Source organism: Lactuca serriola, chromosome 8 (genome assembly GCF_051521515.1).
Source record: "Lactuca serriola cultivar US96UC23 chromosome 8, Lser_US96UC23_V15, whole genome shotgun sequence".
Classification (NCBI taxonomy): domain Eukaryota; kingdom Viridiplantae; phylum Streptophyta; class Magnoliopsida; order Asterales; family Asteraceae; genus Lactuca; species Lactuca serriola.
In genome coordinates, this window is record NC_136415.1 from 158,186,913 (window position 1) to 158,259,001 (window position 72,089).

Sequence of the window (72,089 nt, forward strand, 5' to 3'; positions counted from 1 at the left end):
GCTGCTACAACAGGTATTTGTTCAATCACTGGTATTTGATTCCTGTTTTCATCAGCATTTCCAACTCCACTCCTCGTTCTCACCATTTTTGATCTATACACCGAATAAGGTGAAATTAGATCCTTATTCACGATAGATATTCAAATCATCCTTATCACTCCGAAACGTTTACATGCTAGTTCTAATATCGTAGACGCACACTTAGAATCCTAAACACATAAGGTTTCCAGATCCGGTCGGCAACAGACCATAGATCCGAACAATTAACATCATATATGGCAAACATATAACAATTAGCACATAATAGCATTTTAGGTAATTTTCCTAAAATAAACTAGTGTCTGTGTCAATTTAGGTGTACTACCTAAAATATAATGGACACACTCAACTCACAATCATTGCTTAGCATTCTAAGTTTAAGTCTAGAAATAAATCCATATTCCTAGTTCGCTTAAACTAATGCTCTGATACCAACTGTGACATCCCCAATTTCACGGCCAGAAAAGACCGATTTGTTTATGCTTTGTTTTTAAAATCAGAGTAATCGTTTAAAGAAAACTGTTGCGGAATTTGTTCCCAAAAACAAAAATATGATAACCATTTATCCAAACATTTCTCAAAGAGACTGTATTTTCATTAAATAATAAAACCTTGGGATGTCATGTTCGATACAGACCAAAAGCATAAACAATATAAAATAGACCTTACAATAGTTATTTAACTACTGATCTATAATCCAAAATCTCTCGTCAAGTCCACCAACTTATACCCTTGTGCCATTACCTGTAATGAAAATAAAACTGAGTGGGTCAGGCTTGGGAGCCTGGTGAGCATATAGGGTTTTCAACCCACAATAATACAATTATTATATTTAATCAGCAAACAATCAACCCAATTACCCATCCCCATTATCTTCTTAAGGTTTTACCCTAAGAACCAACTATCCTTCATTCATTTATTCTTAAGGAATTGGCACGAAATCCATTGCTGCCAAAGTTTATTTATCAAGTACTAAATCCATAGTTATTAGGCGCTAACTCCATAGTCACCAAGGTTCACTTAACAAGCGCTAACTCCATAGTCGCCAAGGTTTACTCAACAAGCGCTAACTCCATAGTCGCCAAGGTTTACTCAACAAGCGCTAACTCCATAGTCGCCAAGGTTCATCAAATAGGCACGAAGTCACATCGTCGCCAAGGTTTATACAATAGGCGCTAACTCCATAGTCACCAACTATCTCATCTACCCAAGTTCTACCCAACATTTTCGTAGATATAAATACTTACACAGTTTAAATCATTTAACACTTGTATAAAACATCAATTCCACGCCCATCTCAAATAGACAAATAATATATAAACACATAGCACGTATTTCATAGCAAATACTTCATATTTATGTGTTAGAAGAAAGTAACTATACACTCACACATATAAACAACAATATAAATAATACACTCAAACCATACTTGTATTATTATCGTGTTTATGAAAGGTAGTATACACTCACTTGATTATACAATGCCCGGACAGCACTATGACTTGTAGAAGTAGTATTCTTCGGCAGATCTGGAAGATCTTCACAAAAACCGGGCTCCTCGCGGGCAGAGCTTCGGCTCGAGAATTTCACTTCTCGGGATCTTCGGGGCCTTGGGACTTGCTTCGGGGCTCGGGAATGATACCGGGGCTTCGGGATAATTCTTGCACGAAAAACGATGCAAAAACGCGAGAGAAAGAAGAGAAATGAGCAATTGAATCGGCTGCACTCGACTCCCTTTTATAGGGGATGGAAGGTCGATTTACACAGGGCGTAAATCCTAGTTACGCGGGGCGTAACCTGGATAGGATCGCTGACTCCCCCCCTTCGGATAATATCGGCCAATATATATATATAAATAAATATCGAAAATATTTAATAAACTTCAAAAATTCATATCTCCCTCATACGAACTCCGTTTTCGACGTTCTTTATATCCACGCGTAGGTGAGACTACGATCTACAACTTTCGTTTAGACTCCGTCGGCTAATTTTGAATTTATTTTTTATTATTTATTTTTAGTAGGCCGGGACAGGAAAACTCCGTTATAAAATCATAATTTCTTCATCCGACGTCCGTTTTCGCCTATCTTTTTATCGTTTTACTAAAATTAATGAGATCTTCAATTCTCATTTAGATTGTTTCGGCTAAAACCGCTCGGTCTCAAATCGAGTATTCGGGCTGCATACCGCTAAGGCGAAACTTCGAAAAATCATAACTTCCTCATACGAAGTCAGATTTGGGCGTTGTTTTTATGCACGCTCATGGTTTAACGAACTCTACGACTTTCATTTAGATTGCTAAGGCTAAATATCACTCTAACGTAAATTCACTTTTTACGTCGCGCTGTGTCGTGCCGGTTCTGTCGCGAAACTTCGACAGGTCATAACTTCTTCGTTATAACTCGGATTTCGGCGTTCTTTATATGTACGGAATCCTTGTAACATATACTACAACTTAGTTAAGATTATTCATTCTAAATAATCTTTTATCAAAAAGTCATTTTTGATGCTTATCGTCTCTAAATTGACTAGCCCTGATCTACAGGCGTTACACATGTGCCTTCCCGCGATCCTAAGAAAACCTGAAACACATAACAAGTAACACGGTAGGCACGAAGCTTAGTGAGTTCCCTAAAATACCACGTACAGCACGTTAGCCACTCGAGGCTATAACTCTGTAAGACCATCCGGTCTATGCGTCTCAGTAGGACCCTTCAGTCCCATGGTTCGTTGGACCCTCCGGTTCGGTCTACATGAGGACCCTCTGGTCTCACAGCTCGTTGGACCCTCCGGTCCGGTCTAGGTAACACATAACATAGCATATATATCACACAGACAAAATGCATTACGCAAGTAAGCACATAAGACCCTTTGGTCATGCATAAATACTACTCAAGGTAAAGTATAGTGAGAAGACTCACCTCGACAGCAAGCAAGCATCCTTGCACTCGAATCTCGATCTAGCCACCACCTAACACATAGGGTAGTTATCTCAATAAATACTCGATTCTTGACTCTAAATAACCAAATGCTACTCCACTCTTTCCAACTCTCGAATCGGGTAAAAGACCATTTTACCCCTCCATGGTCTCCAATACTCATGTAGACCAAACCCTAAAGTCAACAGAAGTCAAACTCGAGTCAACAGTCCATGTTTGACTCGAATCGTCGAGTACACTCTTGCAACTCGTTGAGTTCCCTCGTTCCATTAGAAGTCTCAAGAAAGTCCAGCTCAACTCGTCGAGTTGACCCCCAACTCGCCGAGTTATCGCACGATCAAGCTCATTGGGACAAACCCTCACCGACTCGTTGAGTCAGGCCATGGACTCGGTGAGTCCCTTCGATCTGATTCCTCATTCAAGTGATTTAAGTTAGATCTATAACCCCACACTCCAGATCTTTCCTCCTAAGGCTCGAAAAGCACGTAAAGCTGCAAGCTTTACGTTCATGCATGGTATAAAAGGCTCATAATGCCAAAACATGCTCCAACAAGGGCTAGATGCACAAGAGCTTGCTTCCAGCTCAATAAAGCTTGGGTCTCTAGACTCACAAGGCCACTCATAGTCCAAATATGAGGTTCCAACCTCAATCCATACACTAATCACTCCATGACACAAGATAAAAGGAAGAAATCCCTAAAAGTTCCCTAAAACAAGATCTCATAAGGAAATGATCAAGCTAGCATCTTTTTACCTCCAACTGAAGCAAAACACTGAAGAATCTCTAGATCCAAAAGCCTTATCTTGATCCAAGCCAAGATTCTCTCCACATCCCCTCTCAAAGTTGCACAAGAACACCCAAATTAGCCTCTTTCTCTCTCACAATGGATGGAACTGATCTAGGGTTTCCCACAGGGCTCTCTGGAGATAAGAGGGGAGGAAGTGAGGGCTTAGGGCCCTTTAAATATGACACAGATCCGGACAAATTAAGGTTTTTCTGCCCAGCACCTACTCGGAAATTCGGCTCTCTGACTCGTCGAGTCCATTCATTAAAGCCACGCGAACAACTCGAATCTACTCGTCGAGTTAGACTCTCAACTCGCCGAGTCGCTCCATAATTATTCAAAAATTGAACATACATTAATGCACCTGAAAGTCCGGATGTTACAATTCTCCCCTACTTGAATTAGATTTTGCCCTCGAAATCGCTTCTCAACAACACATAAATTGAAACCAATATCCCGAAAAGCACCACCGAAAGGATCTCATCCCACACATCTATCCTCTTCCCAGGACACCTGAATCCGAAACGGAACTTCCAAATCCAGAAAAGGTCAGACCCCTCTACTGACACGATGCCCTCTCTGACTCTCCATAATCTGGATACCCTAGTGGCCTGTCTCATTGCCAGACCACCCTCTCAAGATACCACCATGTAATTGCTCCTCGAATAACAGACCCCGATAACTCACTACCCCTCTGATTCTTTCGTTGCGGCTGATAAAACAAGTCAAAAACCCAAAAATAGGCTTCCAATCACTTAAATCAGATGTATTAAACAATTCAGGTCATGCTCCAAAATGAAAGGATCACATCAAACCAGGAACCCCTCCACGGTACTGCAATCAAAACCCATTTGATCAATGAACTCTCAAAACCCTGTCCTCGGACCCATGAAAATTATCATACTAGCTCAGAAGTATCCTCTGACATCTACAATCATAAGCCCCAGCTCCCTCTCAGATATCCTTTCAATACTAAGCACCAGGTCAACTCCCGACCCCACAGTTGAACCTCCAAAGGTTACCTATTGCATGCCCCAAAATTTCTCACTGACTTCATTCTCACAATAACTATCTCGGCCCATTGTGACACGCAAGTCACGAAATTCGCTTTACCCCCAAGCGAATATTACTATTCCAACTGAAAACATCTCGCCCTCTACCTCTATCGTCTACCACTCATTAACTCTATACATCTCGCGGTTCTTCCCATACAAATGATTTGACCCACTCAGGTCTAAAACATCAAATGACACACAATACCCCTCAAAATGAAACCCATCTTTGAATCTGGAATTTCATTCGCCTACTCAAAACATCACCAAAGCCAAACTCAAACTCGAGAGTCTGGTCCGACACAGAATTGGAACCACTCGTCCCAATGAAGCACTCAACTCATGACCCATGACCCGAAACCCACGCATACATCACTTATCCAATTCCTTTTTTATTGCGATAACCACAACTTAACTCAGAATATAACGATTCCCGACAAATATGGAGACCTCTGTCTCACCCCTGGTCTGACCACCAGGTCCCCAAAACTCAAAGAATAAGGCTACCCAAGCCTAAAAGCTCTTCTGCGTCATGCCCTGACTAGCGAATAATACGGCTCCCCGTAGAATCATAACATTCCCTCTCACTAACCTGTGAAGGCTACGGCTCACCGCAGGCCTACGACACTTTCTCCCTAACTGGTGAACACTACGGCTCCCCACAGTATCACAACACTTTCTCACTGACTGGTGAACACTACGGCTCCCCGCAGTATCACAACACTTTCTCACTAACTGGTGAACACTACAGCTCCCCGCAGTATCACAACACTTCCTGTTGGGTCAAAATATGGTTTATACTTTGGTTTTCTGGGCAATTATATTTTTCTGTAATATTTTTGGAGTTTACGGTTGAGTTACGGTCGTAAACCCATTTACGACCCATGTTATCCGGACCATATTCTCCAAGTATAAATATAGGTGTTAGGGTGAGGAGTAGAGATTGATGAACCCTAGAGATTGTACGGCCAAGAGAGAGAGAGGAAGAGAGAGCATATTGTGTGAGAGAATCTATTGTAAGGAATTTCATTCATATCATCAATACAATCAAGATTCTTAATATTCTTCTTCTCATTCTCTTCTTATTGTGATCTGGCATCATCCGTTTGATTGGGATTCCGTACCATCAAACGGATCTGATTGATACACAGGCAAATTAGAGACTTACAATTGGTATCAGAGCCAAGTTGTATCAGTCAATTTTGTTAGATTTGGGGCTTTATTTGATCTTATTTTTAAAATATTCTTGCGTTTTTTGATAGATCTCTGAAAAATAAGGGGGGTTTGTTCTTCGAGTTTTTCATAAAAAAGGGTTTTTGATCGAGTTTTGGAGCAAAAAAGGGCAAAAATCATTGTTTTTGGTCGTAACCTACGAGGGGGTGGTGGCCAGCAGCTAGGGTTTCCGAGGAGTTCACGGCTCGGAGTTTGCGGCCTCGGCTCGGAGTATACGGCTCAGCAGTTTGCGGCTCGGTCTTTCCGGCTTCTGAGTTCTCGGCCTCGCAAGCTCAACCTCGCAAGAACCATCCTCGCTTCGCACATATTAAAAAAAAACCAGAAGCGCATTTGGAGGTCCAATGTTTCGAACCCGCGACCTCCTGCTGATCAATTCAGCGCCTTATCCAACTCAACTACTAGATCACTTGTTACATTCCTTCGAATATTAAGCTATAACCCGTCTTTTTCGCAGCAAGTTTTCCTATTTTGACACTTTTAACCCAAAATTCAATTCCTTTTTCATCCAAAATTTTAAAAAAAAATTATATAAACAAAAATAATAATAATAATAATAATAATAATAATAATAATAATATAAACAAAAAATTATTTTTGACTTTTATTTTTTGACTTTTTATTTAAAATTTTGACTTTGACTTCCAAGTTTGACCTTTGATTTTAAACTTTGACTTTTTTGTTTAACTTTTAAATTTTCAAATTTAGTTTTTCAGTTTGACTTTTGAGTTTAACTTTTTAAATTTGACTTTTAAGGTTGACTTTTGAGGTTTATAATCAAAGGGTTTTACTTTTAAGTTTAATTTTGGTTTCTAGTTGTGCTTTTTAATTGATTTTAAGGTTTACGAGGGAGTTAAAACATGAAAGAGAGTCGTCAGGATATGTTAAGACAAAATTTCAACATTTTCGATTATATCCCTGGAGAAACCCTTGAAACTCAGTTGCAGCGATTTACCACACTCACTACTGAGATGAATATAGCTGGGATCTTTTTGACCAAATCTGAGATAAACAAAAAGCTGCTAAATGCACTTCTGAAATCGTGGGATATGGACGTGGCTGACATCTAGAAGACAAAAGATCTCAATTGTCTTAGTCTGGCTGATATAATTGAAGAACTTAACGCTTTGAATTGTCGAAAAACAATGAGTTCAGCAAACCTTCCGGTCAATGAAGTGTCGTGTTCTCATTCATGTGAAGTTTCATGTTCTCAATCATGTGAAGATACGATTAAATTTCTTCGGGAACAAATTGATTTATTAAAAAGGGAAGTTGAGGACCTGAGATATAAAGGATATCAACTCAGGAAAGGACAGAAACCCCTGAAGGCTGAATTAGACGCAAAAACCAAGGACTTTAGGAAACTTCAGGAAGAGTATAGAAAAAAGTGTGAAAATTATGATTATATTAAGAGACAACTTGCTGCTGTAACTGAAGATCTTGACGTTTTAAAAATTAAGTGTGGAAAAACAGATGTCAGTTTCAAAAATTATACTACGTCAAGTCAGACAGTCGAGTCCTTATATGAAACCCAATTAAAATTCAAAGAAAATCAAAACAAGGGTCTAGGGTATGATAGTGTTCCTCCACCTTTCAATCATAACTACACATTCATTCCTACGACACAAGACGAAATTGACAGGGAGGCACATCTTCGATATGGCAAACCAGCTGGATTTGTGTCAGGAGGATTTATTCAGGTTGAAAATACTAATGTTTCTGCTTCATGTGCAGGTAAAGTAGCAGAAGATGAGAACAAGGAGAAAACCATTGAACAAACCAACATCTCCTTGAACTCTGAATTTGTTGCTTCGAACTCAGCTGTTTCTGATCAACCTGCTGTTGAGAAATACAGGCCACCAATTCGAACGCAACAGAGTTCTTGTGGCAAGTGTGCATGTGGGAACAACAAGAGACAAGGCAAAGATACGCCACCAGGGGCAGGAAGAAATAACTTCACAGTGAAGAAAAAGACTTGTTTTCATTGTGGAACACCTGGACATATTGCCAGAAATTGTCCTAATCGCGCATACGTTCCCTACTATGGACAAGGGTGGCAGAACGCGCCAAGAGGGAGATACTCCAAAAGAAACCCCTCATGGTCACGTTCAGAAAATGCTGACTGGAATGCCATGAAGGCCAAGAATTCAACTCCCAAGGCCAAGCATCTAACTCCCAAGGTCAAGCATCCAACTCCCACGAAAAAGAAGGGAATGCTGGCCCAGAAGTCTAGTTCAAGAGATGCTCCTGTGAAACCAAGACCGGTTAGGTCAAAGTCATCTAGGCAGACGGCTTCAAGTTCCAAAGCAAGCGCCGAGGCACCCATCGGATCGAAAAAGAAATAGGTTAAACCCGAATATAGATGGGTACCAAAGGTGAAAACTCCCAAATCTTCTAATGAATCTAATATTTCACTGTCTTCTGTTTGTGATCAGCAGGATATGTCATGGGAGAGAGTACCCTGCATTGATGACAAAGGTCGACCCAGTTTCAAAATGGACTGGGTTCCAAAGACCAACTGATCTCGCTCTGTGTAGGAGCAGCCATGGAGGCATATCATCCTACTTCGTTTTGTTGGTAGTGGCTGTTCCAGGCACATGATAGGAGACATCTCTCAACTGTACAACACTCAGAACATTATTTGAGAGTATGTATCCTTTGCGGGAAAGGAGGAAAGGAAGAGATCACAAATGGGGTTAGTGCTTAATGATATGAAGAATTTTCAGATCTGTTCTGAGATTATGCTTGCTGTTCTCAGAGCTTTTGAATGCAGATTCAATCGGTGAATTACGGTTTGCGTTTTCTTCACTATACTCCTGAGTTTTTCTTAAGCTGATTCGCTTTAAAGACTAATTTTGTTTTAGGATAGTTTAAATTTGCGCATTTACTTTCGTTTCTCTCCTATGCACAAATTTAGGGGGATAAATAAAAACAAAACAAAAATTTAAAAATTTTAAAAAAATCAAAAAATATTAGAAAATCAAAAAAATAAAAAATATAATGTTAATGGAATGTGCTTGCAGGAGATGTTTTGGGAAATGAAATTAGCAAGTGATAACGGACAATCTGAATCGGCGTAACGTACGTAAGTTGAATCGTCTACGCTCTGTGTTCGATGCGCTGGTAGGCACGAAAGATTTTAAATAGACCTAACTAGGGAGAGTTGAACCTAATGAATTTAAGGACATGACAAACTTTGACCTAGTTAGATCCGTTTAACCTGATTTCACGACGCTCGGATATGTTGAGCAGGGAGATATACATGGGAATCTATCGGTCACATTAAATAACCCGTATCTAGAACTGTGGATTCACTTTTCCTCGATGTGCAAATTTTGTCCTTAATTCTGGTTGGATGGGGCGACAGGTAAATTCCGATAAATTAGGTCTGTAGAATATCATTTTCTTTCTTTTCGTCTGTTAGTCATATGTTGTCTCCTTTGTGTGACTTCCAATCCGACCTGGTACACAACATATGCAACTCTATTTCTCTGCATGTTATATATATGAAATTCCTCCTATCTGTTAGCCATATGCTATCTCCTTTGCGTGACTTCTAATCCGACCTGGTACACAGCATATGCAACCTTCTACTTCTCAACCCCTCTGAAACAATAAGTAGTAGCAATATGATTCTGTTCTCTCTCTGAATGATTGTCTGCTCACCCGGTGTAAGGAGTACTCTGGAAGTTCTTGATGGCTGGGGCATATCAGGAAGCGGGAAACACATTCTAGTACACTTAAAATTGAACACATATAGATTGTCTGTAGATCTCGCTGCTCGATTTAGGTGGACAACAATATCCCTGGTTGTAGTCAGTTAAATGATCTTAAGAAAAATTTATTTAAGAATTAGGTCCAATCATGATAATAAAGTTACAATTAGATATATGCATGTATCATGTCATTGGTAAATTGTCCAAAATTGTCACAAAATTTTTGTGTTTAAGTGGACCACGATACTGGCGATCGATCAGACGAAGATGTGAATATAAGGGTACCGACAAGTGGAATAAGGTTGTCCAACAACTTTGATCCCAAATCACTCTTAAAGTTAGCTATTATTTTTGTTTTTGTTAAGTTTGTTCATAGTTTTCTGCTAATTTAAATATTAGGGGATAACTTAAAAAAAAAATAGTGTTATTTCTGTTTTATTTCTTTTTCAGAATATATATATATATATATATATATATATATATATATATATATATATTTGTTTTTGTTTTGTGTGCTAAGTTTTCTTTTAGTTTTGTTTTGTCTTGAAAAGTGATTTCAGGTATAGATAAGACTCATGGAGTTTGTGTTGAAGATTTTTGAGCCAAGGCTTCGTCCGTGAGCATCGAAGAATTCTCATTTGAAGGAGCAAGAAATGAAGATTATTCTTTCGACATTCAATCCTTCAACCCCAGAAGCAAGGTGAAGCAGAAATTGAAGATTATGTGACGGATTGCATTGAAGCCTCCTCAATCAGTCTGCTGTTATCGTTGTACCTGCTGAAGTGATCCAGAAGATTTGTTCTCTCTGAAGATTCTCAAGCTGAAAGCACCACTTTTCAAGAATCAGTACGTCAAGCCTCCTCACCTAATGTGCATTCAGAGTCAAATCTTGAAGAAAAGTTCAAGTGCTCAAGATGAAGTCATTCATTAAAGATTCATCAAGTTCATCTTGAAGTTGTGAAGAATTTGAAGATAAATGCTGAAGCCAATCTCCCGATGAAGATCAACAAGAAGAGCCAGCTACTTTTTAGGGGGAGCTTGTTGGGTCATTAAGAAAAGAAAGCTATAAACCAAGGGGGAGATTGTTGGGTCAAAATATGGTTTATACTTTGCTTTTCTGGGCAATTATATTTTTCTGTAATATTTTTGGAGTTTACGGTCATGTTTACGGTTGAGTTTACGACCGTAAACACCTTATGATTGTAAACTCATTTACGACCCATGTTATCCGGCCCATATTCTCCAAGTATAAATATAGGTGTTAGGGTGAGGAGTAGAGATTGATGAACCCTAGAGATTGTACGGCCAAGAGAGAGAGGAAGAGAGAGCATATTGTGTGAGAGAATCTATTGTAAGGAATTTCATTCATATCATCAATACAATCAAGATTCTTAATATTCTTCTTCTCCTTCTCTTCTTATTGTGATATGGCATCATCCGTTTGATTGGGATTCCGCACCATCAAACGGATCTGATTGATACACAGGCAAATTAGGGACTTACACTTCCGTACTGACCGGTGAACACTACGGCTCCCGACAGTATCGCAACACTTCCTTACTGACTCGCCATGGGCTCACTCCATGGTTTTCCCCTAATAATCCGAAGTGATTACTCCCACTCGGACCCACGCACCCTCTAATCCCCCATAGTTCCTCCTTGAGTCATCACCCCACTAAGTTCACTATCGAACACTCCACGGATCAACATAGATTGGTACTCACACCCACCCAGGTTAAGCATCACCACTCCTGATGCCAACTGTCATGACCAAGGCTTTTCTCGCTGCAATTCACATTCTTGGATACTCCCGCTGGAACCATAGTCACTTGATACCTCACCTGCCATCTCCTAACTCAAGTCTCAAAATAATCTGAAATTCAGGGCATTCAACTCGGATACTTCGGTACACCATCACAGAAATTCACGATGTATTGCCTCAACCACTTATCTCCTTCTTACGACATCATACTCAGATACAGCAATGCATCCTTTCAGAATCTCATAACTGATCTTCCTCTCACACAACTCGTAACTTCGGAATATTCTAATTCTCAATTGAAACATGGAGGAATCATCAATGACTTAGAACACGTTGACGACCATCTGAAACTCTCTCCTCTATTGCTCAAAACCCATGCAAGAATACACATACCGACCCTGAAGTTGGTTGCCCAATCAACTCCTACCCTTCCTCAACCGCTAACTATCCTTACGAGCCACCCTCCTCGAATTAACCATTACGACCTCGAAGTGTTCCTAACCACCACAAGGTCTCCGACCAACGGTCACCTGTTGTGGATACACTCATCCTTTTCTGACCATGTACAACCTACATTATCTCGCTCTGCACCTCGCCTCGACCACCAATAACCCTGGTCTCATGCTTCCGTACCGTAAGTCACTATATCCAATCCTCTAACCGCTCTTGGAAAAATATCTAATACTCTCAATAAAATTCCCGGTTCTCCCCCACTCAGGGTTCGAGCTATCACCATTTGGCACACCAACAATCTATTCTACGGGCTACTTCACCATGTACATCCCACTTACTCTTGGAAAGTACCACATAACACTCAGTGATCTTGCTGATAGAGACCAAGCAACTCCAAACATCCCGAATCTCAGATAAAATCCTTGAAAAACTTCCCAACGTGTTATCCAAAATCTCACACTGATACACTAGCAGACATCTCAACTGTCCCGTAGTAGCCATGACTCACAGTCTGAAAATAATGAACTATTACACTCCTCATCTTCGACTCCCCAACCAACGTCCCATCATGAGAATTATCATGATAGAAGAGACCTCACCCCCACACTCGATATCCATCATAGAAATGAGAGCCACCATCCCAAAATACTCCTCTTGATCACCCGACACTGCTGCCAACATATGCCCTACTATACTCAAATAGGGTATATCTTTGTCCTTGACCATCTCAGTTCCCAATGATGACCCTCTCATGCTATAATATCACCTTGCGGCAGACATATTGCCCAGATACTCTGGTGAAAGATCGCAACCACTGCTACCCCACAGGGTTTACCTCCAAGCTCGGAAACCGAAAGCTCAATAGCTCTTCTGCTCCTCACAGGAAACGGAAATAGCACAACTCTGGTCACAGAAAGTGACATCTCCACTATTGGCTGATTGCTCAACTCAGATTGTAGTGCTTCATAAAGCACCATCTCTACTCATCCCCGAGTCTTGCGACTCCAACTGACATCTCACCAAAAATCTCCAGAAACTAACTCGATTTCCCTCTCAAGGTATGCTCTACTGAAACTCGTTCAACTTGGCCTTCTGGCCCCACACTCTATCACATATGATCTCAGTCTAATCAATCACAACGCGATAACTGGTAAAACTAGAAGCACTAACCGCTACGAGTCATGGTACTCGAACCATGTGACCACTTCTCGATTAGCTATGAATCATGGTGCACGAACCATGTTATCTCCTCTCAATCTGCCACGTAGAACCTCTGGAACTCTCCCTGTTTCGAGTATGGGTCCTCTACTTTCAGTAGTACGGGCCCATACTACCTGCCACATCTACCCATACTTTCCACACAGATCGTCCCAGATTTCCTAAGTGGTTGTTCAACCTTCTCGATCACCAATCCTATTAAACCTGGTCGCTCCTTAGCGAATACTCTAATCTATCAGCGTACTCATCTGACTAAGGTCACTCCCTAGGCTCTTCCTAGGTTCTCACACTTCTCTGCCATCAGCTGCTGAAGAACCCCTTATGATGCCAGCCATCTACCTCCTGAATATCGTCATATTCCCTTAGTAGCTGACCCCCATCGTTGAGAGTTCCACAAAGCATGAAGCAAGCAACATTCGGGCATCGAATAATCTCCACCAGTACGTAAAACAACTCTAGATTACAACTCTTTTTGCTCTACTCACACTCAAAAGGTGTCACCGAATGCGGGTATCTAGCTACTCTCTTAGTAGGCTCCTCCAATGCTCATCTAGGTATCTCTCCTAGATTACTCCTCTACTCAAAGCTCTATCTCTGCAATATTCCTGCTGGATACTCTTACTCCACACATACTCAAAGCACATCACAAACTGCAAAACCCTAGGCTAAGGCATCACAAATCAGGCAATTCTATCCCTAAAATATGAAATACCTAGCCTACTCTCTAGCATATATAATATATCTCATAACACAAAAGTAAGGGTATTTTGGTAAATCACCGTTCGGGCTCTGGCTGATTGTACACACTGCTCTTTCTCGTTTTTCTCTTAGAAACTCTTACTCGTTTTAGAAAAATTGTTTCTCTTGAAAAAAAAATTTCCTCAAACCCTCAGTTTGAGTCCAGACATACCTGAAGGTGCATCCGAATCCCTCAAACCAAGGCTCTAATACCAACTTATAACACCGCAAATTTTCAAACCAAAATTTTCAATTTAAAAAAAAAAACACATTTATCACAATTATAAAATCACAAAAGGTCACAATTTAAAATCATTAAATCTCATATCCAAAAACTGTATTTATCAAAACTCCAGGATCCTCTCAAATCTAACTTTGTCTCTGATGTGTGTACAATCAAGTTGGTGCCTTCCCGCGATCCTAAGAAAACCTGAAACACATAACATGTAACACGGTAGGCACGAAGCTTAGTGAGTTCCCTAAAATACCACGTACAGCACGTTAGCCACTCGAGGCTATAACTCTGTAAGACCATCCGATCTATGCGTCTCAGTAGGACCCTTCAGTCCCATGGTTCGTTGGACCCTCCGGTTCGGTCTACGTGAGGACCCTCTGGTCTCATAGCTCGTTGGACCCTCCGGTCCGGTCTAGGTAACACATAACATAGCATATATATCACACAGACAAAATGAATTACTCAAGTAAGCACATAAGACCCTCCGGTCATGCATAAATACTACTCAAGGTAAAGTATAGTGAGAAGACTCACCTCGAACAGCAAGCAAGCATCCTTGCACTCGAATCTCGATCTAGCCACCGCCTAACACATAGGGTAGTTATCTTAATAAATACTCGATTCTTGACTCTAAATAACCAAATGCTACTCCTCTCTTTCCAACTCTCGAATCGGGTAAAAGACCATTTTACCCCTCCATGGTCTCCAATACTCATGTAGACCAAACCCTAAAGTCAACAGAAGTCAAACTCGAGTCAACAGTCCATGTTTGACCCGAATCGTCGAGTACACTCTTGCGACTCGTTGAGTTCCCTCGTTCCCTCAGAAGTCTCAAGAAAGTCCAGCTCAACTCGTCGAGTTGACCCCCAACTCGCCGAGTTATCGCACGATCAAGCTTATCGGGACAAACCCTCACCGACTCGTCGAGTCAGGCCATGGACTCAGCGAGTCCCTTCGATCTGATTCTTTATTCATACGATTTAAGGCAGATCTATAACCCCACACTCCAGATCTATCCTCCTAAGGCTCGAAAAGCACGTAAAGTTGCAAGCTTTACGTTCATGCATGGCATAAAAGGCTCATAATGCCAAAACATGCTCCAACAAGGGCTAGATGCAAAAGAGCTTGCTTCCAGCTCAATAAAGCTTAGGTATCTGGACTAATAAGGCTACTCAGAGTCCAAATCTGAGGTACCAACCTCAATCCATACACTAATCACTCCATGACACAAGATAAATGGAAGAAAGCCCTAAAAGTTCCCTAAAACAAGATCTCATAAGGAAATGATCAAGCTAGCATCTTTTTACCTCCAACTGAAGCAAAACACTGAAGGATCTCTGGATTCAAAAGCCTTCTCTTGATCCAAGCTAAGATGCTCTCCACATCCCATCTCAAAGTTGCATAAGAACACCCAAATTAGCCTCTTTCTGTCTCACAATGGATGGAACTGATCTTGGGTTTCCTACAGGGCTCTCTGGAGATAAGGGAGGCAGAAATGAGGGCTTAGGGCCCTTTAAATAGGACATAAACCCGAGAAAATTAGGGTTTCTCTGCCCAGTACCTACTCGGCGAGTCGACTCTCTGACTCGTCGAGTCCATTCATTAAAGCCACGCGGACAACTCGACTCTACTCGACGAGTTGGACTCTCAACTCGCCGAGTCACTCCATCATTCTTCAAAAGTTTAACATACATTAATGTACCTGAATGTCCGGATGTTATAGTGTTAAGAAAGTTTGTTAGTAGTGATTAATCAAGTGTTGAGATGTCTTGAACAAGCTTTGTATGTGATTTCCATGGTGAAATTTGTATATATGAGAGTTAGGGTTTGAAACCCTAACTCGTGATTATGAGAATTGATGCATTAGAGTAGATTATAATGAATTAAGTAATATGTGATGCTTAATTCATTGATTACAGTAGATTAAGTGATATAAATTAAGAATATATAACTATGATTCATTAAATGATTATTTTGACTTAAAGACTCAAAAACTCTTAATAGGCTAAGACAAGTATTAAGACACTTGTATAAGTGTACGAATAGGCCTAAGAGTAAAGAAGACGGATCAAGATGCATCAATGATAGAATTATATATATATATATATATATATATATATATATATATATATATATATGTGTTTATGTTATTGTATTCTAATTAATTATTGTGTGGATGTAGCAATGATTGTGGACCAGTCATTTTAGTTATTTTAAGAAAGACATTTATCTATAGTATTAAATTAAAAAAAAAGAATAATACCATTTAACTAAAAGAAGGGTAAAAATATACATTTTCATTACTTTCAAATTATGAAACTCAATTTTAGAAAAGAAATTTTCGGATTTTAAGGGATTTTTTATTATCTTAATTTTGAATTCTGATTTTTTTTAATTAATTCAATTTAATTATGTTAAAAATGTTATTATGTGAGAATGATGTTCTGTGATATTGTTTTGTTAGAAAGTTATTCTATTAGAATATTAATTAAGAATAATAAAATTCTTGAACCTGAAATTGAATAATAACAACATTCTAATATACTCATACACTGAACTTAAATACAAATTCATAAATATTCTTACAGACTGATACATTTTAATATAATTGGATATATTCTAACAAAATGTCATCAAAATGAATAAAATTCTTAAGAATAGCATTATCAAATATACAATTATTGAACAAATATATTTAATCTTCTTCAACGGTCCAAATAATCGACTTGTTTACACTTCATCCTCTTCAATGTAACTTGTTATTGAACTTAATTCCAAGTATTCATCTTGTATGATCAATCATTGATTCTTTCTTCAAGCTATTCTAAAAGAATAACTTATTACCAATGAAAGTGAAAAACTAAAATCCTTCATACAAATTTACAGACTTGTGAATTGCATCAAAACTCATAACCAAAAATGATAGAAAATGCACAAATCATAGAGAAAATATCGAGATTCCATTCCGATATAATCAAAATTCGAGGTTCCATTCCGACATAATTAACAGGAAAAAGAAGTCGTAGACTTGTTAAAATTGGAGTGTGGAAGGAAGATCAAACAAAATATAGCTAAGAAATTAGTCAAATAAAAGTTTAAAGCTGAGAAATCCAGATTATTTCATCTCAAATTATTAACAATTTTCATTGAGTGAATCAGAGCATCAAACTAAAATTAATTACTAAATGAAATCAAAGTAAAAAAAAAATACATAATTTAAGCCTTATTGGTGATTTTAACGATCTAAAAATCTAAGATTAACCAAATACTTAATTCAGTTAAAATTAAAAACTCAAATGATTAGCATACAATTAAAATAAAAAAAAAAAAAAAAAAAAAAAAAAAAAAAAAAAAAAACTTGGGAGGAGAAGAAAGAAATTTTTTTCTTATTTGCTGTGAAGTAAGAAAACAATCCAAAAAAAATTATTTCTTTTATTTGCCTTGTGGTTGTAGCCCTAGAGTTATCATTTTTTGTTGCACATAAGAAAGGAAATAATCGTTCCCTCCCAACCCACTGAACCTACTGTCACATCAATTTGTGTCTCTTTTTTTCTTCATCTTTCTCGACCCATAACACATTGAAATTCTATCTTTTTCAACCCACTTAACCCACTCAATTAAATAAAATACAAAACAACTAAAATGCACGTTTTAAAACACATGGTACAAGAGAAAATAAGAGAGAAAGTAGAGAAATGATGAAGTGGGTTAGTGAAACCAACTAACCAACTCATTGAAACGGGAGTGGTACCGTCGGTAACTCTATTGCTAATTAAGATTTCACATTTGATTGTTTTGTATTTTTTTTTAATTGAATGGGTTGAGTGAGTTCAAAAAAATAGAGTTTCCGTGTGCTGTGGGTTGGAAAAGATGAAGAAAAATAAAAAAAGAAAAAATGATTTAGCAGTGGGTTAGTAGTGAGTTGGGAGGGAATGACTCCCTCCTCCATAAAAACCAAGTGAAAAAAACAAATCTTTATTGTTATTGTTTACGTGAAGAATGAATTTATTTTTTCTTATTTGCCTTGAAGTAAGAAAACAAACCAAAATGAATTATTTTTCATTAGAAGTGATTATGTTAAATAAATATGAGCTCTTAAAATCAAACCTTCCATCAATCAATATACGTACCTTGCACCTTGCACTAACCATAATCCAAACGGAAGTCGCATAAAATCCAATTTGTAGGCTCAAGAGCAGTAGCCTAAAAGAAGATAGTTGTAGTCATGGTTGTAAAAACGGAGGCGTATGAAGGGACCACTTATAGGTGGCAGCTTGTTGTTTGCATCGCATACACACATGCGAATAGGGTGGGTGTTTCCTCCTAGGCCGCGACACCATAATCGAGACCAACGGCCGGAGAAACAAGAGGGAGGATTGCAGACGACGTGATTAGGTAGAAGAGGGTTTTTGAAAGTTATGAGGGAATGACTGTAGATAAAAAAAAGGAAGAATTAGGTTAAAAGTTAGCATGATTATAGGAAGTATTCGTGTAAGTTATTTATTAAATTACTTAATTACTTTTATTTATTTATTTTTTTAATTTTGATTGGTCCACAATCAACACTACATTCACACAACAGATAATTAGAATATATATATCTATATATATATATCTATATATATATATATATGGAAAAGTTAAATAGAGAACCATAATTATGGTTCTTCAAAGAACCAAATCTTTTTTTTCAATTTCTAGAGCTTATTCTTTATCGAAAAAAAAAATCTGAAAATATCTAAATTCATATATTAACATTGTGAATGTGAAAAATATTTTTCGGATTCACCGTGTGAATCCGGATTCACGTTGTGAATTTTCGAAGATTCACATTGTGAATTTGACGTAAAAAAAAATCGAATTTTATATCATTGGAAAAAAGATAAAAAGTTATAAATTTCTGTATTTTTAGTTTTTTTTTTTTGATAAAAAATAAGTTCTAAAAGTTGAAAAAAAAATTGGTTCCTTGATTCCTTGGTTAATTATGGTTCTCTATTGAAACTCAATATATATATATATATATATATATATATATATATATATATATATATATATATATATATATATATATATATATATGGAAAAGTTCAATAGAGAACCATAATTATGGTTCTTCAAAGAACCAATTTTTTTTTTTTTTTCAATTTCTAGAGCTTATTCTTTATCGAAAAAAAAAAATCTGAAAATATCTAAATTCATATATTAACATTGTGAATGTGAAAAATATTTTTCAGATTCACGTTGTGAATTTTCGAAGATTCACATTGTGAATTTGACGTATAAAAAAATCGAATTTTATATCATTGGAAAAGGGATAAAAAGTTATGAATTTCTGTATTTTTAGTTTTTTTTTTTGATAAAAAATAAGTTCTAAAAGTTGTCCAATGTCCAATTTTCGAAGATTCACATAATACTAAGTCGTTTTGTATCATATATATACATTATAATTGTCCAATGTTCTTATAATTCAACTTATAACTTGATTTACTTCCAAGATTTTTATAAATTTCACATTTATCTCTCTTACATAATTTTCATTTTCAACTATAATATATATAGCCTACTAGGTCTTTGGCAAAAAGATGTGATGTAAATGAAGATAATAGTGAAATTTCAAAAATCTTAATTGTAAATCAAGTTAGGAATTGAAGTTAAAGAGCAGTATAATGAATATATCTAACAAAATGACGTATTATGGTGGGTTTGGGTATTTAAGCATATGTATCTTTAAGGGTATATTCACTTTTCCCATATATATATATATATATATATATATATATATATATATATATATATATATATATATATATATATATATATATATATATAGAGGAGGTTTCAATTGAAAAAAAAAGGTTGAGAATGGGGGAACCATTCTCAGCCAATCATTTAATGAGCTTAAAAAACGCACGGTGACAAACTTGTAAATAATCCAAATACATTAATGAGCGGTGACAAATTTGTAATAATCAAAAAACATTAAACCGTCAGGGCACTTGAGTAATTTGATATCACGTCAAATCTCGACAGAAAAGCACCATTTCCCTCTTCGATACACCATAACTCGAAAACCATTTGAAGAACAATCGACAAGAAGAAACACATTTGCAGAAGCATCAAATAACATAAACGACGAAAAATGTCTTCCGATGAAAACATGAACGAGACCATTTCCTCACTCTTGACAATGAAAGGTAACCATCAGCGTTTTTTCTCGAATTTTTAACGATTTCGAATCATTTTTAAAATTATCACTTGATTACTTGAAACTTCTCGTAATGTTCGAAAATGATTAGTTGATTTAGAACTAAAAACATTGTTTTCACACTGTTCATTCTTCAAAAAAGGTTGTTTACTTCAATTTTACTTGAAATTTATGATACTCGTTCATTCTCGTAACCCTCCTTCGTTATTACTTTATTTACTTGAAATTTTTGTAAGAATCATCCATTATTATTTGATATATAAATGATTTTACATCATCTCTTCATTTTTCATCTTTATTCAAAACTATTCTGTCAAAATACAAACGTTACTTAACATTTTGCTTAAGTTTTCCTAATATTAACTACTTACCCTTACAGAAACGACACCAACGGTGAAGAATACATATAAACAAAAACCAAGAACAAATCAAAAAGGTAAATAAAATATGTTTTGTTTACTTCTGAACACAAGCAAAATTAATATTCATTCGTGAATATGTATAGCTTGCTGCCATACATACATTATTAATATGTGAATACAACAAGAATTACTTACGTATGTTCTATTCACATATGAATATAACAAAACATATTCATATGTGAATAAAGAAAATATGAATACATATGTTTTATTCAAATATTCATTCATGAATATGTATGTTATATTCACATAGAACATAACTTGCTGCCATACATACATTATTAATATGTGAATACAACAAGAATTACTTACATATGTTCTATTCACATATGAATATAACAAAACATATTCATATGTGAATAAAGAAAATATGAATACATATGTTTTATTTAAATATTCATTCGTGAATATGTATGTTATATTCACATAGAACATAACTTGCTGCCATACATACATTATTCATATGTGAATACAACAAGAATTACTTACATATGTTTTATTCACATATGAATATAACAAAACATATTCATATGTGAATAAAAAAATATGAATACATATGTTTTATTCAAATATTTATTCATGAATATGTATGTTATATTCACATAGAACATAACTTGCTGCCATACATACATTATTAATATGTGAATACAACAAGAATTACTTACATATGTTCTATTCACATATGAATATAACAAAACATATTCATATGTGAATAAAGAAAATATGAAATCATATGTTTTATTCAAATATTAATTCGTGAATATGTATGTTATATTCACATAGAACATAACTTGCTGCCATACATACATTATTAATATGTGAATACAACAAGAATTACTTACATATGTTCTATTCACATATGAATATAACAAAACATATTCATATGTGAATAAAGAAAATATGAATACATATGTTTTATTCAAATATTAATTCGTGAATATGTATGTTATATTCACATAGAAAATAACTTGTTGCCATACATACATTATTAATATGTGAATACAACAAGAATTACTTACATATGTTCTATTCACATATGAATATAACAAAACATATTCATATGTGAATAAAGAAAATATGAATACATATGTTTTATTCAAATATTAATTCGTGAATATGTATGTTATATTCACATAGAACATAACTTGTTGCCATACATACATTATTCATATGTGAATACAACAAGAATTACTTACATATGTTCTATTCACATATGAATATAACAAAACATATTCATATGTGAATAAAAAAATATGAATACATATGTTTTATTCAAATATTTATTCGTGAATATGTATGTTATATTCACATATGAATAGAACATAGCTTGCTGCCATACATACATTATTCAAATGTGAATACAACAAGAATCACTTACATATATTCTATTCACATATGAATATAACAAAACATATTCATACGTGAATAAAAAAAATATGAATACATATTTTTTATTCGAATACTCATTCGTGAATATGTATGTTATATTCACATATGAATAGAACATAGCTTGCTGCCATACATACATTATGTAACGCCTGTGTTTCCGGGCTTGCCATTTTTAGCAATGTAATAGTCTAGGTTAACCTTTGTAACCCATTTTGAAATAATAAGATTGTATTATTTGAGTATTATGTGTTTTGTGCTTAATTGCTTAATTATGTGGTTGGATTAATTAAAAATAAAAATAAGTATCAAAATTTAAGTGTAAAATAAACTTGATATCTTTGGTTAATGTTGTAGTAGTTGAAACGAGGTTTCCGAATATATATAGAACGCCCAAATCTGACTTCGTGTGAAGAAGTTATGATTTATTGAAGTTTCGGCTTAGCGGTGTGCAGCCCGAAATACTCGATTTGAGATCGAGCGGTTTTTAGCCGAAGCAATCTAAACGAGGATCGAAGGTCTCGTTGTTGGTATCGAAGCGATAAAAAGTTAGGCGAGAACGGACGTCAAACGAAGAAGTTATGAATTTATAACGAAGTTTTTCTGTCCCGGCATATTAAAAATAAATAATAAAAATAAAGTTAAAATTAGCCGACGGAGTCTAAACGAAAGTTGTAGAGCGTAGTCTCACCTTCGCGTGGATATAAAGAACGTCGAAAACGGAGTTCGTATGAAGAAGTTATGAATTTCCGAAGTTTATTAAATAATTTGTATTTAAATTTAATCTTTAATTCGGATGATTATCCGAAGGAGTCACCGATTTGATCCGAAGTACGCCCCGCGTACACCGAGGGATGTCGACACTCGCACTCGAGCACTTCGGATACGTAAGCAGTGACGATTTCGGAGCAGTACGTCCCGCGTACTCCGAGGCTCCAGCCTCCTATAAATAGAAAGCGAGGGCAACCGAGTTCTTTTGCTCTTTTCTCTCTTCTCTCTCCCGTTTTGCCTCAATTTGCGTGCCAGAAATACCCCGAAGCCCCGGTATTATTCTCGAGACCCGAGGCAAGTCCCGAGATCCCGAAGATCCCGAGAAGTGCGGTTCCCGAGCCGAAGCTCTGTCCGCGAGAAGTTCGATTTTTTGTGAAGATCTTCCAGATCTGCTGAGGATTACTACTTCTACAATCCGTAGTGCTGTCTGATCATCTTCTGATCAAGTGAGTGTATATTACCTTTCATAAACACGATAATAATACAAGTATGGTTTGAGTGTATTAAGTATATTGTTGTTTATATGTGTGAATGTGTATTCACTTTCTTCTATCTTATAGATCTGATTATTTCTCTATGAAATACGTGTTATGTGTGTGTGTGCCTCATCTGTTATGTGGAATATGTATTGGTTAAAGCATGCTATACAGGTTTTTAACTATGTATAAAAATGTATATTTTTATATACTAATATGTTGGGTAGAACATGGGTAGATAGTTGGTGTGTAATAAACAGATGAGAGGCCTCGTTGTTGTTTGATTTAGTCATCTAGCGGAGTTTAGATGACGACCACGGACTTTTCTAGACAGTCTTGTGGAAACATTAGCAGGTTCGCCACCTGTAGGTGTTAATGAACTTGGGTGTTCATTCGCTGTACTCCATCCCCCTCATGGTTGCCTTATTTGACTTATATTGTTGAGGAACCCCCGAAGCATGTGTTGTCGCCCCGATGAAATATTCTTAGACTAGGTCCCTTATGTTAGTTGTCTTAGGGACATAAAGTGAGAATAACGGGAATGGGTAATTGGGTTATTGTTGGTTGGTGGAAATTAAATATGATTATTTATTGTGGGTTGAAAACCCTATATGCTCACCAGGCTCCCAAGCCTGACCCACTCAGTTTTAATTTGTATTACAGGAAGTGGCACGAGGGCATAAGATGGATGAACCATCAAGTTGTTTTGTTTACAAGTCTGCATATGTATATATTTGTTGAATGACTTGTAATGTTATCGTTTATGCTTATTGGTTTGTATCGGAACATGACACCCCGAGTTTTGATTATATAACGAAAAATACATTTCTTTTATGAAATGCTTTGGTAAACATTGTTTTATCATGTTTTGTTTTTGGGAACAAATTCCGCAACTCTTTCAAATCAAAAGGATTTACTCTGAAATTATTTTAAAAGCATAAATGAAAATCGGTCTTTTCTGGCCGAGATTTTGGGGATGTCACAGTTGGTATCAGAGCCTTAATTTAAGCGAACTAGGAATTTGTAGGATTTCTAGACTTAAACTTAGAATGCTAAGTGAAGTTTTGAGATGTGTGTCTGTTATATTTTAGACACGAGCACTAGTTTATTTTAGGAAAGTTGCCTAAAATACTTTATGTGCTAAATGTTATATGTTGCCATATATGATATTATTTGTTCGGATCTATGGTCTGTTGCCGACCGGATCTAGAAACTTTATGTGTGTAGGATTCTAAGCGTGCGTCTACGATATTAGAACTAGCATGTAAACGTTTCGGAGTGATAAGGATGATTTGAATATCTATCGTGATTGAGGATCTAATTTCACCTTATTTGGTGTGTAGATCAAAATGGTGAGAACAAGAAGTGGAGTTGGAAATGCTGACGAAAACAGGAATCAACCACCAGTGATTGAACAAATACCTGTCGTAGCAGCAGCACCTGAGCCAATAACCATGGCTGGTGTGCAAATGATGATTCAAACGATGTTGGATCGTCAGATGGATGAAACCAGACAGTTGCTTCAACAGAATCGTGAAGAACTGTCAATTCGTGTGGAAGAGCCTGAATTAAATGAAGGGCATTCGGAAGGTGGAAACATCAGTGGGTCTATTGGTCAAGCCAACCTACCGATAGTTAGGCAAAACAACCATGATGGAAGGAATGATGGAATGGGATGCAAGTACAAGGACTTTCTAACTTGCAAACCATCGACCTTCAATGGAAAGGAGGATCCGATTGGAGTTATGGATTGGATCTCGGAAATGGATTTTGCCTTGCGTATCGTCCCAGACGAGCTGACAAAGGTGGACCGGTATGCGAAGGGACTCCCATGGGAGTACAAGGTGCCAGTACGTCAGGCACATACTCTGGAGGCAGCTATCTGGGCTGCCAAGTCTGTTGAGAACATGATTAAGGGGAGAACCACCGACAAGGTTGAGGTTGGTGAGAAGAGAAAGTTTGAGAGAACATCTGGTTCCGGTAAGAAAAGCAAATTTTTGAATCTGATTCGAAAAAGTTTGGTGGAGGAAAAGGAGGTGAAGCGAAGTGGTGTGATAAGTGTAAGAAGAAGCACTTTGGGAAATGTAGCGAGGATGTAACCTGCTACAAGTGTGGGAAGGTTGGACATTTTGCCAATGAGTGTCCGAACAACAAAAGGATGTGTTTTGGTTGTAATGAAGAGGGGCAAATTTTGAAAGACTGTCCGAAGAAGAAGGAGGCAGCTAGGCCCAACATTCCACCAAAGCCGAAGGCGAGAGCCTTCCAGATGACACTTGAGGCTGCGAAAGATGAAGCTGATGTCGTTTCAGGTACCTTTCTTGTTAACGAACTACCTGCTCAAATTTTGTTTGATTCTGGAGCCAACTACTCCTTTATTTCGCATGAGTTTGGTAGAAAACTAGCTTTGCCTGTTGATAGACTAGATAATGCTTTATTGGTCGAAGTAGCTAGTGGCAAGTTTGTACCTGTTAGCCATCGTATGAAAAACATCTTAATCGACCTTAATGGGAATAAGTTTCACGAGGAATTATTGCCTATCGAACTAAATGGTTTCGACATCGTGTTGGGAATGGATTGACTTAGTGCCAATGATGCCGAAATTTTATGCAAGAAGAAGATAGTTAAAGTAAACCCGCCTGGGAAAGATTCATTTATGGTGTATGGGGACAAACGGCGAGTAAATTCTGAAATCATTTCCCTAATGAAAGCCAGGAAGTGTTTGACCAAGGGATGTACATCATATTTAGCATTCGTGATCGATGCTAAGAAGGAAAAGAAGGTGATGCAGAGTATTCCAGTGGTGTGTGATTATCCGGAAGTATTTCCTGAAGATCTTCCTGGATTACCACCTGATAGACAAGTGGAGTTCAGAATAGACTAGTTACCAGGAACCACGCCAATAGCAAAAGCACCTTACCGATTAGCACCGACGGAGATGAAGGAGCTAATGATGCAACTTCAGGAGTTATTGGACATAGGTTTCATTAGACCTAGTTCATCGCCCTGGGGAGCTCCGGTGTTATTCGTGAAGATGAAAGATGGAAGTATGAGAATGTGCATTGATTACAGAGAGCTGAACAAGGCAACAATAAAGAATAGATATCCGTTGCCGAGGATTGATGACCTATTTGATCAATTGCAAGGTTCGAGCTATTTCTCGAAGATCGATCTTAGGTCAGGATATCATCAACTAAAAGTAAGAGAGCAAGATATAGAGAAGACTGCATTCAGAACGTGATATGGACACTACGAGTTCTTGGTTATGTCGTTTGGACTAACCAATGCTCCGGCAGCATTTATGGATTTAATGAATAGGGTTTGTAATCCTTTCCTTGATAAATTAGTGATAGTGTTCATAGACGACATTCTGATTTACTCGAAAAGCCAAGAGGAGCATGGCAGACACTTGCGAGAAGTGTTAGAAGTCTTGAAGAAGGAGAAGCTGTATGCAAAGTTCTCTAAGTGTGATTTTTGGATTCGTGAAGTCCAATTCTTGGGTCACGTGGTCAACAAAGAAGGGATAATGGTTGATCCAGTGAAGATCGAAGCTGTGATGAAATGGGAACAACCGAAAAGTCCCACAGAGATCCGAAACTTTTTGGGATTAGCCCGATATTACCGAAGGTTTATCCAAGGCTTTTCTTCGATTGCTACTCCATTAACAGCTTTGACCCACAAAGGAGCTACTTATGCTTGGAGTGATAAGCATAAAGAAGCATTAGAGAAGCTAAAGAAGAAGCTATGCGAGGCACCGATACTTTCTCTACCCGATGGAGTTGAAGACTTCGCTGTTTATAGCGATGCGTTTGGTGTTGGATTGGGTTGTGTTTTGAACCAAAGAGAAAAGGTGATAGCATATGCGTCTCGACAGCTGAAAGAGCATGAAAAGAATTACCCGACTCATGATTTGGAGTTGGCAGCGGTAGTTTTCACTCTGAAAATATGGAGGCATTACCTCTATGGAACGAAGTGCAAACTTTTTACTGATCATAAGAGTCTCCAATATCTCTTTAATCAGAAGGAATTGAATATGAGGCAACGACGCTGGCTAAAATTACTTAAAGACTACGACTGCGAGATACTTTACCATCCCGGTAAAGCTAATGTTGTTGCTGATGCTCTCAGTCGGAAAGTCAATCTTGAAAGGAAAAGGCCAAGAGCGTTGAGAATTGAAGTTGTCTCGACCATTGTGGAAAGTATAAAGAAAGCTCAAGAGGAAGCTTCTGAGAAAAATGACCGAAAGGAGGAACGTTTGGGCAAAACGTTGGTGTTCGGTGTAAACAGTCATGGACTGAAGGTGTTCCAAGATCAGATTTGGGTACCTAAGTCAGGAGGAATTAGGGATCTTCTGATGGAAGAAGCTCACAAGACCATGTACTCGATTCATCCCGGTAGCACTAAAATGTATAGGGACCTGAAACCCTACTACTGGTGGCCGACGATGAAGCTTGATGTTGCAAAGTATGTGGCCGAGTGTGTGACTTGTGCGAGAGTCAAGACACAACATCAGAAACCGTACGGGAGTTTAGAACCATTGCATGTGCCTATGGGTAAGTGGGAAGACATTGCTATGGATTTTGTCACTAAACTGCCCAGAACAAAGAATGGTCACGACATGATTTGGGTGGTCGTTGATCGATTCACTAAGAGTGCGCATTTCATAGCAGCCAAGGAGAAATGGTCTATGGAGAAGCTTGCGAATTCTTACGTGAAGGAAATTGTGAGGCTTCAAGGTGTTCCATTAACGATTGTGTCAGATCGTGATAGCCGTTTCACCTCGAGGTTTTGGAAAAGTCTACAAGAGGAATTGGGTACCAAGTTGTGTTTAAGTACAACTTACCATCCGCTGACTGATGGTCAGAGTGAAAGAACAATACAAACACTTGAAGATATGCTGAGAGCATGTACCTTGGAATTCCTAGGTAATTGGGATGAACATTTACCTTTGGTAGAATTTTCCTATAATAATAGTTTCCACTCGAGCATAAAGATGGCACCTTATCAAGCTTTGTACGGACAGAAGTGTCGTACGCCATCTTGTTGGCTTGAGGCTGGAGAAAAGCAGTTTATGGGTCCCGAGATGGTCCATCAAACTGCTGAAAAGTTGAAAATAATTAGGGAAAGAATGTTAGCAGCTCAGGATCGTCAAAAGAGTTATGCTGACAAGAAGCGAAGACCGATGACTTTTGAAGTTGGAGATTCGGTTTTGCTTAAAGTCTCGCCGTGGAAGGGACTTATAAGATTTGGTAAAAGGGGAAAGTTGAGTCCAAGGTTTATTGGACCGTTTAAAGTTCTTCAGAGGATTGGGAACCAAGCTTACAAGCTCGAATTACCCGAAGAACTGAATGAAATTCACAACACTTTTCATGTGTGTTATTTGAGGAAGTTCACGGGAGAAGTTCCCGACATAATTCCAATTTATGAATTGAGAATTGATGAGAACAAAAGGTTGATTGAAGAACCAGAGGCAATTGTTGACCGAAAGACTAAGAAGTTGCGACGCAAAATGGTTGGGTTAGTGCTTGTCCGATGGAAACACACGAATGGGCCGAATCTCACCTGGGAGACGGAGAGTGACATGTTGAGTCGCTATCCGCATTTGTTTGTTGATGTGTGATCCAGGGACGGAATCATTCTAAGGTGGAGAGAATTGTAACGCCTGTGTTTCCGGGCTTGCCATTTTTAGCAATGTAATAGTCTAGGTTAACCTTTGTAACCCATTTTGAAATAATAAGATTGTATTATTTGAGTATTATGTGTTTTGTGCTTAATTGCTTAATTATGTGGTTGGATTAATTAAGAATAAAAATAAGCGTCAAAATTTAAGTGTAAAATAAACTTGATATCTTTGGTTAATGTTGTAGTAGTTGAAACGAGGTTTCCGAATATATATAGAACGCCCAAATCTGACTTCGTGTGAGGAAATTATGATTTATCGAAGTTTCGGCTTAGCGGTGTGCAGCCCGAAATACTCGATTTGAGATCGAGCGGTTTTTAGCCGAAGCAATCTAAACGAAGATCGAAGGTCTCGTTGTTGGTATCGAAGCGATAAAAAGTTAGGCGAGAACGGACGTCAAACGAAGAAGTTATGAATTTATAACGAAGTTTTTCTGTCCCGGCATATTAAAAATAAATAATAAAAATAAAGTTAAAATTAGCCGACGGTGTCTAAACGAAAGTTGTAGAGCGTAGTCTCACCTTCGTGTGGATATAAAGAACGTCGAAAACGGAGTTCGTATGAAGAAGTTATGAATTTCCGAAGTTTATTAAATAATTTGTATTTAAATTTAATCTTTAATTCGGATGATTATCCGAAGGAGTCACCGATCTGATCCGAAGTACGCCCCGCGTACACCGAGGGATGTCGACATTCGCACTCGAGCACTTCGGATACGTAAGCAGTGACGATTTCGGAGCAGTACGCCCCGCGTACTCCGAGGCTCCAGCCTCCTATAAATAGAAAGCGAGGGCAGCCGAGTTCTTTTGCTCTTTTCTCTCTTTTCTTTCCCGTTTTGCATCGATTTGCGTGCTAGAAATACCCCGAAGCCCCGGTATTATTCTCGAGACCCGAGGCAAGTCCCGAGATCCCGAAGATCCCGAGAAGTGCGGTTCCCGAGCCGAAGCTCTGTCCGCGAGAAGTTCGATTTTTTGTGAAGATCTTCCAGATCTGCTGAGGATTACTACTTCTACAATCCGTAGTGCTGTCTGATCATCTTCTGATCAAGTGAGTGTATATTACCTTTCATAAACACGATAATAATACAAGTATGGTTTGAGTGTATTAAGTATATTGTTGTTTATATGTGTGAATGTGTATTCACTTTCTTCTATCTTATAGATCTGATTATTTCTCTATGAAATATGTGTTATGTGTGTGTGTGTGCCTCATCTGTTATGTGGAATATGTATTGATTAAAGCATGCTATACAGGTTTTTAACTATGTATAAAAATGTATATTTTTATCTACTAATATGTTGGGTAGAACATGGGTAGATAGTTGGTGTGTAATAAACAGATGAGAGGCCTCGTTGTTGTTTGATTTAGTCATCTAGCGGAGTTTAGATGACGACCACAGACTTTTCTAGATAGTCTTGTGGAAACATTAGCAGGTTTGCCACCTGTAGGTGTTAATGAACTTGGGTGTTCATTCGCTGTACTCCATCCCCCTCATGGTTGCCTTATTTGACTTATATTGCTGAGGAACCCCCGAAGCATGTGTTGTCGCCCCGATGAAATATTCTTAGACTAGGTCCCTTATGTTAGTTGTCTTAGGGACATAAAGTGAGAATAACGGGAATGGGTAATTAAGTTATTGTTGGTTGGTGGAAATTAAATATGATTATTTATTGTGGGTTGAAAACCCTATATGCTCACCAGGCTCCCAAGCCTGACCCACTCAGTTTTAATTTGTATTACAGGAAGTGGCGCGAGGGCATAAGATGGATGAACCATCAAGTTGTTTTGTTTACAAGTCTGCATATGTATATATTTGTTGAATGACTTGTAATGTTATCGTTTATGCTTATTGGTCTGTATCGGAACATGACACCCCGAGTTTTGATTATATAACGAAAAATACATTTCTTTTATGAAATGCTTTGGTAAACATTGTTTTATCATGTTTTGTTTTTGGGAACAAATTCCGCAACTCTTTCAAATCAAAAGGATTTACTCTGAAATTATTTTAAAAGCATAAATGAAAATCGGTCTTTTGTGGCCGAGATTTTGGGGATGTCACACATTATTCAAATGTGAATACAACAAGAATCACTTACATATGTTCTATTCACATATGAATATAACAAAACATATTCATATGCGAATAAAAAAATATGAATGCATATGTTTTATTCGAATATTCATTCGTAAATATCAAACTCATTTATCTTCTACTTACTATTGAATGAAGGTAAGAACACTAACATTTCCGATAAAGATTCACCAACAATGAGAGAAACAAGATCAATGTAGAAGAGGAAAAATGCGAAAGGTACAAAATTCCTATCATATCTAATATATTCATATATAATAAAATTGTATATATTAGTTATATTTTTGAAATAAATAAATATTAATAAATCAACAAGCATATATCATATTCATATATCAGTAACTTATTCAAATATTATATGTTTTCATTTCCCAGATAAAAAAGAAACAAAAGTACCAAAGAAAATGAAGCATCAAAGCAGGAAAAGTCCATCAAAAAGGAAAACTCCTGAAAAACAACAACTACAAGATTCAGACTCTAATTTTGAAAGTAGTCATCCATCGAAGAAGGAAAAAAAAGGAGTCACCAATCAAAAAAGACAAAAAAAAAACCAATGGTAAAAGAATTTTACTCAATGAAAAACAGATGTTCACCAGAGGCATTACTATCTATAATCCTTGGGATGAGCAAAGAACAAAAAGAATCTATAAGATCTATGGGTTTTGGAGCTTTGTTAAAAATGAAAATCACGGATATACCACTAAAGCTGGGATTTTATGTTCTTCAAAAATTTGATTCTGAGAGAATGGTGATAGATATTGAAGGAAAGGAATTGAAAGTAACAGCAGAGTCTGTTCATGACATGTTGGGCATACCAATTGGTGGAACCAAACTTACACAACTGGATCAATGGCCTAAGGATGATACAAGTTATGATGAATGGAAGCAACAATTTAAAAAAGATTCAATCATCCGACTGAGTGCAATAGAAAACGTTATTGTTTCTACCACACAAGCTGATTTCAATTTCAAATTGAACTTCTTAGTTCTTTTTGTCAACACTTTTTGCGAGTCAACATCAATGGGAAGATGCAACCTGTTTCCCTTGAGTTATATTTCAAGAAAAACAGATATCAGCAACATAGACTGGTGCAGCTATGTTTTGGACTGTCTTGTCAGAACAAAAAACTCATACATACCATACTCAGATAACAGCTTCTTTGTTGGACCTTCAGCTTTCTTGGTGGTAAGTTATTATAATGTTTATACTCAATTTTTAATAATATTGATTATTCATAATCTAATAGCAAATATTCATATATGAATAAGAAAAATATATTTGTTCACACGTAATGCTTTACATTACTTATTCATTTATGAATAAGTTAAAAATAATATTACTTGTTCATATATGAATATCAATTAGTTATCATTTATGTGCAGTTGTTCTATGCTGATAACATCCACTTAGAAGCTTTAACAGTAACACGTAAACGTCCAACAATTTGTTATTGGAGTTCAGAGAAGATTAGATATCAAGAGACATTTGAACAAGAAAAAGGTAGATTTGGAGTTGGAGAATTAAACGAAGAATTTGTTAATGAACAAAATGAAGGAGATATAGATCTCGAAGACAGTGATTCTGATAAAGATGAAGATCATTCTGTTGAGGTAATTAGTTTTAACATGTTAATAATATATGATTACATTAAATTATTATATTAAATTCTAATCATATACTTCTTTTTGTTACATAGGCATATGAATCAAAAATATCAAAAATGATTAATAGTTTTGAGAGGATGAAGGAAAAGCTGAATTCAAAGCTTAATGATGCGATGACAAAGTTCCCTGAAAAGGAAAGTTTTAGAATTTTCAAAGAGAAGATGCAAAATATGATTGTTGAAGATAAAACTGAAGGCACAACACTTTTTAATTTTCCAATTAATGAAATTGGAGTTGAAGGAATCAATTTGACACCAATAATGGGTCAAAAAACAAATGATCAAACAGAAAATGAAGATAACGAGGGAAATGGTGAAGAAGACAGTGATAATGGTGCAAGTCAACCAGAAGCAGATTATTTGCTTGATTCAAATGAAACAGATAATGAAGGAATAAAGAATGATGCAGATAAGAATAAAAAAGAAGGTGAAATTAGAGTAAAAGAGAAAGATGCAAAGAGGAATGAAAATCAGAATGATGAAGAAGAAAAAGATGATCATGCTGAGGAAACAAATAATCATGAAGAGACTATTCAACAAATTGAAAATCAAAATTTGTTGGATAAAGTTGTTGACAACATTGTGGACAATGTCCTTGGAATTGGAGTTTCAAGTTTAAATAGTCAAGAAGATGAAATCTGGAATTACCCTGAAATGAAAACTATTTTCGATAATATTGATATAGGTAAATTTTATCTTAATTTTATTTTAAAAAAATATATAAAAATATCAATACACAATAACAATTTTGTTTGTTAAATTTTGACCAGGGTCACCAATGAGTACTGGTAAAACTAATACTCTTGCAGAAAAGGAAAAATCAGAAGGTGTACATGAACAAGGAACAAAAGTTGAAAAAACAAAGGGAGATGATACAGGTAAATGAATGATTTAAAATATATTACAATATTTATATTGATTTTTTAATAACATTGTTTATTCATAAATGAATAATATACTATATAAATGAATAAAAAATAAAAAATATTCATATATGATGTATATGTTTCAGGCAAGGAAAACTCTGAAGATAGAAATGAAGGAGGAACTGAAGCTAAGAACACGAAAGATGGAGCTGAAGAAAAACAAACAGAAATTGAAAAAGGAAATACAGAAGATAGAGGTAAATAGTTGATTCACTAATAAATGAATATAGTAAGTTTTATTATTCATAAATGAATAACACAATATATTAATAAATAAAAAATATAGTATTACTTATTCATAAATAATGATATGTATTACTTATTCATAAATGAATACATCACTTATTCACATATGAATTACTTAATCACAGTTCTTTATCTTTCAGGAAAGAAAAAGTCAGAAAATCAAAACAAGAAAGGAGAAAAAGCTGACAAGACAAAAGGAAATAAAGGAGGTAACAATTTGGATAAACATTTCAAAATATAAACTCAAATATTATAATTAACTTACAACTATTTATATGATAAATCTCTTGGCATGCAGATACTCATCCAAGCTTTAGTTTAGGTCTCAGTCAAGATTCAGATCAAACTTCAAGTAAAAAATCTAATGAATCTTCACCAAAAAAAGCACTTACAAAGAAACAAATCAAAGACGACCATCAGAAGGTTGTTATCAGATTAGCAAAGAAAAATGTTCTTAATCCAAATCCAATCTCTGTATCAATTCCTACTGAAGTAGGACCATCAAAGCATGATCTGGATCAACCAAGAGAGAAGAAGCTTGCTGATGCTTTCAAATCACCTTTCAAATGCATAATAACAGACACAAAACCCAAACTGACACATCAGGAGAGTATTGTCTGTGAATGGTTGTTCAACTTACAAGGCAATACATCGTAAGTAACTTTATTTTATATACATTCATATATGATTATTATATAGATAATAATCTATGACATTTTGATTATATATTTGCAGAGATGTGGTTGTCCAGACAAAATATGGTCAGATAGCAGAAAGAGCAGTTATGGAAAGTCTATATGCAAACACATAGATTTTTGGAGAAGTTTTAAACACTTGGTCTGATTTACTTAACCACCAAGAACTGGAAAGGGATTTTGGAAATTCACCATACAGACTCTTCTTGAAAGTTGGAGTTTCTGTAAGTTTATGTTCTAACCTTAATTCCTTCCTTATTCATAAATGAATACACCAATATGATGTATTCATTTATGAATATTATATTTTTTTACAACTTAAATTCACATATGATTATACAAATATGATGTATTCTTTAACATAATTATATATATTCAACCGAAATTCACATATGATTATATTGGTTACAAACTGCTTATCTAACTTCAACATTGTCTGATGAAAGAAAGTATGAAAAATTCAAGGAGAACTTTCATGACAATACCAATGGGTACAAAAAAATCTTGAACATAGAAGATATTGACATGGTATGTTAATTAAAGTTGTTTTTTTATATATATTTTATCAACAAAATACTTACCATTATATATATATATATATATATATATATATATATATATATATATATATATATATATATATATATATATATATATATAAAAACAGATATTCTTTCCAGTTGTTAGAAGTGCTCACATTTTTGTGATTGTCTTCAACTTAAAGAAACCGTCAATTGAAATTCTAGACAATAGTGCAGTTGAGGGGGATTATGAAGGGAAATACAGAGTAATAATGAAAACTTTGGTATGTACCCAGTTCACAACAACATAAAAGAACCAATTTATTACATATCTAACTTTTATTTTATTTAATGATCAGAAAAATTTGTTTGTGAGATACTTTAAAGAAATAAACCATCCAAGAGCAAATGCAATCTCAAAAGAAAGTATCAAACCCCAACGACTTGAAATGTCATGGAGAACAGTTAAAAACAAAGTTGATTGTGGGGTCTTTGCAATGAGACATATGGAGACCTATATGGGACAATCACTCTCAAAGTGGAAACTAGGACTTCATAAAGAAAGTGCAGTTCAACAAACTACTTTAGAGAAGCTCAGGAAAAGATATGCACACATAATACTAACTTCTGAAATTAACATGTTGAAGGCTAAGGTGTTGGATCTTGCTGAAAAATATCAAAAAGAATTCAAAGTGCGTACTGATCATGCATACAAGGCTATGCAAACAATTCAAAAAAGGTTAAAAGAATATTAATGATTGCTTGTGAAGATGAAAGAATGTTGAAGTGTGATGCTATAGAACAGTTTGTGTTGAAGATGAATGGATTTGAAGTACATGTAAGATGATTTTGCGAAACAAGTTTTAAATGGTTTGTTAAATATTGTTGAAAATCGTTTTAATATTTTGTGAAATGCTTATGAACAACTTTTATTATCTTGTGTTGAATGATTATGTAATAGAAACAACTTCGCTTATTTCTGTCAGTTTTTTATATTTAAATATTTTCAAAGTTTATTTATGTTTATTCGTAAATGAATACGAACATGATATCTTCATTTATGATTAAATTAGGAGTAATATGTCAGTATAACAAAGTTCATATATGAATATAACAAATTTCATATATGAATATAACTAACTTATTAGTAGAAACAAGTTTGCTTATTTATGTCATTTTTCTATATTCAAATATTTTCAAAATTTATTTTTATTTATTCATAAATGAATACGAATATGATATATTCATTTATGAATAAGTTCAAAGTAATATGTTAGGATAACAAAGTTCAGATATTAACATAAAAAAATTCAGATATGAATATTACTTATTTATTAGTATAACAAATTTCACATATTTATATTCATTTATAAATAATTTACAATATCAATATAACTTATTTTATAGTAATTTAAAAAACAAATATCAACTTATCAATTTACCATATCAATATAAATGTGTATTGTTCATACATGAATATTATTGTTTATTGTTTTTATCTGCATATATTCATAAATGAATAAAAAAAATCTCTAACTGTCTTTTGTTGATTTAGCAGCTCCAACTCTTTCTGGACAAGTACGTAAATTGTGTGGAACTCGCTTTCCACATCCTGAACACATTCTATGTTTTTAGAATATTCATATGCTACTTCACCTGCACTTGGAATTCTTTTCTTGATTCCAGAACCTTTATTGCTTTGAACTTCAGGAATATGAATATTAATCTCTTCTGGAATAGGAATAGTAACACCCAAAAGCTTGCATACGACTTCACCATCTGTCTTGCTTTTCAATCCAGGAGAAATATAATCACTCTCAAATTCCTTCAACAACATTTGTTGTTTCTCAGCAAACAAAGCCAATCTCTTTTTGTCATCTCTTACAATATCCAAACATGATTCAAAACTATAATATGAATCATCGACTAACTTTACATTCTCACAATCACCTGAATCGGATTGAACAGAACTAAAACGATAATTTCTTGATATCACATCCTTTTTCCATCTCTTCAAAATGTACCTTTCAGGAATTTCTTTAACACCACATCTCATCATTATTGTAAAAGCATGTCTGCATAAAACACCCATACACTTAAAATGTTCACAACTACAATTTATTTCTTTCTCTTCAGCTTTTATTTCAAGCTGATACAAAAACAAAATTTACACATTTACATTCATATAAGAATACTCATATCAACACTCATATATATATATATATATATATATATATATATATATATATATATATATATATATATATATATATTCATATATTCATATATGAATATTGATATTCATATATGAATATTATCATATTCATATATGAATATTATTACATTTTTCATAAAAAAACAAGTAAAATTACCTTAAAAAATCACTTTTATTGTTGTTGTGCTGCACAATGTAAACTTCCCAACCATCTTCAATACCAACATATGAGTACGTATAGAAAAAACATGCTTTATATATTTCTTTTTGCACCTCAAAAAATAATGTACTTGTATAAACCTTTGATGCTTGCAGTTCTATTTCTCGAGGTGTTTGCATTTTATATGATGCTTTCTTTGATGCCCTATCAAGCTCTCGTTGAGTATTCCTTTGCTTTTGAATGGCAGTGTTGTAATTCATCATGAAATTCAAAAGTAAGTTCCCACTTTCTGAATATGTATTAAAGAATGAATTCATACTCTCTGACCTCGATGTAGTCTTCATCAAACCACACATTGGAATATCACTAAAATATCCAGGTATCCATGAATCACGTATTGTAAACATGTCTTTAAACCATCTTGTGTCTTCAAGATTGAATTCCTTCATAAGCAAACCCTACTTCACCTCAAAAACATCAGGTTTCATATTAATGTCCCAAACAAGCTTCGAAAACCTTTTTCTAAAGTCTGTGTTTGTAAATAAATCATCTGATATCTGTATTAAAACAAAAATATTCATAAATGAATAAATAATAATAAGTAAAATAACAATCAATATTCATAAATGAATATACTAATAAGTAATATATTTGAAATATATTAAAATAATACCTTTTTTTTCAACTTTTTCATCATATGCCACATACATAATCGGTGTTTTGAATTACGTAACATATTCTCAACAGCTTGTTTTATTGCAGCATCTGATCAGTTAAAACAAGTGTTGGTTCTTTCCCATGAGTTTTAAGAAATGCTTTAAGCAACCAAGAGTAAGACTCAATGCTTTCATTGCTTAGCAACCCAGATCCAACAGTAACCGATTTTTTATGATGGTCAATAGCAGTAAACGGAACAAAAACCATTCGATACCTAACACACAAAAAAAATGTTCATTAAAGTCAATTTTTGATGTATTAATAAGTGAATATAAAAATATTCATATATGAATAAGCTATAAACAAAAGTAGATAAAATAACTTACTTGTTTGTTCGGAAAGTCGCATCAAACGAGATAGCATCACCAAATTCAGCATAATATGCCTTCTCCATTTCATCAGCCCAAAACGTACAGTCCAAAACATCATCTTGACAATTAAACTCAAATGAGTAATTTGGATAGTGAGCTCGACGGTCATTCATTGTGTTTACTATCATTTGGGCATCTTTATAACCAATAACCCTGTTGATATCTCTCCTTAAATTTTTATAGTCAACTACTTTGGGCTTTACAAACTCATACCCACCTCTCAGACTTGCCCTCAACTTATGAGCCATAGTTGGACCTATTTTTGATGTGGAAGCACGCACAATAAACTCTTTTTCTGAATATGACATTTGTCTCGCCTTTTTTAAATCGCTTCTCTTCTCAAGTGGATGGTTGTGAAGTTCATCAAACTGAAAAACTTTATAATCTGGAGTTCCATACACAGATTCAAATATAATCTTTGCTTGGCAACCAATAGCTCTTGAATTTGAATTTCGTTTCCTCCTAACACCACTTGTACCTAATGTGTCATAAGATTTCTTTTTCTGTTTACCACCACGATTACATATAACATGTTTCTTCTTTATAATCTTGTTATCAAACCTTGACTGTGTGCTCAGTCTAACATCAAAACCACCAATTTCAGCATACTCATAATACATTTTGATAGCCAACTTTAATGATTTGAAGATTAAACCCTTAAAAGGAATAAGTTGAACAGGTACATCTGGCTTATAGACATGTTCTCCAATTATATCATCAAAATATTGTGCATCATGTACTGAACTTGAAGATTCACCACCTAAAATAATAATGCATGAATAAAACAATAATATATATGAATACATAAAACTCATATAAATAAAACAAAAAACATTCATATATTAATAAAACATTCATATATGAATACATAAAATTCATGAGGATTCAAAATATATAAAATAAAACATAACTTATTCATATATGAATAAAACGAAAAAAATAATAAATTCGAAATTACAATTAATACACGTTTATTCATATATGAATAAGACAACAATTTATTCATTTTAACATATTCATATGTAAATAAAACATAACTTATTCACATATGAATAAAACGAAAAAAATAATAAATTCGAAATTACAATTATCACACGTTTATTCATATATGAATAAGACAACAATTTATTCATATTAACATATTCATATGTAAATAAATGATAATCAACAAAACTAAAAACAACAAAATAATTCAATAACTGATACCTTCAAAAAATGAGTTCTCAACATCTTCTTCTTCACTCTCACTCATAGAAGAATACAAATCACCATCAATAACACTAGAATTCGACATAATACACCAAATGATCTATATAAATAAACAAAAACAATCTTAATATCGAATATATCTCACAAAAAAAGTCGTAAAGATGAAAACCTGGTTAATTTCGAATATATCTCACCTCAATGTACAAAATATCTGAAAGAAACTTAAATCATATATGATCATATGATGTAATTAAGCAATCTCTCTCAGTACAGAACGTAAAAACTACAACGATATAAATAATGAAATAAATATCTCAAACTACTTAACAAAAATCCGATGAAATAACTCCAATACATATTCGAAACTTGATAATCCTGATAATGAACTCCGATGAAACAACTCCAAAAGGAATATAATAAGCGTAATTCCAAATAAATTATAAAAAGCAATAATCTTGATAATGCACTCCGATCTATCCGATTCAAACGATATACATACCTGATCAAATCGGAAACTCAAAACGAAGTAGAAAACTGAAACACAGATGCGAAACTTCACGATTAATTGAATGAAAACGTATAATTGCTAACGAGTTATATAAATAACTCCGATCTATCCGATTCAAACGATATACATACTTGATCAAATCGGAAGCTGAAAAAGAAGTAGAAAACTGAAACATAGATGCAAAACTTCACGATTAATGGAATGAAAACGTATAATTGCTAACGAGTTATATAAAGAAAATAATCTTGATAATGAATTCCTCATATCCGATTCAAACGATATAAAGATATCATCAAATTGGAACCTGATAACACGAACAGGTAAGTTTTATGTAAAAAAGTTGCTAATTTACAAAGATACCCTTAATGAAAATGGACACGCGTATTTTTTTTTAATTTGAACATGTTAGATAAATGATTGGCTGAGAATGATTCCCTCATTCTCAACCTTTTTTATTTTCTCAATTGAACCTACCTCTCTCTCTCTCTCTCTATATATATATATATATATATATATATATATATATATATATATATATATATATATAGGGAAACGATCAAATGAGAACACCTAAAAGATTGAGAACGCGATAACAATTATATTCATTTGTGATTTCATGTATTCATTTGGTGGAGAAATGATGAATTTTTACGCACAATCAACATGAATATGCTTTTCTCTTCAAATGAAATTAAAGGCGTAAAAATTTATCATTTCTTTACAAATGAATACACGGAATCGCAAGTGAATATACTTTGTTCTCAACCTTTTTTATGTTCTCATTTGATCATATATATATATATATATATATATATATATATATATATATATATATATATATATATATATATATATATATATATATTTAAATAACCTATTTACAACACCGGCTTCAAGAAACTTAATTATTTCAATTTAGATATGACACGACAATGTACGTATTCTTTCTTAAATTGGCAAGAAGAAAAGAATGTGAAATGTTGGAACGTCGTTTTGTGAGCAGTCGTGGGTTTAGATGTTTACGCGGTGAAGGAAAACACTGTTTGTTGACTTTCCTGATTTGTGTGCTTTTTTAATTCCAACATTCTACGTTCTACCAAACAAATAATTTCAAATACTTCTTATGCTTCAACATTTTAGAGCAAAAATCTCTCCTATTTGAATTACAAATCTTGCCTTGTAAGCATGTTAAAAAGTGCAGTAAAAAGAGCATCTCGTTTTTGAGATCTTACTTCTTCTCTCATCATTCTTTGTTCTTCCTTCTCTCTCCACCTCTGATCCAACATCATTCTTTCCTTCTCCAATGCCATCATCGTTTGCCTCCATTCCATCTCCTTCGATCTCCTTTCTTCTTCTTTCTCCTCGAATGCTTTCATCCATTGCTTTTCTATCTGCATTTGTTGCTTCATGAATTCCCCCAGTATCTCCTTCGTGTTACTATAGCTTCCCATGTTACTACTCTTTATAGCCACCTTTTTCTTTTTAGTCTTTTCTAAATCGCTTTCCTCATCATCATCTGAAGAAAACCGCATCATTCTCTTTTTAGATCCTTCTGTTTCTGTCCATAACATCCTTTGCATTCGAGCTGTGAAAATGGCGTCCAGATCATTGTAGAATGGAAATTGTTGCCTCACAGAATCATCTTCTACCGTTTCGCATCCCTACATTTTTTTCATTCCAAGAAACCAAATTTAGTTTCTTCCATAAATAAACATAATTAATCACCATTGGATTATTTAATAATAGAAAGGAAATCCCTATAAAATTTACAAGGTTTTAGTACCCTATACCTAAGATGATTTTTCATTTTACTCAATATAACCTAATTAAAGTAAATGTTTACTTATTGATTGATCATTTTACTACCTCTAACACGTGTCTAGGGTTTATAACATGATTTTTATATTATAACATTTGTGCCAGTTATGCATGTACAAGGAATTTTCTCTAAGACTCTTAAACCATTCGAATGTGAGCAAATCTAGAGGATATTGCATAGTTGTCTTTCGACCATCTATGCACATGTCTTTATAACTAAACTAACAGAATCATAAATTGGATTTGGTTAAACTTTAGGTTTTCCCAAGTAAACTATAGCTAAATCTTGAGCAAATTCCTACTCCATGATTTCTAAGGGAATTTCATTTCTAAAAGAAACTATGTGGAAAAAACATAGCTTTTTATCAACGAAAACATGATACTATAACTCATACACTCGATAATAATATGTTACTGTGTATAATTCTTAAAACTATCTAGGGTTTGAAACAATCTTTTTCATGCAAGCTAGTTTATCTTTTCGAAGATTTGGAAACAAAGTGTTTCCTTATGTATAATCATTTTTTTCAGATCAAATCTGGATTCAAAAGACACAGAAACGCATAGTGCAAACCTTATAACGTGTAACAAGATTCTTCCATTTCGCTTTGCACTGTTCAGCACTGCGATTATACCCCCTATCCTTCATCTTCCTCGATATCACTTCCCAAAGAAGCTTATTACGTTTAATTTCCATGAACCTTGGATCCAGTTCGGCTCGTATCATTAGGAACTCCCCTGTTTCTTGAACGCTCCATTGTGGAAACCTTTCGCCACCACCAGCTCCACTGCTTGGGTCGACACCAACACTGACATGATGAAGGTGTCCATGGTCCATAAATATACGATATTTCTTGAAGGATCTGGAAACTGGAAAGAAAACTTTTGTGGGTCTTTCTGGATATGAATCTGAAAGGAAAAAAGATAGGTTAAGAAAGATATATAAGCCTTTATAAGATGGTTATTAGCGTGTTTGTGTGAATTGAAGGTGTGAAAATGGTTATATAAACAATAATAATATTTGATGGCAATTAGGTGGCAAAAATGAATGCCAATATGTAATTTGGTTGCCTTTTTTTAGCATGTTATATATATATATATATATATATATATATATATATATATATATATATATATATATATATATATATATATATATATATATATATATATATATATATATATATATATATATATATATATATATATGGATTAACAAATATTATGTGGATATAGAAATTAATATGAGCTAAGTATTATTTAATTTTAATAAATAATTAATTAAATTATCTACCCTTTAATTTAGGCCAATTATTCTATTTAAAACCTTATTGCCTCTTCCATCAACACCCACAAAAGCGTATCCCTCTCGCTTCCATTGAGATTTACGAGCCTTTTCACTCTCTTCATTCACGATGCATCGACTAGCATCAGCCAACACCATGCCAGAATACTGGATTCCGCTTTGCCACCACCTGATGCAAGTTACTTTCAGATGATTCCTTCATCTTCTTCGTATGCAATCTCAATTTCAGATGCACAGCTATTTAATCCAATCGATGCAGAGTGAGGAAAAAGAGGATGAAATCGCATGTCGTTTAATATAATTCACACTCAAGTTTCTCTGCTTTAATCTTCTAGCAAGGTAATTATTTATTTATTGCAATTATCTTAATTTCTAATTTTTCTTTGCTGTTAACAAATATAGTTTAAAGTTTCATCTTTTTGGAATTCAATTTGATTAGTTGGTAGGATTTAAGATGATCTAGGGTTTTCTTCAATTTTAATATAAAATGCCCTAATTTTTTATAAAATTCGGTTAAATTTCATTAGTTTAGTTTTTGACAGTAAATCATAGTTGATTGTTTTGATTATTTTTATATAAACAATTTAGTTTTTGGTTTTTAACAATTCAACGAGGCAAACCTTTTCATCCACTTTGAGAATATGGTATATTTTGAGATTTAAATGTCAAAATTCACCATAATTTTAAAACTAGGATTTATTCTTCAATTGTATACTATACTTATTTGAATTGTATGCTATACTTATTTGACTTCTATGTTATGTTTTCTTTTTTATTAATTTGATTGTTCTTTTTATGTAAATCCATGATGGCAAAAACTTGATTCTTGAGCATATATATCATTTGTGGAGATTTTGATGAGTTATTTATTTATTTATTATATGATGGTTTCTAATCCATGGTTTTGGGTGATGTTATCAATTTTACTTTAATTTTCAAAAAGGTTTTGATTAGTTGGACGGCTGGTCATAGTATTTTTGATATTCTAAAAATTAAGAATTTATTTTTTTAGTTAGAAATCCATAACAAAATGATCATTTGTTTATTTTGAATACAAATTGCAATTTTAGAATCGGGTGTATGAGAATATTGGTCCATGAGGCCACAAGTTGTATCTATTTATATTCTTGAACTTCATTATTTGTATGTGTTTTGTTTCAGGACCATTCAGAATGTAGTAAAGTTGCTTGGAACAACAATGGTGGATAGAAATTAAGAGACAATTTCATGGCAATTGAGATTCCCTATACCAAAATGTCAAAATATAACAACATGAAACAAGAATGAGAATGAAGATTCTTACATTATTGACATTGTATTATTATAGAATGAAGATTTTTTTTTCTTGAAAGACTTACTATAAAAATGACATTGTATTTTCATAGAATGAAGATTTAACGGCCAAAAGAATGGTTGAAGATTTGTACATTGCATGCACATAAACCGGATTATACCAAAAAAATTCACATCATTTTTTCATTTAAATTTTTTTAAGCAATGCTTTTTGTCGAAAAAGATGAATATATCGTTGTTCATGATTTTTCGTCCTCTTTAAATAGATATCTATATTGATATATAAAAAACGAATTTTTCCAAAAAAAAAATCACTTCGATTTTTCATTTTTTTCAATACTTAAGTTTATTTTTATCCCAAAAAAACTAAATATACCAAATTTTTTAAGTTTTTACTCTCTATAAATAGACATCAATATTGATTAAAAAACATATTTATCTTTTCAGATTCACATTATGAATCTAAACTATAAATATGAATACTGATATATTTTTTAATATTTTTCGATAGAAAATAAACTTTAACTTTTCAAAAAACAAAGAAATTGAAATGATTTTTTTTGATAAAAAAAAATCATTTTTTATATATCAATATGAGTCTCTATTTAAAGAGGGCAAAAAATCATAAATAATAGTATACTCGTTTTTTTTTTTTTTTTTTCGAAAAATAACATAGCCTAAAAAATAAAACTAAAAAAACAGAAGTGAGTTTTTGGTATAATTTGGTGTATTCACGTCTAATGTACATATCTACAACTCTTCCCTTGCACTACAAGAAATAAAGGCAATGGTGGCGACGCCCACTATTAGTGGCGACATGTAATTTGTGGGTTATGTGTCGCTGCTAATAGTGCGTGTTGCCGCTAATGAGGTCGCTGCTATTGGTAGAAAATGACGACCTGCGTCAAAAAAATCTGGTTAACCCTGTCTGTTGATTTGGACCCAATCAAATAGTAGAAAACGAAGTTCCTGCAATGTATTCACAGCTATGGTAATGGTGTTTTTATAACGTCGCCGCTAATGCTCCAAAAAAGCAGTTATTTTTTCCCTCGTGAAGGTGTCGCTGCTAAAACCCTAGTGTCACCGCTAATACCTCTTCATCGCCGCTAAAGGGCGTCGCCACTAAAAGTCATCACAAACCCGTTTCTATAATCTGTTTCTTTCATCCTTCCTATTATTGACGACCGAATACCGAAGAAGAAGCACCGGCAATGCAGCCTCTATCGCCGGCGACGACAAGCAAGCCATCACCAATGACAAAAGCCTCTATCACCGACGACAGATGATTCCCGATTTTTAGATGTTATTCCCGATTTTGTTTCCGATTTCTTTTCTGTCCACTAAATTTCTAAGTGATCATCTATTGATTTGGGTGTTTGATTTTGTATATTATGTTTTGTTAACCTTAAATTTTGGGTTGTCATCACCACCACCAAAGCTGTCGGATTTTTTTTGCCACCACAACAACCCCATAACACCACCACCATTATGATTTCGTTCCACCACAGGTTCTATTCCATTTCATTAAGTATTCTAATCTAGTTCTTCATATTGTATGCATTATATATGTATGTAATGTGTATGATGTAAATATGTGAATTAGAATGCATAAATGTATGCAATGTGTATATATTGGTATGTAATGTGTGTATCTATGTATGGAAAAAATGGAAAAAAAAAGTAAGATGATATAATGAATAAGTAATTGTGTAGGATGTATGTTTAAGTGTATTTGTCTATATTGTAATATGTATGATGTATGATGTATGGAAAAAATGTGTGTATAATGAATATATGTATGGAAAAAATTGAAAAAAGGTAGGATGTAATAATAGGAAAAATGCAAAAAAAAAGTATGATGCTATAATGAATATGCAGTATCTGCAGGAAGCATGTTTAAGTGTATTTGTATAGATAATGTCTATTTATGTATGTGATGTGTGTATATATGTATCAAGGGCTTTTTGGAAAGTACAATGTTATAATGGGGAAAAAATTAGTTTCTATATTGTACATCTTGTAATTTTGTAGGCTATATATGATGTTTAGTTAGGCGATACTTTTTTACAAGATGGCAGTTGTAATAGGCCTAGGGCATGGAGGTGATGGAGTCAGGGATCCACTGTAACGCCCGTAGATCCGGGCTAGTCAATTTAGAGATAAAAGGGGTCGAAAACGACTTTTCAACAAAAGATTATTTAGAATAAATAATCTTAACCAAGTTGTAGAATATGTATCAAGGGTTCCGTACATATAAAGAGTGCCGAAATCCGAGTTATAACGAAGAAGTTATGACCCGTCGAAGTTTAGCGACGGAACCGGCCTGACACCGCGAAGAGGTAAATAGTGAATTTATGATAGAGCGTCTTTTAGCCTTAGTAATCTAAATGAAAGTCGTAGAATATGTTAACCTGAGAGCGTCCATAAAAAGAACGCCCAAATCTGACTTCTTATGAGAAAGTTATGATTTTTCGAAGTTTCGGCTTAGTGATGTACAACCCGAAGTTCGAGTATTAGATTGATCGGTTTTTAGCCGACACAATCTAAATGAGAATCGAAGATATCGTTATTTGTAGCGTAACGATTAAAAGACAGACGAAAATGGACATCGGATGAAGAAGTTATGAGATTTTAACAGACCAATCCTGTCTCGGCCTGTTAAAAATATAACTTTAAAAATAAAGTCAAAAATAGCCGACGGAGTCTAAATGAAAGTTGTAGAGTACATCTCCACCTATACGTGGATATAAAGAACGTCAAAAAGGAGTTCGTATGAACGCGTTACAAATTATAATAGCATATTTACGTATTAAAATAAAGTATAAATCATATATATATATATATATATATATATATATATATATATATATATATATATATATATCATTAGAAAGGTATCGACGATGCGGTCATTATAAGACTAATGTTGAGTTCTTTCGACATTAGTTTAGTACAAATATCATTAAATCTATTTAAAATAGTATTATAGAGGGGTGTTTAGTTGTTTATATAACTAAAATGTCATTAAGTAATTATGGAGAGTAGTTTTTGAAAATTCAATTAGTATAAATAAGAGCCTTGGGCTCTCATATTTCTTGCACCATTCTCTTGATTCAAGAGTCTTTCTCTCCTTATCCCCCGAGCATTTCGGTCCCTCGTGATTCGACTTCACTTTCTGTAGTTTTTAGTATAGTAAGGTGAGCGCTGAAGCGCTGCACAAATCTTTCTTAGAAAGATTCAACTACGAAGTTCTGCCCCTGCAGAGCCCGACTCCTAGCTAAAATCCTCTTGTAAGTAAGTTATGCCTACCCTATTTTAATATAGCTTATATATAAAATTAATATTGTTATTATGAACTTATAATAAATATTTGAGCTATTATTATGACTTATATAAGTGTCGTTATAATATCTTTTTAACTACTCGTGGTACAGGGAATCTGGTTTAAAGGGCCGCATAGGGTTGTTGGATTTTAGAAGTGCTATACACCAAAATGGTCTTGTCCTCCGGTGTTTTATGTATGGCCCCTATCTATACATAGTGGTTGGAAAGTATTGTTTAAATGCTTATATAATAATAATAATTAGTCACGGTAAATATTAGACTAAAATATAGTGGTAATAATACTAGGTTTCGTCGAAGGAAATTATTTTAAAGTAAACGAAGCGCTGTCCGAGTACCGAGTGACCACCTTCTCAGGTGAGTGCATAGTTACTTTCATCTTACACATAGATATGAAGTATTTTATATAAATTACGTGATATGTGTGCATATTATCTGAATACTTGCTGTCTATGCTGGATGAAAGATTTTATACATGTTTTAAATGATTTAAACTATATATGTATTTTATATCTACGATAATGTTGGGGTAAAACATGGGTAGATGTAATAGATGGAATATGAGTTTGATGATGAGTTGAGATGTGTTATAGACCACGAGGTGAGGGTGAGAGGTGGACGATGTGAGAAGCCTTTTCCCAAACGATGGCCCCGTCATTCAGCAGAGTATGGATGACAACCACAGACTATTCTAGACAGTCCAGTGGAACACTAGCAGGCTCGCAACCTGTAGGTGTTGTGAACGTTGTGTTCACCCAGTGTACTCTAAACCTTGGAGACCATGCAGACTTGGTGCCTAAACCTTGGCGATCATGCAGACTTGATGCCTAAACCCTGGCGACTTTGTAGACTTAGTGCCCATTGTGTAAACCTTGGCGATCATGTAGACTTGATGCCTAACCCCTGGCGACTATGCAGACTTAGTGACTGTTGTGTAAACCGTGGCAACGATGGACTTCGTGCCGATTCCTTAGGATGATCCTTAGGAATAAATGAACGAGGAATAGCTGATTCTTAGGGTAGATCCTTAAGAATAAAGAAGATAATGGGGATGGGTAATTGGGTTGATTGCTTAATTATTTAAACATAATAATTATATTATTGTGGGTTGAAAACCCTATGTACTCACCAGGTTTCCCAACGTGACCCACTCAGTTTATTTATATCACAGGTGTTGTTATGAAGTCACATTACACTGAGAGATTAAGGAGATATAAATCACTAGTGATAATGAATGTAAGTTCTGTTTATGCTTATGTTTCTATATTGACGATGACATCCCAAATGTTTTAAAATGAATAAAAAATACTTTTCTTCGGAAATGCTTTGATAACGTATTTATCATGTTTTACTGGGAACAAATTCCGCAACATTTTTATTAAAAGAGGTACTCTGATTTTCATAAAGCATAAACAAAATCGGCCTTTTATGGTCGTGAAAATGCGGATGTCACATCCACCACCTCCAGCAGGCTTTGGTCACAGACAGCCTGAATAGGATGGTAAGTATTATTATGATATATTTATTACCTATTTTTATTAATTTATTATAAGCTATCCTGACTAATATTTTAAATTCTATTTTTTTAATCAAGCTTCCTAAAAGAAGAAAGGGTCTATCAAAAAAATATCCAGCTAGGAAAATTGATACGGGAAAACAAGGGAAAGCCCTTGGAGTTGGATTTCGACATGGAGATCACATATTCCCCTGTAGGGAAGCGTTATAATTGGTTTACCCATGAGCTTGGGAGATATATGCGGATGAACATCTCTTTCAGCGTATCTGGTTGGGACAATGTTTCCCCTTCTTTAAGGAATGCAACAATCGTGCATCTAAAGGTAACTTGGATAATATTTTAAGTGTAGTTGTGATTGTGTAATGCCCTCATTTCTAGGCTAAGTACTATTGTAAAGATGTAATAGTTAGGGTTAACAATTGTACCTATTTTGAAGTAACGAAGAAGAATTATTTGAGTATTATGTGATTTATGTGCAACATATGTGCTTATAACAATATAATATACTAATAATAAAAATATGTGTCAAAAATAAAATAATAGATAGACCCAATATCTTTAAAGAAAGTTGAAGTAGTCGTAACAAGGATTTCGGGGATATAAGGTGTAACATCCCAAAAATACAGGCCAAAAATTTCATTTCTAAATAAGTTATTAATAAATCATAAGTGTAAAAACATTTATAATAATATCTCATGTCAAAACCAAAGTGTCAATAATCAAAACATAGTATCATAAATCCATATCAAAGTGTAATCCCAAAGATCTCGTGTGCAGAAAACAGGGTGTGATGTGTTGCGATCGAGCCGACTCCCTTCCTTTGAAAATGAAGTACCTGAAACCAAAACTGAAAACCATAAGCACGAAGCTTAGTGAGTTCCCCCATCATACCACATAATGCCTATCCCTCGGTATCTTTCAACCGGTATCTGTCTAACTGGGAGCTGGACTCCCCTTCGGTATCTTTCAACCAGTAACCGGGAGCTAACCTCCCATTTGGTATCTTTCAACTAGGGATGTCAATGGGAACAAACGGGAGCAGAAATAGCTGCCCCCACGCCCGCCCCCGAAATCAGTTGGTGCCCTCGCCCCCGGTTCCTGCGTTTACATAGCCCCCGGTCCCGCCCCCGGTTACCTCCATCGCTCCCGGTCCCGCCCCCATTCCCCCGGTTTATAGGCTTAAAATTCATTTTTTTTTTGCTAAACAACTACTTTGGTTTAGGCTAAAAAGACTATTTTTAACAACTTTAAAAGCTTAAAACCTAATCTTTTAGAAACTAAAAAATTAAAAATCCAACATTACAAATTGACAATTCTAACAATCTTATAAATATAAAATATGACAAATCCAATATTACAAATATAAAATACTTATATGTCCAAAATTATATGATCAATACCTCTTCGATATCCATTAATTGGAATCAGGAAAGTAAAACCTAACCTAAACCTAAAATTAGATAATCTATTTTGTATATGTATTTTATATTAAATATATATTTTTTTACCATAAATGTACAATCGGGGCCCCCGCGGGAGTACGGGACGGAAATACCAACTCCCGACCCCGGTCCCGAAAATAAGCGGGGTTTAATTTTGCCCCCGCTCTCGTTTTTTTTTTTTTTTTTTTTTTTTAAAAAAATTTAGTCCCGTACGGGATCGGGGTCCCACGGGGGTTTTTGACATCCCTACTTTCAACTGGTATCCGGGGACTATTTCACCCCTATCACTATCATATAATAACATGTCATAAACATATTGGTTCCATGATAGCATATCATAAACGTACTGAATCACATAATGGCATATCATAACCATACTAGTCACATAATATCATATCATAAACATACTGCTCACTTAATGGCATATCATAACAATACAGGTCACATAATAACATATCATAAACATACTGCTAAGCATACATGGGTTTTGTCCACCCCTTCGGTATCTTTAAATCGGTAACCGTCTTCGGTATCTTTCAACCGGTAACTAGGGACTATTGCACCCCTACTACTACTAACACATATCTCATAGATGATGGGTTTGAGCCATAAGAACTTTCCTATGTGCACATGCAAACCCTAATTTCTTGGATCTAGGTTTCTCTAATTGAACATGCATTGTATCCAAGACTTACAATTCTAGATTTAATGAAAACAATTGAGTCTAATCATATGAAATCAGATCTAGAACAATACCTTGGATTACTTGCTTGATGCTTCTTCTTCTTGGAGCTTAGAGTCACAATTGTCACTCCTCTAATGGCTTACAAACACCAACTAGCAAGAGAATGATCTTGAGAGAGAGAGAGAGAGAGGAGGGTGAGAAATCGGCTCTAGGGTTCCTTGCCTTGCATGAGTGCCGATTTACCTCACCCTAGGGATCTATTTATACTATGAGCTACTAGGGTTTCACCTTTAACCCTAATTGAATAACTTAGGCCCTAAGCAATCCAAGATCCTCCTAGATATTAGGCTTGGACGATTTTATGGTCTCCTAACCCTAAAATTCGTCCACCCTTACATCTATAAGGATACATAGCCCAAAACACAACTATCACACATTTGACAGTTTATGCCCCTTTATTCAATTAATCTCTTTAAGTCACCAAATTAATTCTCAATTAATATATGACTTATATTAATCAAATAACATTATTATTCTTTTAATATATTATTCTCATAATATATTAACAACAATATCTCTTCTCTCTTAACAAATCATCCTGTCAAGTTGCTATGGTGAAGGCAACCCAAAAGGACCATGCATAACCGGGTCAAGTACTTACCAAATATAGTTATAGCCTTAGACACTAATCCAACAGTCTTCCACTTGGATAGTTTTAGTAACTATATATGCAAACACAATCCGATTAGAAATCGTAGCTCTCAAAGACGCTGTCAAACTCTAATCTTATCAGTATCCTGTCCTTTAGATAAGGGATCGTACAGTCCTCTGTTTAGATATTATGCGGACAATATTATGGAATTTATTATCCAACATTTGGTTTCTCGATCTCAGATTCATTTGACATAGAACTTAATTGAACACATCAATTCAGTCCTGACCGGGCCCGACACATAAGTCGAATCAAATCATCGAGCGGCCCTGATATCGCTTTTACCCTCTTCAGATAAAAGTAACAGATAAACTTCGACTTATATGCATTTATTATTTACTAATCAATCATACACAATAATGCGTTTTATGACATTAATTTACTGATGCGGTTTCGCATTATCAATGCACAACCAATTAATAAACAATAAACCATATATCTTGGTTTTAAGACCATATGATATTATTGTCTTGCGATCACTTGTTTCTCATTCCATAAAGTGATTCCAGCAAGCGCGGGTTTATTCCAATGCTCAAAACTTATTCATAAGCACTCATGAACGTTACAGCAAACCTTTTCTATGTCTAATACCTTTTAGACAATCTACATGCCAATTCATGACAATCTTCATTCATACCTACTTCCAACATATGAACAATTGTGGACCATTCGAATAATTTGATTATTCTTAATAACTCAATTATTCAGGAAGTCAAAACATGCAAAGTGAAACAATAGTTAAACAATTAACATAAGACAGTAGCTTTAGTTATAATTAATACTCCTTTATTTAATCATTAAATGTCAATTACATTTATCTATTACATGTTTCCAAAATATCTAATCTAAACTAATATCGTCATTCAGCCCAATGCTCCTAGCGTGCTGCAAATGCTTAACCCTGCTCAGTCCCTTCGTAAGCGGATCTGTTGGGTTATCCTCTGACGATACCCTCTTTACTACGAGGTTTCCTTCTTCTACTCGATGTCTAATAAAGTGATATTTTCTGTCGATATGTCAAGATCTACCATGATCCCTTGGTTCCTTGGTCAAGGCAACTGATCCTTCATTATCACAGAAAATTTCCATAGGCTCCTTTATGGTAGGCACAACTCCAAGATCACCAATGAAGTCCTTCAACCACACCGCCTCCTTTGACGCTTCACTCGCTGCAATGTACTCTGATCGCACGTTGAATCAGCTACGGTTTCCTGTTTGAAACTTTTCCAAGTTACTGCTCCTCTATTAAGGGTAAAGACCCAGCCCGACTGCGAACGGTAGTTGTCCCTGTCGGTCTGGAAGCTTGCGTCACTATACCCTTGCACCTTTAAGACATCACTCCCTCCGAGGACTAAGAACCATTCCTTGGTCCTCCGAAGGTACTTAAGTATATTCTTGACCGCAATCCAATGAGCCCTGCCAGGGTTCCCTTGATATCTACTGACCATGCTCAAAGCAAAGGCCACACCAGGGCGAGTACAAGTCATAGCGTACATGATTGAGCCAACTGCGGAAGCATAGGGTACTCGGCTCATCTAAGCTATCTCGGCTTCTGTACTCGGACTTTGAGTCTTACTCAGTTTGGCATTACTCTGTATCGGTAATTCTCCCTTCTTCGAGTTTTCCATATTAAAACGTTTTAGTACTTTATCCAAGTAAGTATTCTGACTAAGTCCTATTAGTCTCTTACTTCGTTCCCTCGCTATCCTTATTCCCAAAATATAGGAAGCCTCTCCGAGGTCCTTCATAGCGAAGCACTTCCCGAGCCAGGATTTAACCTCCTGCAAAGTCGGGACTTCGTTTCCTATGAGCAGTATGTCATCGACATACAAAACGAGGAAACTAACTATACTCCCACTAGCCTTGACATATACACATGATTCAGCTTCACTTCGTACAAATCCAAATTCTTTGACTTTCTCATCGAAGAAAAGATTCCATCGGCGAGATGCTTGCTTAAGTCCATAAATGGACTTCTTAAGCTTGCACACTCTATTGGGATGCTTCAGATCGACAAAACCCTCCGGCTGAGCCATGTAAACATCCTCAGCCAACTTCCCATTATGGAAAGCGGTCTTGACATCCATCTGCCATATCTCATAATCATGAAATGCAACAATGGCTAGCATCACCCTAATAGATTTTATCTTAGCAACTGGTGAGAAGGTCTCATCATAGTCAACTCCGGGAGTTTGAGTAAATCCCTTCGCCACCAATTGTGCCTTATACGTGTGCACATTCCCATCCACGTTGGTGTTCTTCTTGAAGATCCATTTGCACCCAACCGTCTTACGTCTGGGCACATTGTCAACCAAATTCCAAACTTGGTTGTCATACATGGACTGAATCTCGCTGCCATCGCCTCTTTCCATTTACAGACTCTGGGCCTGCCATGGCTTCCTTATAGCTATTAGGTTCATCTAGATTTATTAGTGTACCATCACTAATATACGTTTCCCCTTCGGTAGTAATATGAAAACCATAAAACTGGGGTTGAACTCTAACTCTTTCGGAACGTCTAAGAGGTAAGGACTCGTTAATCGGTTCAACCGGAGTTTCCTCCTCGGGTTGAGTGCCAGCGTTAGAGGTTCCTTCATCGCTCGACTCTTGAATCTCTTCAAGATCAATTTGCCTCCTACTGTCCCCTTGGCTTATGAGTTCTCGCTCTCGGAAAACCCCTCTCCTCGCAACGAAGACAACATTGTCACTCGGTCTATAGAAGAGATATCCAAAGGATTTCTGCGGGTAGCCGATTAAAATACATCGCTCACTACGAGGTTCGAGCTTGTCGTGAGTTTCTCGTCTTACGAAAACTTCACAACCCCAAACCTTGATATGTGCTAACGAGGGAGCTTTCCTTGTCCACATCTCGTGATGTGTTTTGGCAACCTTCTTTGTAGGGACTCGGTTAAGGATATGGGCGGCAGTCTCTAAGGCATACCCCCAGAATGATATAGGTAGTGAAGCACGACTCATCATAGAACGGACCATGTCTAACAGGGTTCGATTACGCCTTTCTGCCACACCATTCAACTGCGGTGTCCTTGGTGGCATCAATTGCGAAACTATTCCGCATTCCTTGAGATAGTCGTGGAATTCAAGACTTAGGTACTCTCCTCCACGATCGGATCGAAGCATCTTGATTTTCCTGCCCAATTGATACTCCACTTCATGTTTCAACTCTTTGAACTTTTCAAATGTTTCTGACTTGTGCTTGATTAAGTAAATATACCCATATCTACTATAATCATCGGTGAAAGTCATGTACAAGCGATTCCCATCCTTTGTGGTGGATCTAAAGGGCCCACACACGTCGGTATGTATGAGATCCAATAAACCCTCACCCCTCTCACAAGTGCCAGTGAAGGGTGACTTGGTCATCTTTCCAAGTAAACAAGATTCACATGTGTCATCTTCCCTAAGGTCGAATGACTCCAACACTCCATCCTTTTGGAGTTGGGCTATGTGCTTCTTGTTGACATGTCCAAGACGACAATGCCACAAGGATGCTCTATCCATACTATTGGAACAAGCCATACACAACACACCATTTCCTTGGTTATCTACAACCATAACAGTTTCATAAATTCCATTACAAGGCATTGCTTCAAAATATAAAACACCATTTAGATAAGCATAAATCGAACCATTCTCATTATTAAACGGATATCTAAATCCTTATCTAAATAAACCATGAAAAGAAATGGTGTTTCTTGCCATATCTGGCGAGTAGCAACAATTATTTAAATCTAAATTCAATCCATTACTAAGCACTAAAGAATACACTCCAATCTTGGTAACAAGCGACGATCTTCTGTTCCCCATGATTAGATTTATTCTTCCAAGCTCCACATCCCTATTTATTCCTAGTCCCTACAAATCAGAACAAATGTGGTAACCACACCATGTATCAAGAACCCAAGAAATAGCATGAGATGAATCATTAGATTTAATTGTGTAAATACCTGCGAAAGATGGCTTGATCTTTCCATCCTTGACGGCTTGCAGATATTCCGGGCAGCTTCTCTTCCAATGCCATATTTTGTGGCAATAATGGCACTCTGCCTCCTTTGGGTTTGGGTTGGGCTTAGCAGGATCAAACTTGGTCCCACTAGAAGAGGAACCATATTGGGACTTTCCCTTGCGGTGGTTCTTCGAAGAAGCCTTCCTCTTCTTGCCCCTTCCCTGTTACACCCCCGAACCAGACGGTGGAAACGTCCGAGGGCTCTTGTGACTTAATTGAATACCATCACAATGATTATACATGAATCATAACATCATTCATCTCCATGCATTGAAATATTACAACTGATATTGTTTACATTCAGTACATTGTTTTAAACATTACAATTCCATAACATAAACCATTTGATCATTAATCTAAGCAAAACACCATGATATAACTGATGGGTTTTAGCCATATGAACATTCCTATGTGCACATGCAAACCCTAATACTTGGATCTAGGTTTCTCTAATTGAACATGCATTGAATCCAAGACTACTAATGGCTAATAGAGTATAATAACAATAAGAAATTAAAATTAGAAGTTTATCTTGAATCACTTGCTTGATCTTCTTGTCCTTGGAGCTTTAGAGTCACAATTGTCACTCCTCTAATGGCTTACAAACACCAACTAGCAAGAGGATGATTTGAGAGAGATGAGAGGGGATCAAAATCGGCCAGGGTTTCTTCTAAAGCATAGGTGCCGATTTCTCTTGACCCCTAGGGTCTATTTATATTAGTGAGGCTCCTAGGGTTTCACCCTTAAACCCTAATTGGATAACTTAGGCCCTAAGCAATCCAATACCCTAATTGATAAGCCTTTGGACGATTTCAAGGCCTATCCATAGTCCTTAAAACCGTCCCCCTTTATCCATAAGGGATTTATAGCCCAAAGTACAACTATCAAACACTTGACAGTTTATGCCCATTTATTCAATTAATCTCTTTAAGTAACCAAATTAATTCTTAATTAATTTATGACTTATATTAATCAAATAATAATATTATTATTCCTTATATTATTCTCATAATATATTAATAATATTTCTTCTCTCACAATAAATCGTCAAGTTGCTATGGTGAAGGCAACCCAAAAGGACCATGCACAACCGGGTCAAATACTTGCCTAATATAGTTGCAGCCTTAGACACTATTCCAACAGTCTCCCACTTGGATAAGTCTAGTAACTATATACACAAGTATAATCTGATTAGCAATCGTAGCTCTCAAAGGCGCTGTCAAACTCTGATCTAATCAATCTTGTCCTTTAGATAAGGATCGTACAGTCCTCTGTTTAGATATCATGCCGACAATTCTATGGAACCAATTTGTCTAGCATTTGGTTTCTTGATCTCATATTTATTCGACATAGAACTTACTCGAACACATCAATTCAGTTCTGACCGGGCCCGCCACATAAGTCAAATCAAATCATCGAGCGGCCGAGATATCGCTTTTACCCTCTTAGGATAAAAGTAACAGATAAACTTCGACTTATATGCATTTACTTATTCATTAATCAACTATACACAACAATGCGTTTTATAACATCAAGTTACTGATGTGGTTTCACATTATCAATGTACAACCAATTAACAAATAACAAACCATATATCTAGGTTTTAAGACCATATGATATTATCGTCTTGCGATCACCCTCTTTATCATATTCCATAAGGTGATTCTAGCAAGCGCGGGTTTGTTCCAATGCTCAAAACTAGTTCATAATCACTCATGAACGTTGCAGCAAATTTTTGCTTTGTCTAATACCATTTAGACAATCTACACACCAATTCATGACAATCTTCATTCATACCTACTTCCAACATATGAACGATTGTGGACAATTTGAATAATTCGATTATTCTTAATAAACTCAATTATTCTGCAAGTCAAAACATGCAAAGTGAAACAATAGTTAAACAATTAACATAAGACAATAACATTACTCATAAATAATACTCTTTTATTTAATCATCAAATGTTAATTACATTTATCTATTACACGTTTCTAATACTATCTAATCTATACTAATATCATCCTTCAGCCCAATACTCCTAGCATGCTGCAAGTGCTTAACCCTGCTCAGTCCCTTCGTAAGCGGATCTGCTAGGTTATCTTCTGATGATATCCTCTTAACCACGAGTTGTCCTTCTTCTAATCGATGTCTAATAAAGTGATATTTTCTGTCGATATGTCTAGATCTACCATGATCCCTCGGTTCCTTGGTCAAGGCAACCGCTCCTTCATTATCACAGAAAATCTCCATGGGCTCCTTTATGGCAGGCACAACTCCAAGATCACCAATGAAGTTCTTCAACCATATTGCCTCCTTCGACGCTTCGCTCGCTGCAATGTACTCTGATTCACACGTTGAATCAGCTACGGTTTCCTGCTTGGAACTTTTCCAAGTCACTGCTCCTCCATTCAGGGTAAAGACCTAGCCCGACTGCGAACGGTAGTTGTCCCTGTCGGTCTAAAAACTGGTGTCACTATACCCTCGCACCTTCAAGTCGTCACTCCCTCCGAGGACTAAAAACCATTCCTTCGTCCTCCGAAGGTACTAAAGGATATTCTTGACCGCAATCCAATGGGCTCTGCCAGGGTTCCCTTGATATCTACTAACCATGCTCAATGCAAAGGCTACATCAGGGCGAGTACAAGTCATAGCGTACATGATTGAGCCAACTGTGGAAGCGTATGGAACTCGGCTCATTTCTGCTATTTCAGCTTTGGTACTCAGACTTTGAGTCTTACTCAACTTGGCATTACTTTGTATCGGTAATTCTCCCTTCTTCGAGTTTTCCATACTGAAACGTTTCAGTACTTTATCTAAGTAAGTGTTCTGACTAAGTCCTATTAGTCTCTTACTTCGTTCTCTCACTATCCTTATTCCCAGAATATAGGAAGCCTCTCTGAGGTCCTTCATAGCGAAGCACTTCCCGACCCAGGACTTAACCTCCTGCAGAGTCGGGATGTCGTTTCCTATGAGTAGTATGTCATCGACATACAGAACGAGGAAGCTTACTATACTCCCACTGGCTTTGACATATACACATGATTCATCTTCGCTTTGTACAAATCCAAACTCTTTGACTTTCTCATCGAAGCAAAGATTCCATCTGGGAGATGCTTGCTTAAGTCCATAAATGGACTTCTCAAGCTTACACACTCTATTCGGATGCTTCGGATCAACAAAAACCTCTGGCTGAGCCATGTAAACATCCTCAGCCAACTTCTCATTAAGGAAAGCGGTCTTGACATCCATTTGCCAAATCTCATAATCATGAAATGCGGCAATTGCTAGCATCACTCTAATAGACTTTATCTTCGCAACTGGTGAGAAGGTCTCATCATAGTCAACTCCGGGAGTTTGAGTAAAGCCCTTCGCAACCAATCGCGCCTTATATGTGTGTACGTTTCCATACATGTCGGTCTTCTTCTTGAAGATCCATTTGCACCCAACGGTCTTACGTCCGGGTACATTATCAACCAAATTCCAAACTTGGTTATCATACATGGATTGGATCTCGCTGTCCATTGCCTCTTTCCATTTAGCAGACTCCGGGCCTGCCATGACTTCCTTATAGCTATTAGGTTCATCTAGATTTATTAGTGTACCATCACTAATATACGTGTCCCCTTCGGTAGTAATATGAAAACCATAAAACTGGGGTTGAACTCTAACTCTTTCGGAACGTCTAAGAGGTCATGACTCGTCAATCGGTTCAACCGGAGTTTCCTCCTTGGGTCGAGTGCCAGCGTTAGAGGTTCCTTCATCAATCGAATCTTGAATCTCTTCAAGCTCGATTTGCCTCCCACTGTCTCCTTGGCTTATGAGTTCTCACTCTCGGAAAACTCCTCTCCTCGCAACGAAGACAACATTTTACTTCGGTCTATAGAAGAGATATCCAAATGATTTATGTGGGTAGCCGATGAAAATACATTGCTCACTACGAGGTTCGAACTTGTCATGAGTATCTCGTCTTACGAAAGCCTCACAACCCCAAACCTTGATATGTGCTAACGAGGGGGCTTTCCCTGTCCACATCTCGTGAGGTGTTTTGGCAACCTTCTTAGTAGGGACTCGGTTAAGGATATGGGCGGCAGTCTCTAAGGCATACCTCCAGAAGGAGATAGGTAGTGAAGAACGACTCATCATAGAGCGGACCATGTCTCACAAGGTTCGATTACGCCTTTCTGCCACACCATTCAACTGCAGTGTCCTAGGTGGCGTCAATTGTGAAACTATTCCACACTCCTTGAGATAGTCGTGGAATTCAAGACTTAGGTACTCTCCTCCTCAATCGGATCGAAGCATCTTGATTTTCCTGCCCAATTGATTCTCCACTTCATTCTTGAACTCTTTGAACTTTTCAAACATTTCTGACTTTTGCTTGATTAAGTAGATATACCCATATCTACTATAGTCATCGGTAAAAGTCACATAAAAGCGATTCCCATCCTTTGTGGTTGATCTAAACGGTCCACATATATCGGTATGTATGAGGTCCAATAAACCCTCACCCCTTTCACATGTACTAGTGAAGGGTGACTTGGTCATCATTCCAAGTAAACAAGACTCGCATGTGTCATCTTCCCTAAGGTCGAATGACTCCAACACTCCATCCTTTTGGAGTTGGGCTATGCGCTTCTTGTTGACATGTCCAAGATGACAATGCCACAAGGATGCTCTATCCATACTATTGGAAGAATCCATGCATAAAACATCATTTCCTAGGTTATCTACAATCATAACAGTTTCATAAATTCCATTACATGGTATTGCTTCAAAATATAAGACACCATTTAGATAAGCATAAATAGAACCATTCTCATTATTAAAAGAAAATCTAAATCCTTGTCTAAACAAACCATGAAATGAAATGATGTTTCTTGCCATTTCTGGCGAATAGCAACAATTGTTTAAATCTAAACAAAAACCATTCCTAAGCACTAGAGAATACACTCCATTCTTGGTCACATGCGACGATCTTCTGTTCCTCATGATTAGATTTATTCTTCCATGCTCCACATCCCTATTTCTTCTTAGTCCCTGCAATTCAGAACAAATGTGGTAACCACACCCGGTATCTAGTACCCAAGAAATAGCATGAGACGAATCATTAGATTTAATTGTGTATATACCTGCGAAAGATGGCTTGATCTTTCCTTCCCTGATGGCTTGCAGGTAGTCTGGACAGCTTCTCTTCCAATGCCCTATTTTATGGCAGTGGTGGCACTCTGCCTCCTTTGGGTTAGGGTTAGGCTTAGCGGGATCAACTTTGGTCCCACTAGAAGAGGAACCATCTCGGGACCTTCCCTTGCGGTGGCTCTTAGACGGAGCCTTCCTTTTCTTGCCTCTTCCTTGCCCAATGGCCAAAACAGGAGCAGCGGGTGGATTGGGAGTGGGTGCAACAGACTTGTCCTTGAGGTTGCTCTCAGCAACCCTAAGGAGACCTTGGAGCTTACTTAGGGTGACCTCCTCCTTGTTCATGTGGTAGGTCATCCTAAATTGATTGTAACACGGAGGCAAGGAGTGAAGCACCATGTCGATTGCCAAGTCTTCCCCAAAGTCAACATTCAACTTGTGAAGACGATCGACATACCTTTGCATCTTTTGTAGGTGCACGGTTAGAGATTCTCCATGACCCATTTTAGCCGAGATCATGTTAGTGAAGATCTCGTAACGTTCTTGCCTTGCGTTTTGATGGTATCTCTCCAACAAGTCTTGGTGCATTTCGTACGGATACATGTCCTCGTAGGACTTTTGGAATTCGGCGTTCATTGTGGCTATCATGATGCAATGAACCTTCGTTGCATCTCGTTCATGAGTCTCAAAAGCAGTCATTTCAGCCGGAGTAGTGATTTATGGGTTGATCTTCTCGAGCTTCTCATCGAGGACATGCTCCTTGTCCTCGTAGCGAGAAATCGTGTGAATGTATCTTATCCATTCGCTAAAGTTCGTCCCATCAAAAGTCACCTTTTGGCAAAGGCTCATCAATGTGAACGAGCTAGCAGCAGCGTTGTTCGCGTTCGACATCTACAAATAGAAAGGACAAAGATAGATTAGATTGAATCCCTAATTATCACGCAATAAGAAAATTAGGGCTAGGATCCAACAACAATATTTACATATTAGAAAAGGGATGCCGTAATCTAACATGCAAACAATTCGAAGGTAAGTGAATGACGATTCACTAATTCTCCATGATGAAAACATAACTTTAAGTTCTAAATGTATTGAGAATTCCTAGTTTTGGAGGAGATTCATTGAAACTTTTCAATGGCATGTTTAAATCACGATATGACCCTCTCGTTTGTGACTGGGATACCGAGGATCACAAAGTGGGTGTGAATTACCATGCAAATTCACATGGTGCCTTCATTGTAACAATCACCTATTCGATGTGCCGGTAAACCACACACGCTCCATCGAACTATGATAAACAATGAATCACCCTTTGCCACCTTTGCATAGAACCAATTAGTGTGTCGGTAAACCACACACGCTCCACTAACTTCTTGGAAAGGGTGCAAAGTGTAATTTCATGGGATTGGATCAATTCACTTTTCCTAAAGTAACTAGGATTGAGAATTTTGAAAAACATGTAGTTACTTTGTATTTCATATTATACTTTTAATGAGGAGATGAGGTTGCCCTATCCTACCCGTTCGGCTAACGACCCTCCACCGATCAAGCAAGAGGTGGGTATGAGTGTACACCCATTAAGCGCCATTTTATAGGTCGCAACCTTATATCCACCTTATAGACCGGCTTCGTGAATGAGGCCTACTAATGGTAAGACTAGCATTTTTACTTATACATATATATACATATTAATCTTGTAATATTATATTAGTATAGGGTTGAATTTTAAACTTGTAAAATTCTAGGGTTTGAAATTTAAATTGTCTAAATTAAACTTTTAATCACAAAACATAAATTTCAAAACTTGAGGGCAAGTTTTAAACTTTTCAAAACATAGGGGATCAAATAACAAATAATCCAAATTAACATTTAATCACATAATTATCCATATTTGATTTATTTAATTATTTCTTGCAAAACAATTTACCAATTTAATTAAAATAATTAATCAATTATCACATAAGGAAATTAATATTCAATTAATTGATAAATATCTTCAATTAGGTCAAGAATATACTCAAATATATCTCAAAATCAGATTTATATTGACCTTTTAAGATTAAGGTACGTTCCCAAAAGATAAACAGCAAGAAATCCCGAAATTAGCTCTTTCTGACGCTCGAACTCGCCGAGTACCACAATGGACTCGCTGAGTCCACTATGGAACTCGCCGAGTTCATCAGGCAGAATGTCAAAATTCGAATTTTGCAAGCAACAAACAAGAAACCAATGCATCAATTCAATAGAAACCAATCAAGGCTCTGATACCACTGATGGGTTTTAGCCATATGAACATTCCTATGTGCACATGCAAACCCTAATGCTTGGATCTAGGTTTCTCTAATTGAACATGCATTGAATCCAAGACTTCTAATGGCTAATAGAGTATAATAACAATAAGAAATCAGAATTAGAAGTTTACCTTGAATCACTTGCTTGATCTTCTTGTCCTTGGAGGTTTAGAGTCACAATTGTCACTCCTCTAATGGCTTACAAACACCAACTAGCAAGAGGATGATTTGAGAGAGAGGAGAGGGGATCAAAATCGGCCAGGGTTTCTTCTAAAGCATAGGTGCCGATTTCTCTTGACCCCTAGGGTCTATTTATACTAGTGAGGCTCCTAGGGTTTCACTCTTAAACCCTAATTGGATAACTTAGGCCCTAAGCAATCCAATACCCTAATTGATAAGCCTTTGGACGATTTCAAGGCCTATCCATAGTCCTTAAAACCTTCCCCCTTTATCCATAAGGGATTTATAGCCCAAAGTACAACTATCAAACACTTGACAGTTTATGCCCCTTTATTCAATTAATTTCTTTAAGTCACCAAATTAATTCCTAATTAATTTATGACTTATATTAATCAAATAATAATATTATTATTCCTTATATTATTCTCATAATATATTAATAATATTTCTTCTCTCACAATAAATCATCAAGTTGCTATGGTGAAGGCAACCCAAAAGGACCATGCACAACCGGGTCAAATACTTGCCTAATATAGTTGCAGCCTTAGACACTATTCCAATAATAACTTGATACATATTCGTCTGTTTACCTGTTACCTGAGAATACAAGTTATTTTGAAAACGGTCAACATATGAAATGTTGGTGAGTTCATAAGTAATGTTATGGAAAAATGATTTTTGTGAAGATTGCAAACCCAGAAAATCCGATATTTTCTGAAAAGAGCATTTGTAAAAAAAGTGTGAAGATCCGTAAATGTGCTTGTCGATTTTGAAAACATGAATAATTGTTGAACTTTGTATACATCACATAGGTTAAAATGTTGAACTCCTCAGGAAAACCCGATGTTTTCCCAATGCGTAAATTACATGACTTTTTTATTGTTATACCGATACGACGATTGTTTTTGATTATCCATGTGACATTGGATTAATTAAGGGTTGTGAGTTGTTACAATCACGCATTATTGAAAATGACTAGTTTATAACAACAAATTATGACCGATCCTTGAGGCGTCGTCCATACTACTCACATAATCCAACCACCCCGACTTCTCTTGTTTAACGTCACGAATCTGCTTACTCGGTTTCTCATAGCCCCACAACCGAGGAGAAAGGAGGGTAAGAAGCCTCCTTTATTTCCATAAGTCGTTCAAGGCTATCGGGAATGCGAAAGGCACTTGGCCCGACTCGCATTTGACTTCTCGACTTCGCTAGCAGTACTAATGGGCCCTTGGGGCCCAACAGTACGATAGAGCTATTGAAAGTCCTTTTACATGGAATTAGGTCATAGAAGGCCCATTAACATGTAAGCGCGTCCCCTTCGGGCCCAAAGATCATGCTATTGGGCTAGAAAGGCCCAACAAGCACGATTTGAAACTTTCAAGCCCAAAGATTGAATATTGACTCCTCGTAGTTATCGCGTGTTTATTGAAGTACTATGGTTTATTGATTTTTGTTTTGTTTTTGATTCGAGACCGAATCAATTCGTTTGGTAACGATATTGGTTGTTGAATGTGTATTCGCTATTACGTTTTGCCGGTAGTGGTGGATCTCGTATTTTGTCTTAGGGGATTTGTTTGTTTGAAAGTAAGATTTTTATCTTTTTACAACCCTTCTTTTATAAAGTTAACACTTTTAGTCCTTTATATAAAAGAATTTCCATTTTAGTCCTTAAACCATTTTTCTTGACACTTTAGTATCATAACATGTTGGGAAGACGTTTTTAGCCCAAATTTGTTTTGTGAACAACTTAAGTCCTTCGAAAATGAAGTTTCTCGGTTAGAACCCTCAATTTCGCAACTTTGTCAATTTTGGCCCAAAATAGAAAAATTTTACATTTTTGATCCTTTTTGAATTTGAAAAACATTTTAGACCTTTGAAATGGTTTTAATACACTTTAACCCCCCTGTTTTACAGAAAACTTCCTTTTCAGACCCTCCATCTTAGAAATCTCGCAATTTGGGCTCATTGGGCCGAAAAGCCCAAATTTAGCCCATTAAATTCAAAATTTACATTTTAAGCCCCTCAAAAATGTTGATGTTCAGTAAAATTGTTATAGAAACTGTTTGGACCCTTTTGAACCTCCAGAAATCATAATTTGTCGGTTTAGGCCCTTAGTTTTGTATTTTTGACAATTTAAGCCCAAAAATGGGTTTTATGTCCAAATATGTTCATCCTTACCAAATGAACTATTTTTCTTGACTTGAGTAGTGTAAAATGATTTAGGTTAGGTTTAGTTCCTTTCCTATGTTTTAGATCTCGGTTTTACACACTTGTTGAATAACATATTCATCACAAACACAAGATATCACACACATACATGCATCAAATCACACATAACATACATTTACACATAGATCTACACATTTACTTGTATTCTCCCCCATAAAAACTCATAAAAACCGAAAATAAGGGGTATGAAACTCACCTTGTGGTTTGGATTTGGTTTTGATGAAGATTTGAGAGAAGATTTCGGCCCTAACACCCTTTTGATGAAGTTTTCGAACTTAGATGATTCTAGGAAGTTAGATCATGAATTTGCTTGAGTTAAGATGAGATGTTTGATAAACTAAGAGTCTAGATCATAAATCTAAATATAAAATTACCTTGGATGATGATTTTTGTGGAAAGTCTCTTTGAAAAGCTCTTGATTCTCGAAAATTTGATGAAGAAAGGTGAGGATGTTCTTTGAGAGAGTTTGTTTAATAAAAATTGGATGAAGTGTGTATGTTTGGGAGCGCTCGGCCGAGAATCAAGAAGAAGAAGAGAGAGAGAGAGTTGAGATGACTAACTTAGATGCATGTTGGTCCATGCATGGAGGTATGTGATATATAAATGAGGTGGCAATCTCACAAGTCAACTCTTCATTCTTTGGGTTGGGCTTGGGCCGAGATTTGGAGAGGGAAAAAGAAAAGGATTGGGGCTTGTATGCTTAAGCCTTTTTCATGGTTATGTTAAGTGATGTTTGGTCTAAATAAATATAAATGTGATTTTTATGACCTATTAGGGCTAAATTAGGTTAATTATGGCCCAATATGGTTCATTTAAATAATTTATTTCATTCTAGGCCCAATATGGCCCAAAATATTGAAATAAATGGAAGTGGGTCCAATTAGAGCCAGTTTAAGAGTTCTAAGCCCAAGATAGTCAAATTGGAAGCTTATTGGTCCATTGGGCCCAATAAGGAAGTTCCTAGTCCTAAATGGACTTAAACAAGAACTTCTAGGGTTTCCAATTGCTTGTTGACTACTTGCAATGCTTGTATGAGGTGTTTGATTGAAATTCTGTTGTCATAGAGTAAGCATCATGCATGCTTTCATGTTTTTGATTCATAGTTGACATAAGTGTTGTAGTTACAAGGCACAAAATTTTCTAGTTGTGACATTCCCTGCCCAATAGCCAAAACAGGAGCAACGGATGGATTGGGAGTTGGTGCAATAGACTTGTCCTTGAGGTTGCTCTCAGCAGTCCTTAGAAGCCTTTGGAGTTTGCTTAGGGTGACCTCTTCCTTGTTCGTGTGGTAGGTCATCCTAAATTGGTTGTAGCATGAGGACAAGGAGTGAAGAAAAATGTCGATAGCCAAATCTTCCCCAAAGTTGACATTCAACTTGCGAAGACGATCAACATACCTTTGCATCTTTTGCAAGTGCACGGTTAGAGACTCTCCACTTCCTATTTTAGCAGTGATCATATTCGTTATGATCTCATAGCGCTCTTGCATCGCGCTTTAGTGATATCTCTCCATCATGTCTAGATGCATCTCATAAGGATACATGTCCTCATAGGACTTTTGGAATTCGGAGTTCGTTGTGGCTATCATGATGAAATGGACTTTCGTTGCATCACGTTCATGTGTCTCAAAGACAGCCATCTTCGGGAATAGCAGTTTCTGGATTGATTTTCTCGAGCTTCTCATCGAGAACATACTCTTTGTCCTCGTAACACGCGATCGTGCGAATGTATGTTAACCATTCGCTAAAGTTTGATCCATCGAAAGTCACTTTTTGACAAAGGCTCATTAGCGTGAATGAGCTAGCAGCAGCGTTGTTTACATTAGACATCTACAAATAGAAAGGAACAAAGTTGATTAGAATTAAGTTCCTAATTAACACCCAAAATGAAAATTTAGGGCTAGGACCCAACAACATTATTTACACATTAGAAAAGGGATGTCGTAATCCAACATGCAAATAATTTGGAGGTAAGTGAATGATGATTCACTAATTCTTCACCATGAAAAACATAAGCTCAAGTTTTAAATGTATTGAGAATTCCTAGTTTTCTTTGAGATTCATTGAACCTTTCAATGACATCTTTAAATCTCGATATGCCCCTCTAGTTTGTGACTGGGATACCGAGGATCACAAAGCGGGTGTGAATAACCATGCAAATCTACATGGTGCCTTCTTTGTTACAATCACCTATTCGATGTGCCGGTAAACCACACACGCTCCACCGAACTATGACAAACAAAGAATCACCCTTTTCCACCTTTGCTTAGAACCAATTAGTTTGTCGGTTAACCACACACGCTCCACTAACTTCTTAGCAAGGGTGCAAAGTGTAATTTCATGGGATTGCATCAATTCACTTTTCCTAAAGTAACTAAGATTGGGAATTTTATGAAACACGTTTAGTTACTTTATATATATTCAGTTTGAAATTTAAATTATTCAAATTAAACTTTTAGTCACAAAACTTAAATTTCAACACTTGAGGACAAGTTTTAAACTTTTCAAAACCATAAGGATCAAATAGCAAATAATACAAATCAACTAATTAGATTATCTCAATTTGATCTTATTCAATATTACTTGCAAGACAATTCACCTATTCAATTCAAATAATCAATTATTATCATATAAGGAAATTATTATTAAACTAATTGGTAATTATCTTTTGTTTGGTCAAGAATATACTCATATATTTGATTAAAATCGGATTTTAATGACCCAAAACAATTAAGGCAAGTATCCTCAAGTAAAACAGCAAGAAATCTCGAAACTACCTCCTTCTGACGCTCAAACTCGCCGAGTTCCCACTATGGACTCGCCGAGTTGGAGCTACTCGCCAAATCCACAGTGGAACTCGCCGAGTTCATCAGGCAGAATCACAAAAATCAAAATTTCAAGCAACAAGCAATCAACCAATGCATCAATTCAATAGAAATCAATCAAAGCTCTGATACCACTGATGGGTTTGAGCCATAAGAACTTTCCTATGTGCACATGCAAACCCTAATTGCTTGGATCTAGGTTTCTCTAATTGAACATGCATTGTATCCAAGACTTACAATTCTAGATTTAATGAAAACAATTGAGTCTAATCATATGAAATCGGATCTAGAACAATACCTTGGATTACTTGCTTGATACTTCTTCTTCTTGGAGCTTAGAGTCACAATTGTCACTCCTCTAATGGCTTACAAACACAAACTAGCAAGAGAATGATCTTTAGAGAGAGAGAGAGAGGAGGGTGAGAAATCGGCTCTAGGGTTCCTTGCCTTGCATGAGTGCCGATTTACCTCACCCTAGGGATCTATTTATACTATGAGCTACTAGGGTTTCACCTTTAACCCTAATTGAATAACTTAGGCCCTAAGCAATCCAAGATCCTCCAAGATATTAGGCTTGGACGATTTTATGGTCTCCTAACCCTAAAATTCGTCCACCCTTACATCTATAAGGATACATAACCCAAAACACAACTATCACACATTTGACAGTTTATGCCCCTTTATTCAATTAATCTCTTTAAGTCACCAAATTAATTCTCAATTAATATATGACTTATATTAATCAAATAACATTATTATTCTTTTAATATATTATTCTCATAATATATTAACAATAATATCTCTTCTCTCTTAACAAATCATCCTGTCAAGTTGCTATGGTGAAGGCAACCCAAAAGGACCATGCATAACCAGGTCAAGTACTTAGCAAATATAGTTATAGCCTTAGACACTAATCCAACAATAGCATCCCAGCACAATAAGCATATCAAATAATGGCAACCAGATAATTATCACAAAGACAATCATCTCAAAGATAATCACCTACTGGTGGGCCGACATTGGTGCCTTAGACCCACCCTTACTGGAAGGTAACTCACCTCACACTGCTGAAGTCCCGTAGAAACAACCCCACACTGCTGAAGTCCCACTGACTCAACCCCAACTGCTGGATGACAGATTCCCGAACCGTCAACACCAAAATAACACCCAATTAATAATTGGGTTCCATTACATAATCGTAAGTACATACTTTGGGTAATTACTACATTACCCCCTGCTTGGCTTTATTCAAGCACAAGGCCCAACCATAGGCCCTAAGTCAAACTCGGAATCAAGGCCCAACACATGACCAAATTTTCCAAATTGGGACCAACCTTTAAAAGGTCTTACCCTAAGGCCCAACCATTAATTCTAGTCCAAACAATTGGCATTTTAATGGGCCAATGTCACTTAATCATCTAGGCCCAACTATGGCCCAAGTGAAATTAGGGCTTCACATAAAATGATGATTAGGGTTAAGTGTTTCTCACTTAACCCATTAAGGACTTAATCCACTACGGACTTAATCCACTAAGTCCAATATTGCTTAGATTAATTTTTGCCAATGATCATTATTTAATATCTCTAGTTATTAAAAAATTCCCGTGTGTCCCGATTAATTCCCCAAATTAAGGTTTTATTGGCATTAGGGTTTTCCAACTCAAATACTAGCCCATTATTAATTTTTTGGGCTTTTAGGTCAATTAGGCTTAATTGGGCCTATTAGGCCCACTAGAATATCCTTAAGCCTATTAGGGTTTGCATTGGGTCAATTTGAATCCATTAGACCCATTAGGGTTTCAAGCACCCCAAACGAATCAATCACAACGAGGCAAAGCACACTGCCACTCGACACGGCGGCTGGTGGTGGCAGCCACCACCCAAAGGTGGTGGTTTTCATTTCTTTTATTATTCCATTTTTTTACATTTTACAAATCAAAATAAACACACTAAAAAGGTAAACACACACACAACCACCCTTGTGGTGGCCAGTGGTGGTAGATGGTGGCAGCCACAACCTCACGGTGGTGGTGGCTTTTCCCGGCCAAATAAACATCCAACACCGATTCATTGCAATAAAAACACACATATGATCTGGTGTGCACAATGATCCCAGCCACCCACCTGGCGGCGCAAGGTGGCGACAACAACATGAAAATGACGGCAATAGACATGGTCTTTGTGACAACAGCCACCACCTCACGGTGGTGGCGAGTTTCTTGAGTCTTTGTCCACCAACACACATCCATACGAATGCGTACTCGTTAAGCTCACTCCGAAATGTATCCCGATCTCAACGACTCGAACCCGCATGAAACACAATCATGGTAGTCCTTTGGAGCAATAAACGGTGACTGGAGCAACATGAGAGTTGCACAGGCGGCGGCGGCTAACGGGAAATCAAAGGAAGATGGTGGCGGAGAGGAGATGTGACTGAGGCGGGTCGCAACCTCAACTGGCGAACGGAAACAGCAGCACGTCGCGATTCTCCATTCACCCACTGCCCCGACAGCACAGCGGTTGACTTCGGTGGGTCACGACCTCAACAACGGCGGCAGTTCTGTGGTCGATGGCAGCCCTTTCGTTGATCGGAAACTGGGGTGGTGGTGTGCCGATGAAGGAGGCATAAGGATGGAGAGAAGTGGCGACTGTAAACAGGAGGTATAAGGGGTGACGGCTGGAGGGTCTTTTCTTAGGGTTAGGGTTTCATAACCCTTTATACCCGATCCCACTTATAAGTTTTTCATAATGCCTAAATAGGTCCCTCCCATCCGAGTTCCTTTCAATATTAGGCCATAATTTACAAAGCAGCCCCCAAGTATCCGAAATCCTTTCACAATCAGTCCATAAGTTACCATT

The 72,089-nt window shown here is 36.0% G+C and overlaps 3 protein-coding genes across 3 annotated transcripts; all 3 read right to left on the bottom strand.

Annotated features, from left to right (window-relative positions):
• Positions 1–36,717: 36,717 nt before the first annotated feature.
• LOC145067552 (uncharacterized) lies at positions 36,718–38,320 on the bottom strand. The gene is made up of 5 exons (XM_079014673.1): positions 38,300–38,320; positions 38,094–38,183; positions 37,767–37,964; positions 36,834–37,400; positions 36,718–36,750 (listed from the first exon to the last, which is right to left on the bottom strand). The coding sequence occupies exons 1-5, from the start codon at positions 38,318–38,320 to the stop codon at positions 36,718–36,720; spliced, it is 909 nt and encodes a 302-aa protein (XP_078870799.1).
• A 59-nt stretch (positions 38,321–38,379) lies between these two features.
• Positions 38,380–40,008, bottom strand: LOC145067553 (protein FAR1-RELATED SEQUENCE 5-like). Its single transcript, XM_079014674.1, has 3 exons — positions 39,921–40,008; positions 38,670–39,474; positions 38,380–38,557 (listed from the first exon to the last, which is right to left on the bottom strand). Exons 1-3 carry the CDS (start codon positions 40,006–40,008, stop codon positions 38,380–38,382), a joined length of 1,071 nt encoding a protein of 356 aa, XP_078870800.1.
• A 1,356-nt stretch (positions 40,009–41,364) lies between these two features.
• On the bottom strand, positions 41,365–43,149 carry LOC145069094 (trihelix transcription factor GT-3b-like). The gene is made up of 2 exons (XM_079016066.1): positions 42,824–43,149; positions 41,365–42,092 (listed from the first exon to the last, which is right to left on the bottom strand). The coding sequence occupies exons 1-2, from the start codon at positions 43,085–43,087 to the stop codon at positions 41,595–41,597; spliced, it is 762 nt and encodes a 253-aa protein (XP_078872192.1). The 5' UTR covers positions 43,088–43,149; the 3' UTR covers positions 41,365–41,594.
• Between the last annotated feature and the right edge of the window lie 28,940 nt (positions 43,150–72,089).

Coding starts and splice junctions, on each gene's coding strand:
- LOC145067552 (XM_079014673.1), bottom strand. CDS start 38,320: ATGAAAAAGTTGAAAAAAAAG. Junction 38,184..38,299: donor TGAAAAAGTTGAAAAAAAAG/GTATTATTTTAA, acceptor GTTTTAATACAG/ATATCAGATGATTTATTTAC. Junction 37,401..37,766: donor TAGAACTGCAAGCATCAAAG/GTTTATACAAGT, acceptor TTTTTGTATCAG/CTTGAAATAAAAGCTGAAGA.
- LOC145067553 (XM_079014674.1), bottom strand. CDS start 40,008: ATGTCGAATTCTAGTGTTATTGATGGTGATTTGTATTCTTCTATGAGT. Junction 39,475..39,920: donor TGAGAACTCATTTTTTGAAG/GTATCAGTTATT, acceptor TTATTATTTTAG/GTGGTGAATCTTCAAGTTCA. Junction 38,558..38,669: donor GCGACTTTCCGAACAAACAA/GTAAGTTATTTT, acceptor TTTGTGTGTTAG/GTATCGAATGGTTTTTGTTC.
- LOC145069094 (XM_079016066.1), bottom strand. CDS start 43,087: ATGGACCATGGACACCTTCATCATGTCAGTGTTGGTGTCGACCCAAGC. Junction 42,093..42,823: donor ATCTTGTTACACGTTATAAG/GTTTGCACTATG, acceptor AAAAAAATGTAG/GGATGCGAAACGGTAGAAGA.